Raw genomic sequence first — 61,991 nt, forward strand, 5'->3', positions numbered from 1 at the left:
CTCGTCCTGTACTCAAAGACCTGAAAATATATCAAACGCCTAACGCCGTTATTACGTTGCAGGTTTGAAAATTTGAAAATGAATAGTTGTAACATATCACAGGTGTTAAAATCAAATCAGACATTTCGATAACAATATTTTATAGACACTAGTAATCGTTAATCAACTTAGAAATGATCAATAATATTTTATATATATTTTCCTTTTACTTAGAAAATTCGAAAAATTGCATAAACCAGCACGTGCAGAGAAACAAACACATAAAGATTATTTCAGAAACTTTCTTGAATGAAAAAGAGGAGTTTCCGAAAATATATTTATGCGCAGAATTCCGATGCTCATAATCTCTTTATTTTATAAAATTTTAATGCGGGTGTTTTTATTAACCCATCAAAAAGTTATGTGAGTGATTAGACACTATAAATACAGACTTGTAATTCTTCGTCTTCAGTCATCGGTGCTGTACTGCAAGAATATCGTTTATTCTTCAGGTAAGACAATTTATTAATTAGGTAAGAATGAAGTTAAAAGAGCTTAAGTTTTATTTTATTAAGTTAAAATATAGTCTGGAATTGGATTGATTTAATGATGGAACGAATGCTTTTCGGTTAAATTTTCGTTTCGTTGGGTAAATAGAATTGTCTTCCTCTCCGTTCACAGAACCACGTCTAAATATGGACGTATAAATATGATATTCGAATGGTCTAAAGTTTATTTTATATTTTATGGACGAATTGGGTTTTTATCAGCGAAATGTCTACATGCTCAAACTTGATAACTTTAAAATTTGATTTGTAGAATGAAGTGCTTAATATTGTTTGGCGTACTTCTAATCGTGGCATCAACCCTATGCAAAGACAACAGTGTTAGAGCACCATCCCCTGTAGATAAGAAGAACGAAAAAGCCAATCTAGATATAAAACTACCACCACCACGCGTAGATAGTATTAATGACGAAAAAAACAACCAAGATACAAAACTTCCACGACCGAGCATAGATAGTATTACTGGCGATGCAGATATCCTAACTGAACATAAAACTAAGGAAGAAATCGTCCACAATGCTTCGGCCGAGGATGGGAAGGAAAAGGCAATTTTAAAGGATGTAAGTTGTAATTTGTTAAACTAAACAATACTGTTTCTTGCCATGCCCTTTGTCCTGCACCACTGACAAGGTAAAAAAAAAACACCGGAAAATCATGAGGAAAATTCGAGCCCAACACCGGGATCAAATCCGGGGCCTGCAGTACTCACTGAGCAACTGCGTCTCCCAAATAGAATGAACACCTTGAATCGTAGTAACGCTAGATCAATAATTCTCAACCAGTGTGCCGTGAGATCTTCCTAAGTGTGTCGCGAAATTTTGAACGGCATATTAAGAAAATGCGAAAAACCACGTGATCCCAATTGAGTATTAACTGATGTGTACTGGTAAATTAGTTCATAGCTATGTTTTACTTTAATTAGTTTGAGTCATTCTATGCGTCCACGACTAGTCTGCGTCTACGGTTTATATGCCGTCAAATATTTTTCATATATATATTCAGCCAGGAGTGCCGCTATTTTTTCATGTGTTCCAAGGTGTGCCGTTAGCACAAAAAGGTTGAGAACCACTGCCTAGATGGAACGAAACCGTGTTGAGTGGAAGCTGAGATATCGTTATATTTCAAATTATAATTCATATTGTCCAACGACTGCAATGTAGTTTGCGTTTAAAGCAGCATTACGTCTATGCAAATCGAAACAATTTTCTGGCTCTGATAACGTTAAATAATTAATTTGGGTACACCTTAAAATGGAATATGAGGAGAAAATTAGATATTGTGCGAGAACCGTGAACGAGGGTTATGGACTTTAACTTTACTAATCTTTAAATATGTAGAATATCTAACAATTCAATGTTGCCAACGAACACTAATCTCTTGGCTCAAACATACCAATCTTTGAGGTTGATAACTAATTTAACAACACGAGTTTTCAAATGCATCATTTGAAAACTGTTGTGGTTTATAGCATAGAGTAAACAATAGATTGCTACAATGAAATCTCGTGGGATTTTACTCGAAGTAAAGCTTTGTGATCTAATATCAACAATGCTATTTTGAAAATTTAACTTTTGTGGATTTGGGTTCAGGTAAATGTTTATTGGTGTATCGATCAAACATAGGGACATGGCTGTAAGATATTTTATTTCGATATTTTAAGTTCTAGTTGCCTAATCATTGATTGGAGATCAGGGCTTCATTTGTTGCCCAAAATAATACACTTTTAAAGTATTGTGAGAGGATGTACCACCCATTATGGAAAACTCAAGTTTAAAAATAACTTTTTATTGTATTTAGACTCCTCCAAGTACTCCACCAGAACAAAACTCAGCTGATGAACAAGAAGAACAAGCTGGAAAGAGGAAGAAACGATTTAGTTTAACTTATTCGGGAGTTTGGACAGATGGTATAATATTATGGGATTATGACGCAACTAGCTGTAAGTATAGTTTTGTTGGTAAATTACAATTAAGTGATAATTATATATCTAATATTATGGTAGGATGTAATGCACGATTCTTATTGTCATCAATGAGTAAAAATGAAATAGAATGGGGTTTAACGTCCTACTTTTCACCACCGGCTCCGCTAATGAAAACGAGCATACGCCATACCGTGTGCTATGGAAATTTGCCCGGACAGCGGCGCTACGGCCTACTCTTATGCCCCGTTTTCACATGGACTACGAATATGCCACAAATCGTCACGAATGCAAAATTTTCCGATACGTAAAAAAATCGTAAACGACTTGTGAAGTTTGTAACTAATTCGTATTTGGTTCTTACACATTCGTATTGTTCGTAAAAAACAAAAACTTTCGTGGCCGGTCTACAAATCTATGTGTATCGTAAACCCTTAGTATCCATTTCTTGTCGTCCGTAACAGCTTCCTATTCGATTCTTTGGCATTTTTGGTTATTCGGGCTCCCTAAAATTCGTAGTACGGCTCCAAAACCACCCCAAACCGGCACAAATGTCCGAAATCAACCAGGAATCAATCGCCACAAATGTCGTGAACTTTTCGTAGCTTTACGGCATCATTTATTCGTAACTGAATTCGGTATATTCGCCAACAATTCGGCATATCCGTAAACAGCTCGGCATATTCGTAACTGAATCGCTACAATTCGGTGATGATTCTTTCATTTCGTACCTTTCTATCTTCACATTCGTCAAATTCTTCACCCAATTACCCACGAATTTCCTTCATAGCTCACTGTATGGCGTATGCCAGTCTTTATTGGCCCAGTTGGAGCAGAACAGTAGGATGTTAAACCCCATTTCGTTATCAGCAGGGTGTGTGTAATATATCCATCGCTTGAGGGTGTTAAAACAGTTTTTCATAGTACTTTTGTATTTACTTACAACATGTAACTGACGATAAACCCCGGTTTCTGAACCATCGCTCTATTTTGCTGTAAGTGGTAATGGGTGTGCTCACTCTTTTAGCATACCCGATTCCACTTCTCGTTTGATGAGTTTACATAGGTAGCAAAATGCTGTAGTGCTTTTGCTTTTGAAATGGCGATTGTCACCTAGTACGTAGCAGCAGGCATTCAAATAGCCGCGGCATGTATACAAGTAGTGAACAAATGAATTAAGGTCAATAATTTTGTTCGAGTTCGACGTAAAGATGTTATGGTTACAAAGCTACTATCCCGATTTTAACAGAGCCTCAGAAACAAATGTCTGCGTACGTATAGAATTTAAGCGTCAAAATATAGAGGAATTGTGTATTTATATTGTCTAAAAATGTCAGCTCAAAACATTGAGTCGTTTGGACCTGAACATCAAAACCGCTTATCTGGACACGTAACCATTTTAAAATTTCGGGTCAATATTTTCGTTGGGTAAACTGATAATTTATTGCCATTCCTTTAGAGGCCTATACGGTGCATGGCCCACGTGCTGTACTTGATAACAAAAGGTAAATATCACCTACACGTTTTTTTTTATAAAATAAAAGTCTGGTTTTATCCAGACACCGTATAATACAGCTTGGGACACCAGTCTCAATTTCCAGATGAAGACTGACGGGTTTAAGTTGTTTCAAAACGCATCACGTATATTGAGATAGTTACTCGGCCATAAGGTAGGGGATTTTATGGGTTTTTAACTTCAAAATAGACAACTTTATTCTCCAAAATATAATCGAGGTTGGCCCTTTAAAAGCACCATACAAAGAAAGATATGTGAAACAAATATGGACTCTGAAGTACATAAATCAGATATAACAGGTATATTGTTGCCAATCAAATTTATCATTAAAAGGAAACTCCGGCTGTTTGCAGATCCCGTTTTTCATTATCTACAGCACATATCGTGTTGTCTTTAATCAATCAATTAAGACGACTATGCTGATCGACATTATTGGGTAACTGTCACCCAAAACAAACATGCAATCGAAGTATCATCTTCCATCAAACTATCCCCTGGTGTATTCATTTACTGGCAAAGCCTATACAGAGCAAGGGGTAGCTGTTTTAGACAGGGGGGTTGAGACGGCCTAGTGGTCTAGAGTGTCAGGCTTCGATCTCTAGCTGGCCGGTCACCTCTGGCTTGCGGTTGTGGTTTCGATCCTGGTGTGAGCGTATGTGACTTGGACATAGGGGCGCCTTCTCAACCTCGTGGGTTTACTCCTGGTACTCCGGTTTCCTCCCATAGCAAAGACCCCTGCGCGTGCGCTAAGATCATTAAAATGAAAGTAAGACAACTTGTCTGCGATACCACTTCTGTGGAAGCGGACGTTAAATACAGCTATTTCACACACATATTTTAAACTTTGCTGCGATATCACCTCGGTGCAAGCGGACGTGAAATGATGCTATTTCACACACATATTTTAAACCGAGTACACGATTTTGTTCACCCACAGTGACTGATGGTCATCTAATTAGTTCCCATGTTTAAACTTACCTGGGAACTTTACTTTTACTCAAAATAAAACTAAAATCATTGTAATTCATGCTTTGTCCTTATTCTGTGTGTTCTTTATTTTTAAATAGATGGTACAGGTTCAGCTGGTCAAAAAAATGAAATTCTAGTTTCTATGAAATATTTGGAAGATAATAGCTGTGTCAAATTCCAAGAATTAAACGGGACTTCTCCCCCGGCTTATGCTTTATTTAAGAAGTAAGTAAATCTGTTTTGGAAATTATGAACTGTTTCACGACGTAGCTCATTATTAACATAGTCATAATCCTTACCATTTTCACTCTTCTTGTGCCTATTCATATCACCTGTTAATTTAAATTTGAAGTGAAAGCCCTGGTTGTCACCTCAATTAGTACCTTATTTAATGAAAGTTTGCCCGGAAAGTGGCGCTAAGGTCTTTTGTTCTTTTACGTGTACGCCACCGTGTATAATGAACCCTGGTTTCACGTCACATCCTAACTATTAGAAACGGACAGGGACCACTGGGAAGGGAAAATTACCAGTGAATTTGCTCGACCAACACTGGGCCGCCTGGTTAGTGAGCCACAGCGGCTTTGGTACTTAAGGTAATCACTAACACAGGGACACTCTTTAAGCCTTTTCATTTGATTGCACATCTCCAGGCTATATCTCACAGAGCAACCATCATTGTTTTAAAGTGGGTACTCTACCATATCAACCTTCTGTAAAATCATCAGACCTAGGTAAGCTGTGGTTGATACTAGGCGATTTTTTTAAAGCTTGTGTTAAAGGAGCTAAATCGCAATTCTTTAGCACCTAGAAATGGACACAAATGGTAGCAACGCATAATATAATAATGTATTATGAATGTATATAACTTGATTTACATTCAATCTTTTCTGTTTTTACTGTAATGTCTTATCAGTAACATTGGTTGAAATACGCGAAGAGTCCGAATTCAATCGCAGTCTTTAGCGTCCGGTTATTCCAGTCTACACCGGTAGTATTGTTCTGTGGGTATGTTTAGCCTCGTTCATCGAGTCCCTTCATTACAAATTTTAAATTTTGTCTTAAATATTGGATATCAGAAGCCCAACTTTTAACGGTATGATAGCAACATCAATGTTGATTTAAATTGACCAGTAAGTCGTGTTTGCAATGTCGAAGACTGTGGATGATATTGAGTTGGCGCACACACACACCCACACCCACCCACATACACACAATCATACACACAAATAGTGATGTTATTATGACTTTCAGATCTTCGGGCTGTAATTCTCATGTTGGAATGGTGGGAGTTCCAGGCCAGACAATATCGTGTTGTTCTAGGGTAAGTGAAAACGTTACACGCGTTGTTTAAATTCATAAAGAATATTTTGATTAACTAGTATAACTTTATCACGCCTGTAGCCCTTTTGTGTAGTATACTTAGTTTAGTTTTAATTTCTTGAGGAAGAAGGAGGGGTGGATCTCTGACGTTTGCGCTTTTGATAGTGAGGTCTGTCACTGAATCAAAAGGAGTAGTTTTGATCCCAGGCGTGTACGTCATATGCAATGGGGTCGCATGCCTAACCTTGTGGGTTTTCTCTAAACCCCCGCACTCTCATACCTTTATAAGTAAACGTCTCTGTGTACAAGCGGGTTATTGAAATGACTAGTAAATTATCTGCTTTCCATTAGGCCTGTATGCTACCTCATATATTCAAGTCCTTTGTCTAATATTCAAGTCTGCATTCTAATAGATCAGTCTGCCTTCTAATAGGCCAGTCTGCTTTCTGATAGGCCAGTCAGCTTTCACTGAAGGGTGTATATTTTATTTAACACAAAGACATCACACATATACACGGGGTGGTGCATTTTTATTAACATGTTTTATTCCATTTTGTAATTCAGGAGGTTTGTGGTCATGAATTGTTACATCTTGCTGGGATGAGTCACGAACACCAGGCACCAGATAGAGACAATTTTATTAGAGTAAACTGGAAATACATTAAACCTAGTAATTATTTTTAACACCTCTTACTCTATAGATATCATAAGCTAAGTTATTAATTGGTTTATGTAAAATTTAATAGGGTGTGTGCTTTTAAACATCCGGGCTTTTGAATCTCTCCCGGTGTTGGCCGAGAAAGTTCATCGAGATTTTCCGTCATGGTTTCCCCTTGTCAGTGGTGCAGGACGGAGGGCCTCACAAGTATAGCTGTCTAGTCGAGGTCAGTTGAACACATTGGCGTCCAAGTAGAAGAAACCTTGGCATTTGGAATTCGATATAAGAGTAGGCCGTTGTGCCAGTGTCCGGACGGAATTTCCCCCATCATACATTGTATTTCGTGTGCCCGTCTTCATTAGCCCAGTCGGGTAGAAAAAGTAGGACGTTAAACCCCATTTCATTATATATGTTTTGAGTACTCTTTGTGGAAATAGCACTATAATAATAACAGTATGGTTGTAAATGATGACCCCGATCTGTCATTCCGCCAGTTCATGTCTACAAGCAAACGTAGTCTTTAATTTAAGATAAAATAACTACCATTTTTTCTTATTTAGATGTCTTTCATAATTTTTACGATTATGACGAATCTGTTGTCAACACAATCGATATACCTTACCAGACCACCGTTACACTTCATTATAAAACATCGGTATGTTAACATATAATCAATTATTATATTGTGAGATTAGATAAAAAAAAAACATCCCACGATCTCGTCGAACAGATAGTATTGTCATCAGTTCTATGGTTCTCTTCTATTTTGACTAAAGCCCTAAGTAACTTTCTCGTACTTTAGAATCACCCAGAATTCTTTGGTAGATTCTAAGAACAGTCTATTGGGTGCCAAACACGTGGCCATTTTGCTTAGGAATACACAAAAAGACTTTTTTTTTCCAGACTCCTCATATTAAAAATCTTCTGTTCCGCGAAATAGCCCTCGGTGCTCCATAATAATTCATACAATAAGAGCTTCTCCATTTTGAATGATCATGTGATAGTCCAGACATTCACGTGATTGCAAAATGAGTAGCGTATGATGGCAGTTTACTGTTAACTATATATAAGAAGTGTAGTCAGTTGTTAATTACTATTGGTAATTTCTTTTAATACGAGGTTTTCAGAAATAACTGATTTCGTGTTAAACCTTGATATTTAAACCTGAAAAATAAAATCAAATCTCAATTTCCAGTATTTTATGATTGATTATAAGCCAACCATCCAAAGTCATTATCATGATGTGGCCGTTAAGAACCAGTTTTACTACGCATTTTATGAATTAAATAAAATATACCAATGTGCTTCAGGTTAGTCTATTATATTTACTACGATTACAGTTAATTATTAATACACTTTAGTTGTATTCTAGGAGCCATGACATTGACATGGTGTATATTTCTATGATTTAGCTCAAATAAGTAACTTTCGGCTGTTAAACATAAAATCAGCTATGTCCCAACATACTGTTTATCATCAGACCTGAAATTTCAAATGAAAACATGATAATCAAGATACTCAATCTGCAAATCACCACATTAAATTCATGTACATTTATATAGTTTCCTAAATTAAAGAAGTGGTGGTGGTATCCGTATTAAAACATCATAAAGGAGCTAAATCGCTATTCTTTGGTATCTAGAAATGAACACAAATGGGTAACAACGCATATAATAATGTAATATGAATGTATATAAACTGATTTAAATTCAACAGTAATTTCTAATCAATTATGTTCGACGAAATGCACGAAGAGTGCAAATTGAATAGGAGTCTTTGGCGTCTGGTTATTTCAGTTTACACCCGTAGTAGTCTCTTGTGGTATATGTTTAGCCTTGTTCATCGAGTCGCATCATTATAAATGGTGCTCAAAAGCATTCTGGCACGAGATTCGTGTTTCAATTTTAAAATTATCTTTTTGTCTTAAATATTGGATATCAAAAGTCTATCTTTTGGCGGTAAGATAACAACATCAGTGTTGATTTAAATTGACCAGTAACTCTTGTTTGCCATGTCGAAGGCTGTGGATGATAATGAGTTGGCGATTTGCCTCCTTTAAAGATATGACTTGTTTTAATCGGTTTGAAGATGCTGATGTAGTTATTTCTATCTTTTAAAGCTCCAGAATGTGCTGACTTTACCACTGAATGCGTTAATGAGGGTTATGTAGCAGTGTATAAGGGTGTGTGTACTTGTGTTTGTCCAGATGGATTAGACCCAGCAACCGGATGTGCTACAGTTGAAACAGGATGTCAGTCAATTAAACTCTCATTTTTTTTATTGTATGGCCTCGTTCAATATTGCATTTGAAATTTCTTAATTAAATTTGGAAAACAATCATTAGCCCTTTAAGGCCAAAACTCCAACGTTAAACAGTATATTCATTAATTCTTAAATCGGTGTGGTGTACACTGCTGTTAAGTAGATTGTTACTTCTATATGTCTAGTCAGAATGATTTCTAGATCAACTGATACCACTTTCCTGTTGGAACAACCGTCGGCCTGAAACGTTCCAATAGCAAAGTCCACATACTACCTCACTGATTTGTCATTTTGTATATATTGACGTTTTTATATATATCAACATTTTGTATATTGACATTAACATTGAGTTTGGATGTACTTACTGTAAATTATCACACGGCACATTACCTGTTTTATTATTTCATTAGATAATACATACGAATGGCCGTCTGGATCGTATGCGATGATTGCTGCTGAAGGTGGATGTCCTCCAGGCTTTGAACTTGGATATCGTACTAGTTGGAGTGAGGGATACAGCTGGCACCAACATGCATCACTATCAAAACTTGCCGGCACCCAAGATCTATCTAAATTTGAATATGAGTTCTGTGTTTCTCAGAATAGCTTTTCCAGTAGTACTAATACGTGGAGCCAAGGGAATTATTGCATTCTTCGTGAAGGAGGGAGCTGTCCTGCAGGTAATTCCACTCAAACTGTACTCTATTACCTCGAGGACAAACCAGAAATTGGTGAATGTTTATTTTTTCCAAAGAGAAACTGGGTTTAACGTCCACTCAACACAAACTAGGTCATTTTGGGGCTAACATATTGTTCTGTTTCATCTAATTATTCTCTTGCGTGTAGGGGTAATTAACTGTTGGGGAAACTGGAGGACCCGGCGAAAACCCAGTGGTTGACAGGCGACTCTACTCCTTGTCACGCACGCCACTTGACTCAGTGGCATACCTAATGATCTAATGCGCATGCGTTAAACCATGTCCCCCCCACCCCAAATGTGATAGAGATAGAAAGAATAAGACGTATGCCCAGTGCCGAAGTTGTCCAGTTTACTGACTATATAAATCAATAGTCTATATACCGATGTTCGGTCGTCAAGTTCTGTCAATTTTTTTTAACTTGTCAGGAATTGTCGACATAAAATCGACAGTGGAAACCTAGGTCACAATCTTCTAACAAAGCGGCGTTCGCGCCCTCATTAAACCTTAAGTACTTGGAAAACGGAAAGCCTTTTTTGTCAAAACCCTAGGATTATTTAATCACCACAGTATTGGTAGGAAGTACAATAAACCTAAATATGCCTTTAGCTACAAATGGAGTGAACAACCGAATAAACGGAATGAACATCCCATATGATTTTAACTATACTAAATTCAAATTATGACACGTATTCCTTCACCAATCCCCTTTGCGTGTAGTAGTCTTCGTAGTTATTGTCATTAATCTATTACAGAATTCAGTGAGGGCTATGTCCAATTTGATGACCATATTGCATCAGCTGAGAGAAATAACACCGCCAGCGGAGAACTTCCTGACGGTGTGTTTGGTGCCGACACGCGTCTTGAATTTTGTTGCAGACGCGATGGTATTAAACATATTGCCCTCGATCTACCCAATGAGACACCATTGGTTTTGTTCCAGAACGATTTAAGCTATGTTCAGGATTCACCCGACACTGTGTGCCAGGAAATAAAGAGTAAGTAAATCTAGCTCTGATATACATGTTTTTAACGTGAGAGGACGGGCTGTTTCAATGGTCGCAAACATAGTACACAAACAAAACCATTCACCAAGTTATTAATCAATGACATTCCATAATGGCTGACCGCATTATTATTGTTATGAAATTTCTGCACACTAGCGAAATATTAGACAATATATTGTGTTTTCCGATAGAAACCAATTCCGAATCTTCCGTTTCAAACAAGCAAACGAAGTTAAATTGAAACTACCGTATATGCATACATTGTAACGATAACAGCAAGGTTTAATTTCATTATATGGAGGCATGATTTTAATTCAGATATGAAGTCCACAAGATATTATTATACATTTGATAACAAAGCCGGTACTCTAGCTAGGAAAGATGGATCTACACCGTATATGTATACCTATCCCAACGGCAATTATTTCCTCTTCTACTTCTGTTATTACGAACCAGTAGTTAGACCTGAAAGTAAGTACAACCGCTCTTAGAATTAATATCGTTTCAATTGCATTCTGCATCCCTGGGCCCTGTTTCACGAAATTTTAACTAAAGATAAAATCAAAATTTTAGTAGATACTTCATTTTGATTGGTTTAGGACTAAAATCAATCTAATATTATCCAATCAAATTACTAAAATTTCAATTTTATCTTAGTTAAAATTTCGTGAAACAGACCCCTGGTCCTTTGTGAAACAATTATTTCACCAACTGTCGACATATTAGTCAAAGATCTTACGATTTGGTCACTCTTAGAGAATTAATTATTGCACTATGGAACGATCTATCCAAACTGTTAAACCACGGGCAATGTGAAAGCCCTATTTACAGTCATGCGCTAGTGTGACGTCACTTCCTAATATTTACCTGCAACACACGCTGACTTATGTTGCGTGTTTCTGTAGTTTTAGAACAATAATTTGAATTAGAGGGTAAACATTAATCTTTGAAAGAATTTAGACTTAAGTGTTAAACTTCCACATTCTTTTTTCATCAGTAATTTTGTTTATTTTATTTTTAGCTTGTGGAGGAGTTATTGAACTGTCAGAAACAACTACAACAGTAACAATAAATTCTCCAAATTACCCTTCAAACTATGACAATAATCAACAATGTTTCTGGTTAATAAAGGTAATACAATATGCCACCTTGGTCCTTTTGTCTGCGATATCTGAGTGTGGAAGCTAATATTAAATAAAGATGATTGTATAGCCACACACCCACTCATACTTTTACTCAAAGCTGTCAGCAGTCCTTTAACTTTGCCAATGAGGATCTGAAATAAGTGAAGCTTACAGTGACTCCTTGGGTATGTCGCTGACTTACTGACCAAGAGGTCCTGGTTTTAATCCTCGTGTTTGTCGAGGAAATTTCCTGGAATTACTCCCCTTTTCTGTGGTACAGGACAAGGGGTGGCGAAAAACGGCGTCTAGTCGTCCATATGAGACAAAAACCGATGTCATGTGCACGTAAAAGAACCTTCGACAGTTGCAATTCAAATACACTATATGGCGAATGCTCGTCTTCATTAGCCAGTTTATTACGAGAAGTAGGACAATAAATCCCATGTCATTTAATCATTCTTAAATAAGTTGTGATGCTGCTATCATAGCATTCACATTATTATCACTGCAGGTGCCATGTGCATGTATTAAGACATTAGTGATTATTGTTTTCAAATATATTTATCCCGCTGACATTGTTGTAGACTGAGACTATTGTTAGGATGACCCACCATAAATATATATATCCAAATATCTCGACAATTACACCACAATATTTATATATATATATACCAAGCCAAAAATGACCATTTAACCATCCATAAATAATACACTGAAAGAGGGTTACATCCGGGCATTTGTGAGTAAAAAAATAGCTTACGTGCCCTTGTTTTGTAATTTGTCTCGCTTAACCAGTCTACCGACCATTGTACGTCTGCTTGACAGTTTGGGATAATCAAGACTACCTTTTTACGAAACATAGCAGAAAGCTGGAACAAGAAGTTGAATTTAGAAATACGCACTTTATGCAACTCAACAATTGTTTTAAGAACCTTGTAAAAGTAAATTGAAACTACTGCTGGTATCATGTTTTTGCCTAACGCAAGTGTTTCAGAGATGTTATTTGAACTAAACCAAAAGATGCCGCTCCTAACGGTACAGTTAATGATAAAGCAATTTAAAAAATAAACGAACGTAATTTCTAAAGCTGCTGTAATAACCAAAAAGCTAAATATTACTGCTATTTAGAATCGCCAACATTAGATTTTTTATGGCTTTAATAGTTGATAGATGTGTAGAGAATTGCACGTGCGATGGCTATTTATAGTCTCATAGACTCTAGTGCTGAGTATTATCATACTGCTTGGTTAGTCAGGAATCACTTCGAGACAAGCCACTGAAGTGTGCACATTCGCCGTGTCGAGTCCTACTTTCTGTAGAGAAAATTTTCACTGCATGGGTCACCCTACTATTGTAAATGAATTTACAATGCCTTCTCAAATTTTCTTGGATATTGAGAAGTTATTTATGTTTTAAAGCGACTAGTACTATATATAATATGTTATATATTAATATTGACAGGGTCCGGTTGATAGTAGCCTTCTTCTTAACTTTAACGATTTTGACCTTGGTTCCACATGTGGTGATACCGTCGAGATTAGACCATGGACTATTGCTGCGTCGAATAGAAGGTATGTAAATGTGTTGATTTTTTTAATTTCAATAAAATGACATTTTAGAATAAGTTGTTGAAATAATGCTCTGTATGGAACGTTTTAATTGCCTCGAGTTACAGTATAGTCCAGTATAATAAATTTCAAACTATAGTCCCATTGATAACGTTTTGTCTATGTTAGCGACACTTGTTCTTAATAGCATGATAAATTCTAGCTTTGTACAAGAGTTTATTGCAATGTTTTGTGTTTGTTTCAGACACCCACTCCCCGGCACCCAATCCCCCATCCTTTGACAATGGTACTATAAATAGACCATGCGTTTTAATTAAACTTCAACGTTAAGTTCCGGGTGTCGCCCTCGAAGCAGAGTATGTTCGCTCTTTTCGAAATAAACAAAAAATTGCCATGGCAACAACATTTACGATAATATATCGACCGGCTGAAGTCTTCGTATTAATGCGTTGTTTTGAAATTCTTTTTTTTATAGTTTTTGTTGTGTTTGATTGTCTCTTAGAATCGATTGAACACTATTTTAATCCATATTGATGTTGTTAGTTTGGTTTATTAGGAGCATAACCCAGAATAACACGAGTTCTTCAAATTTGATATCGCCAAATGTTTTAGAGTGTAGTGATATATTTAACATATATTTATATGCTAAAACATTATTCCAGATTGTGTACAAACGATGGTAGAACATGGAGAAGTCATGACAATGTCATGACCGTCATCTTCAGATCTAATGACAACACAGTCAGTGGCGGCTTCAGTGCAACTATTGACTTAGTTCTAGGTAATTACTACTACTATAAAGATGTTTCTCCTACTGCAGGATGATTTACCCAATACTACCCAATACTACCAAATACCAATAGCACTAACTACTCCTAAATGCCACCCAATACTACATCCTGCCATGGTAGTCGTATCACATAACCCATTTAGCTGTAAATATGGTATTTATTCTTCAAAGGAAGAATAAAATTATTTACTGAAAAACTGAAACTTATAACATATAAAATAATGAATTCATCTATGTAACAAAGAAGGAATTTCCTATATATTCGTACCGAATTAACTTTTTTAATTCCTCAAATAGTTAGATATCCCCAGGTCGGCCCATTTAATATAGCATAAGTATCATGTTAAACTTCACGACTTAAACCACGCCAAAAAATGTACCCAAATTTATTAAGAAAACAGAATCAAAACGTCAGCAAAGACTATTTCCCGGCTTGGGTCCGAACGGATTAAAAGTTTAAAAGGTGTTACGAACACTTATAGGTGGCACTGGATTGTTTATTTCAATCAATCATGTCTTTGTAAATACTAAGATTCAACTTTCGTATTGTATTTTGCTATGAATTTAAATGAAGAGGAAGGATTTAGATATAAAGTAATATCGTCGAAGGAACACAACTGTAAGAACATTTTTATTTTTTTGAAATTCCATTAAAGCACATAGCTATGATATATCTTATTTTTCTAATCTATCTAGATCAAGAGAATTGTTTTAAGAAATCAGATCTAGGACAGTCATATCGAGGCTCAGTTAATCATACCCGAGAGTTCGAACCCTGTTTACATTGGTCTCAAGTTAAAAATTGTCGACATGCTACTCAAAGTACAAAGTAAGTAAAAGTATTATTTTTACTAATGTGTATAGTATTAATGTTTTTACAAGTAATAATCTAATTGATATTATATGGTATTAATATATCTAATTAATATTATATGGTATTAATATTTCTGCAAGTATCAACTTAACTAATTAATTTTTTTTTTACAAATATTTGTTTAACTGATATGTATTGTATTAATATTTTTACAAATATTTGTTTAACTGATATGTATGGTATTAATATTTGTTTAACTGATATGTATGTATTAATATTTGTTTAACTGATATGTATGGTATTGATATTTTTACATATATTTGTTTAACTGATATGTGTGGTATTAATATTTTTTACAATTATTAAATTTACTAATATATGGCGTATGAATATGGCGTCTAGCTTGTAATATGCCTTGTCTGTGATGTCGCTCGGATGTGAATATCTAAATCCAAATGTACAAAAAAGATATGTGATCCTTCAAATGAGAAGTGATATCAGATGTTTTAGAAGATTAGTTTAAAATTCCATTATTATGTACGAGAATTATATTTTTATATATTGGTTCATTGTGTTATTGCCTATAATAATATTGACGCCTTCTATTTTAGTGATGTTAATGACGGTTTAGAGGCAAATTATTGTAGAAATCCCGGTGATGGAGATAGACCTTGGTGTTATACCTCTCAGGCAGATTGTGCAAGAGGTTTCTGTGATGTATGTGGCGTCGGTACGTTACATTTTACTTACAGGATATACAGATGAAAGTGGCTATACACAAGTTAATAAAAATAAGAAATTTATATACTGTCTGAAATCGCTCATAGATTCAAGCATAATCGGTCATCTGTTGAATCCACAAAATTATTTTGTCTGAAATTATGGTAATTTTCTAATGACGAGGAAAAGTTTAATTTTTTGATTTAAATTGCATATGACGCCTACATCATACATTTTACAAGTGTACCACGTAATGGCGCCCAAGTTAAAATTTGTACATATAAGCTTGGCGTAAAGATTATAACTTTGTAAAAACTGAACGGCAGCATTTTAACTTATATTCTTTTTTGAGATTCAACTTTCAAGATATTTCGATTGCAAGGGATTAACAAACACCGCAAATGACGATAATCCTAATGTCAGTAATTTGGGATTTTATGTACTATAACATTATATTATTTTTTTCCAGAGAGAGCTTTCGACAGAGAATCTGCGAGCAGGTGTGCGACATTGAAAGATACTGTTACTAATTTTTGTACTCAAGATACCCGTGGCTTCAGTCTATGTCGTGCAACGTGTGCCGACCAACTTCCAGCAATTACTGTTGCCCCTTCAAGTAATAATATATGAACTATTTGTTTTAAACTTCATATTGAAAATATCGTGTAATCAATTTTATAATCATACATTATTTCATTTGTATTTTTGGCACATAGCCAAATACATAAAACATAAATATCTCTTTTAAAACTTTTAAAAAAGTACTTGAAGTATCACCGATGATTATAATCCTTTTGCAAGATATAAATACAAAACGACGTTGTTGTAAATAGACAGTGCTCCAAAAGATGTCACGTGTCTTGATGGAGGGTGCTTCCTGAATGACGTGAACAGAGCCAGGGAACCACTTTTCCAGCTATCTTTGAAGTCTGATCGTGTAAATCTGAAAAAACAAAATCTGAAAAAACAAAAAAAACAAAAAAACAAAAACGTAAGGCTTGGGTGATACAAATTAATCAGTAGGTTCTTTGTTTTCATATGAAACTTATTCTATAACAGCCTAAAATTGATCTGTCGTGTTGCGCCCATGTTATTTTCTTTAAACAAATCTGCTGTTGATTTCTAGTCGAATTCTTTCATTACCATTTTACTTATCACAGAAAAAGATAAAGCACTGAACCAAACCCTGTACCGAGTTAAACAACAACACCTCATTTCGATTGGTTAAAAAATCTGTCCTGGCCCTATTTCGTTAGCTATGAAACACATCTCGTAGTTAAATTTGATCATTCTACCCCATTTCAGTCGGAGACATATCTTGTTCTCCACCTACGGCATTACCCGATGGAACTACGAATGATGCAGCTAAGTCTAGTTATTCTGTTGGTGACCAGGTTACTTATACTTGTAACACTAGATCTACGTCATCAGTGGCATTAACCTGTACAACTGACGGTACCTGGGCTGGTCCCGGATCGGCATGCAAAGGTAAATATTTTCATTTCGAGTTGTCAGCTTGTAGATGTTATTACAATCTAAACAGCAATAAACAAATTGAACGGAAATATTCTAAGGATTATTTTTTTGATCGCAGATATTTTAATATTAGGAGTGAAATTATTGCAAGTCATGACAGCTAACTAGGAAGGGGGTTTGAGGATCACTGGGCACTAGCCAATGTCATAGTCTTTGTCAGGTACAAACCGGAGTACCAGTAGATTATAAGGTGACACTGCTCCTTGTAACGAACAAACCGGAGTACCAGCAGCTTGTAAGGTGACACTGCTCCTTGTAACGTCAAACCGGAGTTCCAGGAGGCTGTAAGGAAACGCCATTTCTTGTAACGTACAAACCGGAGTACCAGGAGGCTGTAAGGAAACGCCATTTCTTGTAACGTACAAACCGGAGTACCAGGAGGCTGTAAGGAAATTCCACAAACTGGAGAACCAGGAGACTGCAAGGAAACACCACTTCTTGTAACGTACACTGCGGAATACCAAAAAATACGAAGGTGGCATGACTCTTTGTAATGTACAAACGGGAATACCAGGAGATGGTAAGGTGACACGACTCTTTGTAATGTCCAAACAGGAGTTCGGGGAGATTGTAAGGCGACACGACGTCTTGTAATGTACAAACAGAAGCTCTGGGAGATTGTAAGGCGACACGACATCTTGTAATGTACAAACAGGAGTTCTGGGAGATTGTAAGACGACACAACGTCTTGTAATATACAAACCTAGAATCGAATAACAAACCATTTAACCTATAGACCACTATGCCATCGGGAATGATGGGACTGAAGCCTCTGGCAATGATGGGAATGAAGACCTGAGAAATGATGGGAATGAAACCGATGTCAATTATGTGATTGAAACCCATGTCAATTATAGGAATGAAGCCCCCAGCAATGATGGGAATGTTCACTGTTAAAATTTACTTCATTTATGAATCTTTAACTTTTTATTTGTTTACTGTGTATGTAAAAATATTTGAACACACCAGAATTTTATCAATTGTACAGTTATTGAAATACTGCACTTGTTATAGTTTGTGATGATGGTTGGCATGCATACAATAGTTTGTGCTATTTTACTCACGATACTACTGCATTATGGTCTACTGCTAGAGACAACTGTGTTAACGATGGAGGGGTTTTGATGATGCCAAGATCTAAAGACGATATTGAATTTATTCGGAAAATCACGTAAGTTTATCCTGGTAACAGGGAGTTGTTTGTATTCAATTAAATAAATCGTTTATATGGTGCAAATGTGTAACACTAGTATTTATTATTCATGAGAATTACAATGCATCAGAGAGGGGGGGGGCACGGTGACTCAGAACGACGTTGACTCGTTAGCCTAAAGATCGAGAAAGTTCACCGGGGTTTTCCGGCGTGGTTCTCCCTTGTTAGCGGTGCAGGGCAGAGGGCCTGGCAAGCATAATGTATATTCGTTCAGATGGTTCGACAAACCGAGATCCCCTGTGCTCATTGGCGTGCACGTAAAAGATTCCTTGGTCATTGAAATTGGAATAAGAGTAGGCCGCAGGAAGGCGAAACTTCCCTCATATCACACTATAGGCGTATGCCCGTCTTCAATAGTTGGAGCAGAATAGAAGTATGTGCAGAAGCTATGATTCAGAATAACCAATATCATAAGATGTGCTGTTTTTTTAGACATATTGGTCGTGAATACTGGGTTGGCGCCAGTGATCTGGCTGTTGAAGGTACATGGCGATGGTTAGATGGATCAGAAGTAGGCGCACAAGAGCAAAGATGGGCAGCAGGTATACACGTAGTCATTACTGACAGATATATATTATGTTAATTGTTCGGGTTACAATTGAGACTGTCATACAACTATTGATGTATAGTATCTCCAAACATCTTGTATCTGAACCACTTACAACTTATATCTGACCTACCTACAACTAAGCTAATCATAAAAGCTTGAAAATTTAACTATTAGCATATATTTTATCTAATGTAAAAGAAACCAAAAACGATGACGTGAAAATGTTTGTTTTGTATTTACTAACTTATGTTTCTATGCACAGGACAACCTAGAAATTTGAATGGATGGACTGACTGTGCTCTGATGAGTAACACAATAGGTGGAAACACATGGCGAGATGTCTATTGTTCGTACTATCTACATTACTATTACGTTTGCCAAAAGGATAATAATAGTAAGTGAATCCCTAGTTGGTATGACACTACACAGTCCGTGTTATAGACTATACTTGACTTGTCCTCGTCCTTTTAAAGGGACATTATGTAAAATTTAGATACAGTGCTGACAGTTCTCGCTATAATAGTTAAAAGACTATACTTGACTTGTCCTCGTCCTTTTAAAGGGACATTATGTAAAATTTAGATACAGTGCTGACAGTTCTCGCTATAACAGTCAAATTGCTTCACTTAAATATTAGCGATTCACTTTTAGGTTAGCCTCGATCGTCATTACTACCATTGTTACGATAATAAATAAAGTCTCAATTATCCATTTTTACGGTTGTTTCATACATCACAAAACGTATTCAAATCCACTAAAGATCGCAGGCTAACGATGGCATCGAGAGTTGAGTATGGCCTTGATAAGTTAATCATTGTCTAATTAATAATTTAGATTTAGCTCTTATAACAGTTAAAATAGATAATGAAAATTTCAGTCAAATTGCTTCACTTAAATATTAGCGATTCACTTTTAGGTTAGCCTCGATCGTCATTACTACCATTGTTACGATAATAAATAAAGTCTCAATTATCCATTTTTACGGTTGTTTCATACATCACAAAACGTATTCAAATCCACTAAAGATCGCAGGCTAACGATGGCATCGAGAGTTGAGTATGGCCTTGATAAGTTAATCATTGTCTAATTAATAATTTAGATAACATTTAAGGCCTAAAGAAAGACCCGTAATAGCCAGATTTAGCTCTTACATAACGTATGTTTAAATATATGCATTATGTAATATTTAGATAAAGAGCCGATCGTTCTTGCTATAATAGTTCAAAATAAGATAATATGAAATGAATGTATTGAAAATTTCATTCAAATTACTTTATGATGACCGAGGCTACACTGTAAAAAATATCCATTTTTTATGTGGCCGAATTCCGTAATTTAACACCTTTTTTCTGTTAATCGATGAATTTTTTTAGAGAAATTGTGTTAATAGTGTGAATTATTTCTTCAAATTACGTGTTTTATGTATTTCTGTAGAATATTCAGTATTAAACAGGAAATTTCCGTGAAATTTAGGGATAAAATGTTTTATTCCCTTCTATAATGGATTTAATTCTGTTATTTTACGGAATAAACGGTGGAATGACAAGGAAGTTCCTTGAAATTTAGGGATAAAATGTTTTATTCCGTTCTGTAATGGACTTAAGTCTGTTATTTTACGGGATAAACGGTGCAACGATAAGTAATCGTATACATATATAATCATTCCTAATCATCATGTTATAGTATTCATTTCAATTTATTTACCATAATATGAAGAATCATATTTTGTAAAGTTTGGCATATTGATTGTCATATATATCTAATTTCCATTATTTATAAGATCTATAAAGTGTATTGTGATTCATCATACGGAAATCAGATTGTAAGTATTTTCATAAATATATAAAAATATGTTTTAATACTGCGTGTGTTAAGATTGTAATATCTGGTAATGAAGCACGCTTAAATCCGGATAGTACAACCGGTTGGCCAGTGTAAGTCGGTTTGTCTCTATGGCAGAGTCTACATACCTGCGAATTGAAAATACCGCAAACTTACACCTGAAAGCCTCCAACCACCTACGAGTAGCGGTTTGTGATACCTTGCTCTCGATTCTTATATTAGCGAAAAGAGGTTACGTTTAAAGATTATCTGCGTTATCACTTCGGTAGAAGCAGACGTTAAATAAAGCTATTTCACGCACGCATATAAAGTCAATGGTTAATTCAATGAAATTTTTATCACCTTCATCATCGTCAGGAAACAAAATTTACCAAGGTTTTTTTTTTCTGTATTTGAAAATGGAATTTCTGTTAATTGAGGGAATTTCTGTAAATTACAGGAAAAACAAATACGGATAAAATTTTCCTGGTAATTTTTGTTTCCGGAATTTTTTACGTTTTTTCACAGAAATTTTTGTTACAGTGTAGGCAGAAATTTCATTCGCTTAGTTATCGGTTCATAGTGGATCAATTTGAATGAAATTTTCAGCAAATTGCCTTTACGTTATCTAGTTTTTAACTATCATAGTGAGAACTGCCAACTCGTTATCGAATCTCCCATAATGTATCTTTAACTTATATTTTATTTTGTTTAAAAAAACACTATTCTTGTTTATACATATGACGGGATGGCCATACTACAGGGGAACAAAAACTGTGTATGTGTATATCCTATGATGGTATTGCCATACTAAAAAGGAACAAAAACTGTGTATGTGTGTACCCTCTGACAGAATAGCTATACTTCAGAGGAACAAAAACTGTGTATGTGTGTACCCTCTGACAGCATAGCTATACTTCAGAGGAACACAAACTGTGTATGTGTACCATCTGACGGGATACCAATAATTCAGAGGGACAAGAACTGGAACAAAAAACGCATGAATTTTAATATTAAAATTGATGAGCCATTCTGATTAGTGAAATATATCCGTGATTTTCCAGTGATAAGCCAGCCTTGTGTTGATGTAGCTACTGACTGTCAAGAACAGTTTACGGCTGATGGGAGCTTTTGTGATACAGACAACAGTTATGCAACTGAATTCTGTGCTTTGACTTGTAAAATCTTTAGTTGTACTACAGGTAAATTATAAATAAATATTTTTATGTTAATATTATGCCGACTGAACAATAGATATTTTATTCTCGATGAAGTAATACCATCGTGTATCATGTGTAGGTCTAATCGCCCAGTGTTAGTTAACTATCCAAAGCAGAGTCGACGTTGCTATAATCTTGTGTGGTACACAATGAACGGGCAACTCAAGAGTGCAATTATTATTTTATATGTACGTGCACTTTTCCAACCATTGATTTGTTGCCGATTGTTCGGCGTGGTCACCCTTTGTCAGTGGCTGAGGACAAAGGGTCTGGCAAGGAACAGCGTGTATTCCTTCGGATGGGGCCAAAAACCGCCGTCGGCGTACACGTAACGGAATCCTTGAAAGCTGGAATTGGATACATTGTAGGGGTAAAACAGCTGTCTAGCTGTCTAGGCAAAATGTCCCACATAGCACACTGCATAGCGTGTATCGTGTATGGCCCAAAACGGCAGGACGTTAAAAGCCATTTCATTTACTATTACCTATCTTTAATTATGCCTTTCTTTTTCGTGGTAAGGGGCCTGTGAAGAGGGATGGACCCTAGCCGGTAGCAACTGTTATAAGTATCATAGCTACACTAATGAGAAGAATTATAACGAAGCTGCCGGTGTTTGTAATGATAATGGAGCAATTGTATCTGGTGTAAGACAGGGAGTCGAAAAAGATTTGGTCGACTTATTAAGGTAAATTGAAATTTAATAACATTTTGCATCTCGGCAACCGCTGTTTCTATGGTTAGGCGTATGTTTCTAATGGCACAATCTGATAAAAATTAGAAACAAAGTGTATTCAAATTAACATATATATGTATTACTTGAACCCGCTTGGAAAAATTCTGATCAAGTATTTACTTTATTTTTTAAGAGGATCAGCAACAATATGGATTGGTGCCAATGATATCGGTAACGAGGGAACCTTTACTTGGGCAGACGAGTCAGCAATTGCTCAAGGCGATACAAACTGGGCTAGCAGTAAGTAAATACTGAGCGCCATGGAAAACGCATCACTTTTTTTTCCCAAATATTTTATTACTAGGTGGTGTTGTATGTATAATATTATGCAATACTATGAACTTTTGTTTCACACAATGCTCCCAGACGCAAAAAATATCGGTCCGTGTGCACAAAAAAAAAATTGCACGAGATGCACATGAAAACCCCAATATTCACGTGCAGCATTGTGTGTGAGCCCTTTAAAAGTATGTTTTCAACTTAATGTGCAGTACATGAACTGTGAAACGTCAATCTGTCGTAATTTGTTGTTGGACGTGTGAAGGAATCGAGCTAGAGATGCCGAGACTTACTGAAAATCAACGGAATGAAGCCATGTGAATGTCCAGGGCTGGCATGTCTACGCGTGCTATTGCCAGACACTTCAATTGTCATCAGTCCACTAATGTAAGGTTGGTGGAACGTGTTCGAGTTACTGAACCAACACGTGACCGTCAACATCCTGGTCCACAACGCGTTACAAACCAGGCTCAAGACCGCCACATCCGGGTCACTCATCTGCGTGACAGATTCCGCCCAGCGACTCGAACAGGTGCAGCAGTCGTCGGAAGACAAGGACCAGCAAGTGCCAACACCGTAAGACGTCGTCTAAGAGAAGTAGGACCTTATGTTGGAGCTATCCTCATGGATCATAACCGTCAGCGGCGTTTGATATGGGCTCAAGGACACCAGACATGGAGAAGAGTAGACTGGCAAAGTGTGCTCTTCAGTGATGAGAATCGCTTTCATCTTTATCACGCTGATGGCCGTCAACGTGTGTGGAGACGTCTTGGGGAACGTCTTGCAGACTGCTGCGTCTTCGAAACGAATCGATGGGGTGGGGGAAGTGTAATGGTGTGGGGAGGTTTCACATTTCATCACCGGACCGCCCTACACATTTGCAGGGGTTGCGTTAATGCTGTAGCCTACCGTGATGATGGCCCGTGGAGGACACACGCGCTACCGACATCTGTGTCGTACTTTTGGTTTTGACCCCTCTGACTTTGTACCCTTGATTACAGATTAAACATCCATAAGTGTACAAATGTGTTGTTATTGATGTGTTCCCATTTGAATATTGTTCACAATAAGAAGCAAAATAAATAAGATATGTTTACAGGATCATTTTGTTATACGAAAAACTAAGTGATGCGTTTTCCGTGGCGCTCAGTATATAAATCTAACAATGTGGCTATGATAGCAGTTCAGGGTTCTTAATAATTGTGTTTACAAGTAAGTTGTATGTACCAGATAAACGGCGTACATAATTTGGGGCGGCGATGTCTGTCTCAGAATTCAATCGAAGTGGCTACCGTTTGGGCTAGACTGATTGTACGGAATTTCAAAATAGCTAAATAATTTCCAGGACAAAGATGAGCTTAATATTCACAAACATGCGTAATTAATACATTGATAATAATTATTCGGAAACCCTTTAAGGTGGTCGAGAACATCACTGTCCTCGTTGATTTGTTCAATTTGGGAAAGTCACTTACAAATAGCAAACTGGTTTCCGATTCTTTGTATATTTTTTTTTAAAGTACTTAAACACACATGTGTACAAGTCTTTTTGTTTCGCTTTTCAGGTGAACCAAATAATTATTGGAACTTGGAACACTGTGTTAAATATAGTGGAGAAAATGGAGTATGGAACGACGTATATTGCTACTATTACAATAATCATCCCTTTGTCTGTTCCAAGCCTGGTAAGTTGTCAGAGGGGTGTTTATTTTTAGAACAGATTAAGTGTATGTTAATTCGATTATTTATTAGATTCTGGTTAATCACGTCTTGGTAATACTGGATAAGTAATAGATCAATAAACTATAATCGGGTTATAACATTTTAGACCCCCCCCCACACCCGTCCCACATCCCGACTCCTTTGCTATGTACTCTAAGCACGTACAATTATAAGGTTGTTTTTTTTAGGTTACTTGATTAGTTCATCCAGCCCATAATAACTGTTTTTGTTGTTTCAGAAATCAGTTTACGAGTTCCATGTGATGTTCCTGCCACACCAGCAAATACAGCTCTATTATCTGATACCAGTACATTTGAGAGTGGCTATATATTGCGATATAAATGTAATACTAATTATTGGTTAGAATCAGGTAACTTAAACAGAGGCTGTTTATTATCTGGTCAAGTTGGTGGATCACCTCCTGTATGTGTTCGTAAGTGGAATTCATTTTGCATTACGTGATCACGCTTATCTCACTTCAAGGCCAACTTCTTGTCGCTAGGCATGGATAGTTCGTCAAAGAAATTTCACTCTCCCTGTCCGTTTAGCCCGCTTACACTGTACTAGAATTAGATTTACATGATTGGTTGAAATTTAAAATTGTTCTTTTAATTGGTTTATTTATTTTATTCGCCTTTAGCAATAGCCGTTCTCGATACGTAATTTCCGGTCTGTCAGCAGAAGATGTAAACACACTCAAAAATTATGAAAATTTATTTCCTCATTCCCCATCTTGCTGTATAATCCTCGGGTAATTGGGCCTAGAAAGATCATCGGAATTCTCAACTTGTTCCCCTTGTAAGCAAGCCTGGAAATAAGGCACCTGTCACAGACAATGTCAGACACTGTATCAGACTTTGTCAGGCACAAAACCTCTGGTGCCTGTCAATTTGCCCGGCACTGATTTATCTGTTTAATAGATATTATAAATACATGTTCAGCACTAAGTTGAAAATATCAGGTACTATTTCATTAGTGCCTAACATTTTGTCAGGTACATCTAAAATTGTTATTTCCAGGCCTGGTAAGTCATGCAAGACAGCGTTAAATCGTTCTGACGGGACGAACAACCGAGGTCCTATGTGCAAGTTGGCGTGCTCGTAAAAGAACGATTGTAATATGTATTAGTGTTTCCAACACACGTTTCAACACAGGTGTTGAAATAATCATATTATATTTTTGTATCTTATTTCAGTTGGATCGGAAGCTAATGTATTGACATATATAAACGGAGAACAGTTAAAATACAGAGGTGGTGTCATTCCAAACTTTGCTAACGGTATATTTACTACTAATCATGAACAATTCTATATACCAAGAGGTGGAGAGATTGTTGAATGGCAGTTATACAGTAATAAAGCCGGTCCTATTGCTCTTCTTGTTTTACGACCCAGTGGAACAAAGTAAGTGGAAAAAACAAACTAATTAAAATTCCGTTTAGTTTTTACCTTTTATTATTCTGCTCTGTGCTGTATTTAGACATAATTTAAATAAACTACAGTTCAGGATTTCACAATCCGTATGATCCACAAATGATGTAAAATTTATATAAAGAGTTGATAGTTCTCGCTATAATATTTAAAATATAGATAATCGAGACTACCCTGTTCTACAAACGACGGATAACTCCGCTCAGAATGCAGTAACTTGACTGCAATTTTCCCTTTTCATTAATTTCAACAGATTTAAATACGATTGGCAATTGTATTTAAATTTGTTGAAAATCAAAACCTTCCGAAGTTCTAGAGATGTGATTATGGGCCTGGCATGTAAATAAACGTCTAATTATATATTTATATAACATTTAAGGCCAAACGAAAGATCTTCATTAGACAGATTTAGTGCATCTTTAAATAATACAAAAGAAATGATAATATATGTGATTTAACTGTCTACTGTTCACCATCTATCAGGTTAATAAAGACGTGCATATACCATGCAGTGTGTTATCGGGGATATTGTATCTGGACAGCAGTATATCCACCTACTCTTCATCGAAATCCATCCGTCAAGGGTTCTTTAACATGCACATGCTACCCCCAGTGTTTGTCCCATCTGAATGACTAGACGTTGTGCCATGTACGTGTGGAAAACAGTCTGTAGAATATAATATTTTTCTTCTTCCAGCTACACATTAGTTGGCTACAACGAATTCAACACAGAAGGAAATGGTGAGGAATTTTTCAGTGTCAGTTCAGCAGATAGAATTCAAGTAGAAGCAGACGATACAATTGGTTTTTACATCCCTGGAACTATTCAATCTGTAGCAGCTGATGTACATTCAGCCGCGAATAGTCCAAAATTCCCCGAGCATAAGTTACGTCGAAGCGTTGACTCGCCAACATCCACGTCCGCTCTTGTAAATGGACAAACTTATCAATTCGCAAGCGAGGAAAGTTCTGATGCAGTCATCGTATCGTTACGTGCTGTTGTTGGTCCTTCATCTCTGTAATATTTATGTTGATGACAATGTGCAATATACCGTATTATTTTAATAATATGAGATCATTTTATATATAATTATATACAATTGATATCAGTTTGTTTATATATTAATGATAAATATTGTATATTGATATAAAGAAAATAATAAATTTAGCATTGCAAACGACATATTCTAGTTCTTATATTAAAAGCTTAATGTTCCAGAATAAACAGCGAATATAGACTTTTAGAACAACAAATGAAAATTTCTCAGTACCCGAAGTATACGTCATTTCTAGCCATCAAATATCCAGACCGTGTTCACCTAACCTATTGTTTTGAGCCGTTATATTTGTAAAATTTAAATAAAGAAATTGTCAAATCCGGAAGAAATAGTATTGAACAATATCATATATTATAGAATGAGGGTGTTACAATCTGAAAAGTTAAAACTTCATAATAATTAACTCCACTTACCAAAAATAATTATCACTTTCGATAATTATCACGGGTTGAGTTGAACACCAGTAAAGAAATCTATCAAATATTGATTAAATGTCCAAACTGGGTTAATGAAGACGACGGGTATATGTCATGTTGTATATGTTATGAGGGAAATTTTGCCTGGGAATCGGTGCTACGGATTACTCTGATTTTGAAAACCAACGTGCACAAAGAACCTCGGTTTTTCGTTTCCTCCGAACAACTAGACGCTGTTCGTCCAATCTACATCGACATTTCCCCAGGCACGAGTCTAGATGGGGGTTCCCGTCGGGGGGGGGGGGGGGCGGATCCTTCCCTGCTCCCGCAGATCATATTGGGCATATTTTGTTTTCTCAAGTCGAACAAAAAATAACTGTCAGGCCTTACTTTACTCTAATCCTATACATGAACCGGTATATGAGCAGAATTATTGTCTCGGGGCTTCTGATTTTATTTTTAAAAAAAATATCTGGTAATTCCCCAGACCTATCAACAATATTGACGTTCTGCACATTGGACACCCCGCTCATGTAACTCCTGAACACGCCACTGTCCCCTATCTCTGTTTGTCATTATTAAGAAAAATCTAAGTTAAGTAAAGGACCAAACTCAAAAATAATTTTTTTTTCAAATCAATAATGAACTTTTTTCTATAATTAACTCTGCTTGACCACAGAAACGAAGCTAGTTTACCGACATTTGAATTCCTATTTAGACGAGTCTAGTCGAAAATACTATATTCTACTTCGAGGATTTATTCCGCGTCCATTTTCATAATATGGAATGAAACTAAAAATACCTGTTTAATCTTTATGTGTATGAAAAGGATTAGAATCGCATAATTTATTAGTCCACTGTTTTCAATGTGGAAGCCCTTCAGGAGAGAGAGAGAGAGAGGGGGGGGGGGGAGAGGGGAGAGAGAGGTGGGGTTAAACGACCACTCGACAAAATCTAGGTCATGGTTCAATTTTTTTCAATAATTCGCTTGCGCGTAGGGGTCTTTAGCAGTGGGAGAAAACCGGAGGACCCCTAGAAAGCCAACGAGGTTGGGCAGGCGACCCTACTCTTTGTCACGTACAAGCGGGGAATCGAAACCCCTCTAGTTGCAGACCTTATGATACTACGTGCACGCGCTCACCATTCGGCCACCCCCACCCCCCCCCCCACACCCCCACCCCCAAGGACAGAAATCCGTTGATAGTCCACTGTGTGTGCAGAATGAACGAACCATTCGGTTGTTTCACTTATGTTACAGATTGAATAATTTATTGTTTTAATCATTAACACCCAAATAACATAACGTGTATAATATACAAACAACGCGTGTACGGCTGTTTTTATACTACTCAAGCATACTTCTGGCTCTGACTTGCCAGCACCAAATCCATAAACTGCTGTACCAAAAAGACAGGTTATTTCCAAAGGTCAGGTTGAAGCCTCAGAAGGTGAACTAGGCGTAGTTGAGATGCCCACGCCACGTGGGGGTATTAGTATTCCTAAACGATACCCACTGCACCTAAAATCTTTCACAAAATTTTGAAACGGATATATGTCTTTTGGGAGCCAATAGGGCAAACGTTGGATTATTCGGCCATTGAACCAGCTACGCTTAAAATGAAATACATAGATAACTAAATAAGCTGGTTTCAATCATGCTAATTATCACCGTTCACGTATATCCGTATTATAAGTAAGTCAATTTACGCGTGATTTAAAGGGGGCGTTTATGAATATGACCAATATAAATAAGACTTCTAAAATTTATCAGCTTTCATTATCTGATGAACTCTATGGATGTAAATATTAGAAGTAAGTAGATTATAGATATTATTTTAGAATATTTTGACAGAAATGAATGTTATATATAACGGAATAACGCTTACCCGAGAATACTCGAAATTAATACAACTATAAACGTAGAATAATATTCCCTTTTAATGTAAGATATAATCTAGGTAAGTTGTCGAGAACACTGAATGTAATTATTCATCCATGTGTTGGACTTTTTCGTTTTATAATGCTTCAAGAAATATTTATCGGAATTGGTTATTAGGAAATAAAATTCATTACATCACACTTAGAGCTCATAATAAATATTTCTTATTAAAGGTAGAAATTATTTCCATTTTATATTCTTGTATTGTGTAAATCAGAGCATATTAAAATTAACTTATAGTCATGTGCCAAGTTGTTAGTTTCCCCTTTAAACTAGGAAATAAGATTGAAGGGTTGTACGGAAATTAACTTGGTCATTGTTGAAATATTATGTCGTAAATAATTTCTATTCTTTGCCTTTCCCTTGAATAGATATATAAGACAGCTTTATGACTCATAAAGACTGTGGGTTTGATGTTCTTAATTCGCGCATTCTGGAGATACTAGTATTATACTAATATATATTTATATATATTTATATAGTATAATACTAGTATATATAATACTATATATATAAATATATATATATATATTTATATATATAGTATTATACTAGTATCTCCAGAATGCGCGAATTAAGAGTTTAAAATTATCTCTCGAAATCTGCTCTATAAAAATCGTTACCTTGCACTGTTGGAATAATTTGTATCAAAGACAATAGTTTTGAACGGTCTTTGTCAAACAATAAAGTATCATAAACTTACAGGAGCTGAACATCTTTGACATCTTTGAATTTATTTTGGAACGATTGCTTCTAGCCATACCGTTTGAACTGTAGTAATTGGCGGAAGTGGCAGAGTTGTTACACGGAGGTATCCACATCATAGCCTCTTTATATAACCTAGTAACGGGAGTGGGGGCGGGGGTAGTTTAACGCGTGGGCGTTATAATATCACGACAAGGAGTAGGGTCGCTTGTTCAACCTCGTTGGTTTTCTCACGCTCAACCAGATTTCTCCCACACCTAGATTGTGTCCAGTGGAAGTTAAACCCCATTCCTGTCTGTCTGTAACTAATAGAAAGTCTTGTGGATAAATCTTTGATATCGCTTATGTTAAGTGGAAACCACAGTCTATCGAGGGAAAGATTAAACCCAGCTGCAGTCAATCCTCCAGGTTGAATTTCACCAGTAATTCCTCTCTTAACTATGTAACAAAACTCAACATAGGTACATATATACATTGTCTATACATGATAGCAGAGTATATATAAATGTATCGGATTGACCACTTGAAAACCGCTATGTCTCAGAGGTGGAGTGTTTAAGGGTTCCTAATGCATAATTTTATGTGGAGGACTTAAATTTGAACGTAACCAAGAATCTTTAACGTAATAAACGATTCATGACCCTGGAACTGGCGTGGTAGTTGACTCGGTATAAAAACAAAGCGGACCTCGCCTTGACTAATGGTGTTTAATGGTACGTACGCACCAGTAAATCGAAATCGAAACCCCGCCAGTTGACGCAATGACAGACCGTATGATACAGCGCGCACGTGCTAACTATTCGGCCATCCAACCCCCCTAAATTACGATATAAAGAATACCTTTTAATCGTATAAATTAATATATAAAGAATACCTTTCTATCGTCTAAATTACTATATAAAGAATACGTTCCAATTGTCTAAATTACTATATAAAAAAATACACTTCAATCGAATAAATTAATATATAAAGAATCTCTTTCAATCGTCTAAAGAACACTTTTCAATCGTCTAAATTACTATATTATAAAGAATATGTTCCAATCGTCTAAATTACTATAAAATCGCCCGAAGTAATATATAAAGAATACCTTTCAATCGTCTAAATTACTATATAAAGAATATTTTTCAATCGTTTAAATTATTATAATACCTTTCAACACTTATTGTTAATGAATTTATATAACGAAAATGACCTTCTTGCGCATTGTAGCTTTGCGCATTATTTTTCACGCCCAGCACGAAGTGCATATATTATTGTAAGCAGGTGTGTACTGGTCGATTAAACTGATAAAATAAAGCTAACCGTAAATCCTCATATAGTGCAATATCCTATAGAATTGATAGATTTATTTATTGTATTAATATGAAGATAACCATATTTATCAATTTTTCTGTTAAATTACTCATGTATCGACTTTATTACCCTATTTAATACAGAAACGTTCAAATACGGGGAGCTTTAAGTATTTATATTTATTAAGGGTATGGGATTTTCCTAGTATTAATTAAATACTGTTTACAAATTTGATTTATAAACATGTTATCTATGAAGGTGATCTATGACTATATATAAATAACATTCGTCTTCATTCTGCAGTAGGTGTTATAGCTCAATACGCGTATACAGGTAAGGCGTATACCTTTTTAGCTTTTATTTTATTTTATTTTAATTTATATGTTTTACTTCTCGTCAAAATGACCATTAAATAAATTTTCAATTTCTTATGCACAGAAAACAGCGTCATTATATTTTTTATCGTGTAACACCCCTGCAAAGTGCTCTTGTATTTTTTCTTTCTCCATTGGCCAGCTACAAGTTTACAGTAAAAGAAGGGACGTATTATCCGGAATGTGACCTAAAATTGATGGGTTTACAGAATACACAATTTAAAAGAAAGCCTACTGTAATATTTCTGATTTGATCACATTTCGGCTAAATAAGCGATATTGTTTTTATTTAGAATTGTTGAATTTTTTTCGGGTAAAAACACCTTCCAACATTATCATGCTATAAGTCAATTAATACCATTTTCAACAATTATAAAATAACAGTTTAACCATTTTTATTGTGGGGCATAATGAATGATGTCGCAGCCTTATATGAAGAATTACATTTACAAAAAGTTTAGAGATAAGTGCATATTCTGATTTATAGAAATAACAAGTTTATTTTACCTTGTGATTGTGGATAAACATATATTCGACATTATTTCACTAAATCGATTGTTTGTAATAATAAAACAATAACATACTCCCCTTGAGGGAATGTTTTATGAGTTAAACCCAGACTAATTATCCCTTGCAGTCAATGAAACCGCGAGGCTACAAAATGCAATATTTCATTTATCGGCAAATTTATAAACATAAAAATTTGTAATATCCTTTCTTGAAAAATATATCACGAATGTGACCTTAAGTACATTTTTTGATCATATTTGTTTGTTTTTTCTTTTTGTGTGAGATATAACGAGTACAAAGTCTAGAGATAAATCGAAGTAAAATGCCTTATCAGTAAAACATATTTTGTTTCAATGGCATTAATTAAATGAACTGGACATCGAGACAATTCTGTGAAATATTATTGCAATATATTACTGAATTGTTTTTCATGAAATAGAAATATTCTATCAGAATCAGATAATCCCTACTTTTGTACACATGATTTGTTGGGTTTTTTTCACTTTTCACTGGCGGCAACATATTTTAACAACGACAGAAAATTTTGAAATTAAAACAATTTATGTTTTTCATCCCGAATTTCTATTTTTCGGGAATTCATGAACTTTACGTGTTCCTTCAAATCCAGTTTCAAGACAAAATTAAATATGTATTAAGTGTAATTATATGAATATTAAAATACGTTTGTCATATTATAATAATTGTTAATAATTATTATAATTGTTAATAATTATATTTTCGTCGCTCTAATAGTGGAAATTGTCGCCCGATCTATGAACTATCGCAAATATTTTCGGATTGTATTTAGAGACACACGACATAGAGAAAATTCCAGAACTATGGTTTTACATGAATAATGTAGGCAGCATGGTAACCTTAATAATAATGGATTGTTTCTGAATAATTAAAGTGAATTATATAGTGAAATAGCCAAGTTTGATATATATTTAATCTAAACAGTATATATATAAAGCTGTGTTTTAGTATAAAGTTACACTATAACCAAAAAGGAAATATACATCACAATCGTTATTTTATATATATTAGCTCAATAAATAGTTGTGGCTTCACATTTTATCAAATGTAAATAGCTTTAGCGGAATGCTGGATTTAAATTGGTATAAACAATATATACTAGACAGTTATAATCCTAAATATATAACTATCGATAGGAAAACATACACAAACTATCAAAAATCTTTCATCTTTCGATATAGTCTAAGCAAAAATTTGAAAATCTACGAGGGCTAGATTAAAAGTTCTGAGCCTGAAAAGGATAGATCAATTGGGTTGAAACAAACTTTGCCACCAACAAGTACAGCCATGGAATTAATCATAAACATAAGAACTGCAGCTGTAGTGTTAATATTGTCTTCGTAGCCGACCATCTTGTATACCCATTGAAATCACCAGAAATGGACAAAACTGGCTATAGGGCAGTCATCGTATACAAGACGACGGCTGGTGTTTTTTTTTTTGTAAACAATATTGAAGAACAGGCATGGCCTATTTAATCCATCTCAAATAAAAGCAATTTAATTTTAATCTAAAAGATGTGCAAAGATAATCAAAAAAATACATATGTACAATTTTAAAGTCTTTAGGATATGGCGAAAAATATATGAACCTTTTCAAACATTTCGTTTGAGTCTGTTATGTACTCTTCACAAAAAAGTAGGAGGATATTGAAATGCAAATACCTATGCAGGTTGTTATATGATCAATAGTCATGGACACTTGACATCCTTTAAGAGTATCTTCACAGATGGAGAACTTGTCGCCCCAACAGAACCACTGAGCTGCGCCTACACGTGGGAGGGGTTCATTGTCAAATTTGACACTTCATGGAAAGGTTGGTGAAAACTGCCGCTTGCTGGTTTATCCTATCCATGTTTGCTTTACTATCGGTTCTTGCATACGATTTACTGTTTAGTGTATCTTTGCTTTAGTGTGTTACGTTTAATTTGATCGGCAGACGTGTTCGTCGACGTCAACATCAACCGACAACACTGCAAGAATTGGTTGTGGCACTGCACGAGGAGTAGGTCAGATTGCCCCAAATCGTGATTGGACGGTTGATTAGGAGCATGCCACGACGAATTGCTGAATATCTGAGGATTTGTGGAGCAATTACTCATTATTAAGACAAAAATCAAAAACGTCCATTTTCACTTTTGACGGTGTATCTCATCGCGAGGAAATGGGGCCGTCAGATAAGCCGCCCATATGAACTATGTTTATGTTCATGTGTAGGGAATTGGCCTGTTATTAACATACACTGGTTACCTCTAATGAAAACAGCAGTGCTCCGAAGTTTTGTATTGTTTCTGAATATCCCCTACTTTTTTTGAAGAGTATATTTTTAGTCCCATGAAGTAAAGTAAAACTGGGGACAAGAGTGTTATGGATCGTTTGTGTGCACCTGAATGTAGAGTGCGGTGTAATAAATAATGTTGGGTATCCTCAAAGTTATGATCACAGTTAACTCGTCAAGCTAAATCAAAACGTCAGACATGGTGGTTGATGCTCAGTAATAATTAAATTGTTTAATTTATTGTGGGATTAATAGACAATTTCCCCTTTCTTTGTATTTATAAATATTGTACTTTCAGATAAATGTAAATTTAGAGGGTCAAACAGATAATCCAATTCTACTCGATGGAATATAGATGTATTTACGATTATTTCTCTGTTTGTCAACAATAAAATATCTACATGAGAGATATAAATATAATAATCTACAATAAAATAAATGTCGTCACCCTTTTCTTAAAGAATTACTTTTAATCATGCGAAATAAAGGAAGAACTCATGACCAAAGCAAAACCAAAAGGTTAACAAACGAGTTTACCGGAAATGGTTTTGTTAAAGAAATGTTAAATTGTTTTGAAGACTAAAATGTTGTGGCCTTTTGAAAGTTTTATGTCTGTAGATCTAGCTCACTTTCTACTGTGGTTAGACTAAACAGTCCACTTCAGTTTTGCTTAATCTTCCGAAGTGAAATTAATTTGTCCAGCTTGATCCAGCAATAATCGAAATAATACATCAGATTAACTCAATTCAATACTTAAGTTTTACCTAAAGTTTTAATCAAAGAGATTAAGTCTCAAATCAAAGAGATTAAGTCTCAAGTCAAAGAGATTAAGTCTCAAATCAAAGAGATTAAGTCTCAAATCAAAACGTTTGTCTCTTTGAGAGGTTTGATAGTCAAGTATTGAGATACCGATGCTAACATCCAGCCTTATTATTATTATAGAATGAATTGGCTATTATCATCCTGTATATTTCTTTTGGTTAAATCATCCATCGGTGCCAGCATTGTTGGTGAAGTGGTACCACCTACTATAGTTCAACAAGGCGATTTGCCACCGAAAATTATTGAAAAGGATAGAGGACTAGTGGACCCTGAAGAACTGACAGATTCAAATAGAGAGGTAATAGTCTGTTAATGTCTCCAGCATATTTGATTACGTCTTGTTCTTGTTTGCCAGGCAGCATTTGGAATTGACCTGTACGTGACAAGGGGCAGGGTCACCTGCGTAACCTCCGGGAATTCCAGTTTCCTTCCACTTATAAAGTCCCCGGTTCACAACCAAATTATTAAAATGAAAATATAACATATTAAATGAGTCAGCATATGACTTAGTTAATAGATAATGGTACTGAATCTCATTCCACTCTGTCACTGATGGGACACTTTGCCGTGCGATACTCATCTTTGCCGCCCCTTTAGTGGGACACTATCATGTGTCACTTGTTCCCTTCGTCTCCAATTTCACGCTGTGAACTTTTTTACTTAATAGTCAATTCACTCTTGTTTATACATATTCCTGTATTGAGGAGAGTGTGCATATCATGTATGGGATGCCAGGTCCGCCACGACAATTGTTAGTCATTACAATGAGTAAAGTAATATTTTGACTCAAACAGTTTAATTTCTGTTATTATGTGTGTATTACTAGACATAAGAATTTTACATGTACAACGGAGTGTCAGCCCACCCTTCTTTCATTTCCAATTATCAAATTATGTTGTTTTTGAATTACATGAACCTTGTGATACCATAACATCCAAATAACTAGACACGCATGGCAATCTCGCAAACACCACACTTGAATCACCCAGACGGTTATTTTCGGACCATTCTAGTTCAGTGCCATACCCATATGGCTACCACTTTCTCCAAGTAAAATGAAAACTGAAACATTGGGGTTAAATAACTATATCTGAAATATTCACCAGTAAAATGATATGATTTCAAATTCATTGAATGTTACATAGGTAAAGCCACGCCCTCCTAATGAGGGTCAAACCGATGTTGATGGCGAAGTCCATGACAGGAAGAGACGATTTGTTGAAGCAATTAATCAGCTGTGGCCAAATCTAGAAGTACCCTGGTATTTTGATGATGCTAGTTGTGAGTATATGAAACATCTACCCAAAGATACATTAAAATATATATGAATATATCATTTGTTCTCTTGTTTGGTTGCACGTTTTAAGTCTGGATTTGCTGTGACCATCATGGAAGTGCGGAACTTTTTGAAAATCTTCGTGCTACGTAATACCGAGCTTCGTATTACTTAATGACGATCTATTACTGAAGGGCGATATTTGTATTACTTAATGACGATCTAAATGATGATCTTGGTATTACTTTATGGCGATCTAAATGACGATCTTGGTATTACTTTATGACGATCTTCGTATTAGGTAATCTTCGTGTTACGCTATGACAAACTTCGCGTTACTTTATTACTTAATGGCGATCTAAATGACGATCTTGGTACTACTTAATGACGATCTTGGTATTACTTTATGACGATCTTCGTGTTACGTAATGACGATCTTTGTATTCCTTAATGGCGACCTTCGTGATGTACATGTATATAGAAGTCTTTCGATTAACAACAAGTCTTAATGACTGTGACTTACATACAAATATGGACACAAATCCGTTCTCAAATCTAAAACCATTAAACACAATTTATCCGACGAAGTTTTTCATTGATTTGATTTTAATGTTTTGTTTATTGTTATTTCTGCAGTCGGTGCTGGCGCAGCTGGTGAAAAATATGAAACAATAGTGTCTATGAAATTAATGGAAGAGAGAACTTGTTTAAAATTTAGAGAGATCAATTCAACAGAACATAGTTCTGGAACAACAGCGCATGCCGTCTTTCGAGAGTAAGATTTTGTTGATATATTACTTTGGACTGCAACGAAACTTTAGGAGTTTCCATGGACTATATATTTTTTACTAAAGTGAAATTCGCTAGAATACAATCTGGGATTTGTAACCCAATATTGCAAGTTTTTTTATAGCCTTGGTACCACCCATTTTGGGCTAGGATTCCATGATAACGTATTTATACACATTGAGTATCCCTAATGTGTACTGCATATATCCTAGATACGCATTGCGTGTGAGTAATGCGTATATCCTCGATAAGCATTGCGTGTCTAATAATGCGGACTGGTTCGAAGGTTATCACAACCGCTCCCGTGTGTCTTTCAGCATGTTTAAATTGATTGCAATTGGAGAGCAACGGTGGTCCTGAATTAGACCCCGGTGTTGACCGAGAAAGTTCCTCCGGATTTTGCAGCCTGGCGTTTTACGGGAGCCTGATAAGGAAAAGAAGTCTTAAAATGCAAAAGTTCTGTTCATGGGCTATGACCAGGAAGCAGGCGTTAAGCTACTACTATTATTACTGGATGTTTTCCCAGTTGTATGAAATGAACTTGGTGCTAAAAGAACTTTCAAGCAGCAGTTTAATATTTTGAGCAGCATTTAACCATCAGTCCTTACAACGGTTATTTAAACGCAGGGCATTCTAGCCATAACCTGTAAAATAATATTAAACTAGTAAACGTTTGGAACATTAATTTTTATCGCACTTTATACACGTCATTAAGAGTGTAATCAATCTAAAGGCTACACGGTTTTACACCTTTATGGAACATTAATTTATAACAAGCTTGTTAATTACTATGTGGAAAATAACGACTTAATTACGCCATCCGTTGCACATTTGTTGCGTCATTATCCTTACATCTTGACAACACTCAATCATCATATTAAATATGCCTATCACTCAGGGGCGTGGTGACCTATTATTTTGCATGAGGAACAAGGTCCAGTACGGGACCCAAAAAACAAAGTTTATATGTGTGTGCGGGGGAAGGGGGGGGGCCTATCAGTGTCATCGGGTAATATTGGGCTTTGCGGAACATGCTAGATGAAGCATCTGTCCCAAGTTATATGTTTGACTATGGTTAAGCATTATGATTATGATTATAATGCTGAAACCCGCATTGAAACTGCATGACTTTTTACCATTTGCGGGGGGTGCAAAACCTCAAGGAAGTGCAAAAACTCAAAAACATAACGCAAAGCTCGTCATTGCGTCCCTCTCACTTGGCCCCTGCTATTATTGAGTCTGGAGGACGATCGACAGTACTACGAACTAGAATGTTCTGAAATGGTGTACTGTTATAATATATAAAAGCAAATTTAAATTCAGACAATGAAAATTGGCTGACTTTAATAGAGAATTTCACTCCAGATAACTTAGGTCTTCGGGATTGCCAAGGTTGCGATATCGAAGTTTAACTGTACGTCGTATATGAATTCGTCGGGGCTATATTGGTTTGCAATAATAGCTAGAATAGTGAAAATATAGCAAGACATATTGTCTAAGGTATAAAAAAAGTCTGGAGCGGGTTCAGCTCTCCTTCAAACGATAAAGGAGGGAACAGTTCTGCTTGTTATATATGTTGACATAGGGAAAGCATTGCATGATGAACATGGCATGTATAACCTAGATTTATAGGATCATTATATGGTAATATATTTTCTTGTATTTATTTGTAGTACTGGTCATGGCTGTAGCAGTGCATTGGGATTTAAAAACGTATTGACTGGTCAGAACATAAACTGTTGTTCCCGGGTAAATATCTTCGTGTAAAACCCCTGAGCCAATTTGCTTTAGATCATTTTAAATATAAATCAGCCTTTCCCAATTGTTACTATGGTTGAATATAGCTTCCAAATTTTGTATTTAGTATATATAATTCATAATTAGCAATTTATCATTAGACTTGAAATATTGTGACTCGTTAACTCATTTAGATATCAAACTATATTTACCTCAGACACTACCTAATAATATAACACTATATATGTTTAGTTCTACAGTTTAGATATGTGGGCCGCAGTGGCTCAATGAGTAAGAGACGTTGGCTCGCTAACCTGAAAGTCACGTGTTCGATCCGGGTATTGGACGAGAAAGTTCATCTCGACTTTCCGCCCTCCCCCCGCATACTTTACTAAGCTAGTTCACCAACATTTTAAGTCCTAAATCGATGATTTTAGTCGAAAACACTAAGTATACTTCGAGAATTTTGTTAAGTATTGATTCAGCTTCCATTTAATGAAATTGAAAAAGTTTATTCAGTCTTTGTGTGTATGACTTGTGAAACGGAGTAAAACCGCATTATAAAACAGTATACTAATTTTGGGATATGGCTTCCATTTAGGGCAAAGATTTTTTCTTGAAAAATGGAGTAGATGGATCTCTGTGTCATCTATGCTCGAAGAATGAAGTAAATGTAACTCAGTGTGCAAAATGGGTTCTCCCATGTCATTGTCAGTGGTGTATGGCAGTGTGTTCGGATGGGACGAAAAACTGGGGTCCGTCCGGTGTACACATTGGTGTATACGTAATTGGAATTTGATATAAGAATAGACCGAAGCGTCACAGTATTTCCCCAATATCACACTGTATGACGTTTTCCAGTCTTCATTAGTCGGGTCAGAACAATATTACGTTAACCCCATTTCATTTCATTTTCACAGTTTAGCTGCCCCCATGAGCTGTTTCATCTGTTTGGTATTGCGCATGAGCATCAACATCCTCAAAGAGATAAACATATCAGAATCAACTGGGAGAACATTAAACCAGGTACTTAATTTCCAACTAATTTCTACACATGGACATTCGTTGATATAGCCATATAAACATTCGCTTCTATTGAACAATTGGTCACGGTAACATACCAACAAAAGACACTACCAACAAAAAATAAATGCAATTAATTTTGAATAATAAGGGAAATCTTTAAGCATTATCTAATCATGGAAAAACACCTGAAATCCGCTTACTTAAATTAGATGTCTAAAAGTCTGTGTCTCAGGGATGACGTGACAGACTTCTCTGAAATTCGTCACACAACTTAAAGGGACAATAACACTCTTGCTGGCTCGACAGCTCCAGAAAATAAATAATAGCCTTATTCTAAGTATTAGATGTTTATGTGTCCTACCTGTTGTGTAAATTATCCATTACATCCTATTTTACTTGTCCAGAGGGTTCGAAAATATTTTTAAATCCAAGTCACATTTGAAAAGGTTTATGTTAGGCTTTTCAAATCATTTAGTTGAATTTTTCCATTTTTTTAAATTAGGTGTGTTAAGATGAAATTTGTATCATCAATTAATTGGAATATTGTAAAATAGTACAATTTGTTGACTAGAATAAAGATTGGGACATATTATTCTGTTACAACAAGTGGTATTGGGCCTTTAATGTGAACACCCCTTTTGTAACTGTACTTAAATCGCGAAGCGACAAATGGCCACAAGGAAATAATACTTCTTTAAGCAATTTACTACACTATTAGACTCTCGTGCAATAGGCCCCGGGAACAAGAACTAGTACAAGAATATGAGCAAAAACCCACTGGAACGCACATTTGTACAAAACACAAAGTAAAGATATTTATGATTGGGTTACAATTTTGAAGTGGCTTTTTATCGCCTTTATATTCTTAAAAAATACATGTATATGCATTTGGTTTATAGGTCAGTGGTTTTCCTTTTTTCGATATGACCAATCTGCAGTTAAAGCTACTAACAGATATTATCTTAGTTTGACAACACATTACAAGTCACATGTAAGTAAATATTATGTGTCATATGCGAATTTGTTTTTATATATATATATAACAAATTTTTCAGTCGTGAGCTAATAGCAATGTCTTTTTGTTATTCTTTGGGTCCGCACCGAATTGGTCCGCAGTGGATCTTGCTCTCTTCACAACATAGGCAACTTCTGTAATTAGGGTAAGAAATGAAATGAAATGGAGTTTAACGTCCTACTGTTTTGCTCCGAACTGGGCTAATGAAGACGGGCACACGCCATAAAGTGTGCTATGAGGGAAATTTTGCCCGGACAGCGGCAATACGGCCTACTCTTATATCGAATTCCAACTTCAAGGGATCTTTTACGTTTACGCCAATATGTACACGGGACCTCGGTTTTTCGTCCCATCCGAATGACTAGACAGCTGTCCTTGCCAGGCCCTCCGTCCTGCATCACTGACAAGCGGGAACCACGCCGGAAAATCAGGATGAACTTTCTCGGCTAATGCAGGGATCGAACACCCGACCTCCAGGCTAGCGAGCCAGCTTCTTACCCACTTAGCTACCGTGACCCCCATTAAGGGTAGGAAATTCATTGTTGAGCTAGATTTTGATGATAGAGCGTCTCTAACTACACTTTAACAAACTTCATCCAACTACACTGTTAGCTGATAGTCCCCCTTGTCGGTGATGTAGGACTGGGAGTCTGGCAAGGGACGAGGTGTAGTCGTTCGGATGGGACGAAAACTCGAGGATCCCTGTACACATTGGCGTGCACATAAAAGAACGCTTGCCAGTTGAAATTGGATATAAAAGTAGGCCGTAGGGCCGCTGGCCGGGCACAATTTGTCTCAGTAGGACGTTAAATCCCATTTCATTTTATTAAGCTCAAATTATCAGTATCAGAGATAACTCATTTTTGACCATGCGTAAATTAACAACAGCTTTATATACTCCGGACCCACAGGAAAAGCTTTTCACGTGATTTGTATTTTCTGTTAAAAACTCTGAATTTTATTTCAGGTTTTTGCTCGAGATTACGGTCCAACAATCGAAAGTCTTAATCGAGACTTAATCATAACAAATGATTTTTATTATCCAATGAAAGAAGTTAATGACCTATATCAGTGCGCTGAGGGTAGGTTTTTCATTATCTTTTCTAACAATGTAGCATGCTTTTTTTTAATAAAAGTGATAAACTTGTATAATTAGTATATATTAAAAATTTATGTTTTATATAAATAATATATTTGATTAATTTTTGTACCCAAATCTTTATGTTCAATCAACAATAGGATATAATTGTTTTATTAAATTTCATATGTTGTTTTATACAAAACTATTGATATAGATGTTTTAATATTATAAATGTAGCCAGATGTTCCAGTTTTCAAACTACCTGTGATAATGATGGCTATGTAACGGAATATCGGGGTCAATGTACTTGTGTGTGTCCAGATGGATTAGACCCTCAAACTGGATGCACAACAAACACATTTGGAAGTAAGCCAAACGTTAATTTCACTCAAAACAGAAAAATATTTCGATGATCAATTATAACGAGTTGGGGGAGGGTAGTCGAGGTAAATGGTTTTACGCGTGTGATTTAGATCATATCGTCTGTCATTGAGTCAAGGAGTTGGGCCCCCCGTCCAACAACGTGGGGGGTTTCCAGGCCCTCCGGTTTCCTCCCACTGCTAAAGACCCCTACGCACAAGCAAATTATTAAAATAAAGTTGAACCATGTGTTAGTCCAGAAATTACTTAATTTTCCTCTCTTTCTCTTTCATTAAAATTATTCCAAGATGGACATAATCTGCATTCCTCGATAAATTCCTCTAATTGCTCGGATGTTTGAATTTATACTTGGACATCCTGCGGGTAGAGGGGGTATAACCTAGAAAATTTGAGGTTGTTTTCTATTAAGCTTTGCCCCACTTTGCGTTCAGTTTTAAGAACTACTGTCTAAACCTTCCTGTTTTTCAAACGGATTTCGTCGATTGTAAACTTTGGTTATTATAAACTTACCTGTGTGTTTGAAATTAACTCCGGTTAAATAAAATCCACTGCACAATTAAATATCCCAACGAATAAAATAGTTCTCTCTTGAAAAATTTGACTTACCAAGACCATAATCAATTCTCGAAGTAATTTGTCTTAAATTTTCAACATATTCCCTTTTTGAACTATTATAGAGAGAACGGTCAACTCTTTGTCCCATCTTAACTAATGCCTCTTTAATTGTTGCAATTTTCAGATAATTCTTTCGAATGGCCGTCTGGTTCTTATGCTTTGATTGCTGCGGAAGGTGGTTGTCCTCCTGGTTTACTACTGGGTTATCGTACTAGTTGGAGTGAGGGATTCTCCTGGTTTCAAGGATCTTCCTTGCCTTTTGCTGGCGTACAAGATCATTCGAAATTTAATTATGAATTCTGTGTTTCTCAGAATAATTTCCCCAACAGTAAGAATTACTGGGGAAGTGGAGAATATTGTATTCTGCGTGAAGGCGGTAGCTGTCCTGAAGGTAAATTTTCCCTTATTTGTTAGACACATGCATAATGTCTCATTTAATCCATTTTAACATCATCTAATTAAAGCTTTTCCGGAAAGTAAGGAAAAATAGATTCTGTGTTTAGATATTGTATTAATTGGAGCAAGTTTCAGTCCTATGTATAATATTTTTCTCCGTTCAGCGGATCCGATTTTATGGTCATTCATTTTCCGATGATGATAAACGGATATATTAAAATGAATACCCTGACTACTGTGAAATCGGGGGTTTATTTCTTCGTCTCTTGAAATCCCTGTCTCACGAAACTCTGACCACTCCTATGTAGCTTATCGGTGGGTGTAAAGCTCTTAATAGGCATTATCACTTTCCACAATTATCTAGTTGATAAGGACCAGAGTATCATTGTCGAAACGTTACATTTTAATAAACCAGTTATTGTTATTCCATAATAATCTATAGTGTGTTACTGTTCAATTATTAAATGCCACTCAAAGAAGTTCAAACAATAATATAAAAAATTTAATCAATTCCTTTAAAAGACCTACTTAATTATCGAAAAGCCTTGCGATGGCATTAATTCTTCACATAATTCCGCTCGCCTAGCTAAAGGCTATAAAATTCTCGATACCCCATCCCCGCCGCCTGTGTAACTTTAATTGTATAGCCAAATCGGAAATTATTTTACCTTTCGGCGCAGATCTCCACTAACGATGTTGTTCTTTTTCTTAGTGTTTAACGTCCGCTTCCACCGAAGTTAATATCTCAGACTAGTCTTATTTTTTCATTTTTATTATCTTAGCTCCAGCGCAGGGATCTTTCGTGTGGAATACCCGGAGTAAACCCATGAGGTTGAGAAGGCGCCCCTATATCCAAGCCACATACGCTCACACCAGGGATCGAAACCACAACCGGAAGCCAGAGGTGACCGGGCAACTAGAGGTTGAAGCGCGGCCCTCTAGACCACTAGGCCATCCGCCTCCCGCCTCCCGCCCCCCCCCCCCCTCCCCGCTCCCCGCTCCCCATCCCCACCTAACGATTTGATTATGTTTACTTATATACTTACTGTAGGACACATTAACCGCTTAGTATTGTTTACGTTTATAATATAAACTAATAAAAATCGTTGTTTGGAAACTAGACCTGTTACGAATATATTGTATACATGGGCATGTCTCTTCTGGTTTCTTTTTGAATAACTATGCTCTGTTTAATTTTAGGTTTTGGCGAAGGATATGTGCAATTTGACGATACCATCCGATCGGCTGCTCAAAATAATACTAAAAGTGGTGAATTGCCTGATGGTGTGTTTGGAGACGATACTCGTCTTGAATTCTGCTGCCGAGCGGATGGATTTAAAAACGTTCCGCTTGAACTTCCGAATGACAAGGCTCTAATATTGTACCAAAATAGTATAGATACAGCTTGGCCTGAATGTCAAGCAGTCGCAAGTGAGTACAAAAATAACATAAATGCAATACAACTTGTTACTGATCTACTCAAGATTATTTGCCTGTTCAGATTTGTTAATAATTTATCTAGAATACGATAACCGAATATCTCAGATGTATCTAGAATACGAAACCTATAAACCGAATATCTTGACAAATCTCGGATTATTTATTATCAATTCCCGATATCGCAACGAAAATATCTTGAATAATTTCGTATTATTAATTATCTATCTCGAATATGAGCTACAATGAATTGAAAGGAAATGTAGTTTAACGCTCTGCTTTTCTGCATTCGGGCTAACAAATACGACATTGACCATACAGTATGTTATGAGGGAAAATTTGCCCTGATAGCTGTTCTGTGGTTTACTCTTTTTTTTAACTGTCAAGGGTTCTTTTACGTACACGGGACCTTTTCTGTTGCTTTCCTGGCCCGTAGTCCTACAACACTGACAAGGGGAACCCACGCAGGAACTTTCTCGGCCAGCGTCGTACTCACTGAGCCACCGCGGCTCCCGTGGGCTAATATACTCGACAGATTTATTTAACTGTAGTTTCATGCTGATTTTGTAATGTGTTTTATCTTATTTACATTATTAGATATGAATTCTAGAAGATTTTACTATACGTTTGATAATAAAGCTGGAGATTTAGCCAAATTTAGTGGATCTTTACCAAAAATAGCTACATATCCTGGTAGAAATAGTTATCTATTCTACGTCTGCTACTATGAACCCGTGACTAGACCCAAATGTAAGTCAATATTTTTTGCAAGTTGCAGCTCTTTGTCCAAAACTAAGTTACCGGAACTCATATTTTTTAGAACTCGGGTATTGCCTAATATTATTATATTTACTAGAGAGAGAGGGAGAAATGGGGTTTAACGTCCACTCGACACAACTAGGTCATTTCGGGACTAAAATATGGTTTAATTTTATTTCAATAATTCGCTTGCGCATAGGGGTCTTTAGCAGTGGGAGGAAACCGGAGGACCCGGAGAAAACCCACGAGGTTGGACAGGCGACCCTACTCCTTGTCACGTACAACCGGGGATTGGAAACCACGCCAGTCGACTCAATGACAGACTTTATGATACAGCGCGCGCACGCTAACCATTCAGCCATTCAACCCCCCATTATATTTACTATATATATATTTCAAAGGAATAGTTAGTGGAAGTATTCAATCGCCAGTTGTTCTTCCTAACAACATTAAACCATGTAAAATTTCCACGAAAGAACAATTTAACGACGATACGTAAACATGTAATGTACATTCCTTAGACAAAACAGTCAACACCCCCCCCCCCCCCAAAAAAAAAAAACAGAACAGAGATTTTCAGTAATAAATGGTCGTGAAATTGAATTATAGCACTTGTATACAGCTAATTCAAAGGGAGATCAATCCGCAATTGCCACACAAATTTAAATATGGATGTATTTCGACGTACTCAGTAATTCGGCCATCAAGCAATTTCAATGATTTCATTGGTCATATTAATTACAGACATTTAGTATGGTTGGATACCAAAATTTATGAACTCTCAACCCTCGGTTGACAAATCTTAAAAGTATCCCGATTATTTATGATAAAGAATACTAATTTCATTTCTTCTTATACAGCGTGTGGAGGAGTCATAGAATTGTCACCAGAAATGAACACAGCTGCAATCAGCTCACCCAACTACCCGGCAAACTATGACAATAATCAAAAATGTTTTTGGTTGATAAAGGTAAGACTATTTAATTTTCAAAGATGTACGCATTTGCCCTTACATATAAGTCCCTTTTATCAACTGTCCATTCTCTAAACCTATTTTTATCTGAAAGTGTGATATTTGTAATAATCTGAAAAAAATCAAATTATAGACCAGGTTGACTAACAAGCACGTACTTGGCTAATTATTTCAGAACGTCAACCACTGTTTGGGTAGTTTTCTGTAACATGTTTGCTGAATTAAATTTTTATCATTTTAATGAATAGGGGCCGCCAAACAGCAATATTCTACTAAATTTTGATAAATTTGATGTTGGAACAATTGGTGCTGGATGTGATGATACAGTTGAAATACGACCAGCTAATCTTGCTTCTCCTAATTACAAGTAAGTTTGAGTAGTGCCGTGTTTACTACAAGTAAGTTCAAGTAGTGCCGTATTTACTACAACTAAGTTCAAAAAGTGCATTGTTTATTAAATTACAACATTGCCATACTAAAAAAGCAATTGCGGAATTAGGTCACATTTTGTTGTCGAGAAGAGATATTGGTAGATATTATATCGGTGTTTAATTTGTCAAGGAGGAGAATTATTTATTTTTTGTAGATTTTGTCATCACGATGGTAGAACATGGAGAAGTCATAATAATACCCTGGTTGTTATCTTTGAATCTGGAATGTCAAAAGTTAGATCAGGTTTTAAGGCGTCATTAAAACTTATTCTAGGTAAGAAATGCAATGGTAAAAAATATGGACAACCATAAAACAGATTTGTCATAGACCATTGGAATGTGTGGTTGGTTTGATGTTTACGAGAAAAGTCGCTCGTTCGAAAATATGAGGTCCACGTGTTGGCGTATAAAAGATAAAGGAACCTTGATGGTTGGAATTGGACGAATCGTAGGCGAACACATCATATTTTCTGGAAACATTCAGGAGTATAATACATAAATACATAATAAATATATCAATAACCGCAACTGGATCTCAAAACTGACAATTTCTTGTCATATTCATTTGTAGATGAGGAGAATTGTTATGTTAGATCAGATGAAGGCATGTCATATCGAGGTAATATAAATTATACACGAGACTTTACTCCATGTATACCATGGTCAGATGTTAAACATTGTCGTCATTCGTCTTTACACTCACGGTAAGTATAATAGCTTTCTTTATTAAAGGTCTTCTCTGACATTATTCTGGGAATTATTTAAATTCGGAAACACTGGCCTCGAGTTTATGATGTATCGAAATAGATTAATTTGTTGAATACATAATAACTCATCTTCTGGCATTCGCAAAGTGAGTGACATATTGACGTTTCATTTGCTACTGGTCGATTAGATATTCGTGGGCTTCAATTCAGGTTCACAATGGTAACGATTGCGTACTATATATTTTTTTTTTTTTAGGAAATATCCAGTTTATCACGTACTGTATGAGGAGGTTTCTCCAAGCACAAAACGAAGAATTTCGAAATGTGTTATCAACTGCAATCGTTCTTTTATTTTTGCATATTTAATATGACAGTTGAATACGCCCATGCCAGCCAGATTGAAGTTCGATAAACGTGGTTAATTTTGTATTACTATGGGGCGCAGTTTGGTAAAGATAAAAATGCGCCCATTGCAGTTGTTTAAAAAATCATATTTTCATGGAATTAACTTTAGAGAAGTTTACTTGAACTTTGATTATATAAGGTCCAGCAGAAAATAAGAAGTGGTATCAGACATTATATGTTCATCTATTTTAGCGATGTTGATGCTGGTTTAGATGGTAATTATTGTAGAAATCCCGGTGATGGGGATAGACCTTGGTGTTATACTGAGAAACTTGAATGTACTCGAGATTTCTGTGATGTATGTGGTGTTGGTAAGTAGATTCAATTTAACATATTATATTTGACCGGGGAATTGTGTAAAATACCCTTATAAGCTGCCCGCCTTAGTCAGTACCGTTATTAAACAACCGATAGTCGTAAATCACAAATTGTTCGAAGTTCAGAATAAGCAAAACTTCTGTTTAAGAGATGTGTCCGAAATGGTGGTTGTTTCTGAATACAACGAACATACATCCGGAGCTCCAAGGGTGATTACCACGACAACAAACTGATAAAGACATATTAGGATGTCTAGAATCTGTACATGTATGTATTTCTTCGTTTTTCCAGAGAAAGCTTTTGATAGAGACCCTGTCAGCAAATGCGAGGCATTGAAAACCAGTGTTACTAATTTTTGTACCCAAGATACCCGTGGCTTCAGTGCATGCCGTAAAACATGTGCCGACCAACTTCCAGCAATTAATGTTGCCCCTTCAGGTAAATTATACATGAATTATTTCTTAAACGTCATATTAAAAGTATTGTTTAACCAATTTCATACAATACTCGTATTATGGGATACAATCAACGAATTTAGAAATTATTCTCTTGTCTTTAAAATAAAAGCCCCTCGATTGGTCAACGTGTGGACAACATGTGGCCAATATTTAGGGAACTGTAAACAACCATTATATATGAGTCAACATTGGCATACAATATCTGTTGGCCCTTAATGATGATATAACATAACATATTTCAGTTGGGGACATATCTTGTTCTCCACCTACGGCATTACCCGATGGAACTACGAATGATGCAGCTAAGTCTAGTTATTCTGTTGGTGACCAGGTTACTTATACTTGTAACACTAGATCTACGTCATCAGTGGCATTAACCTGTACAACAGACGGTACCTGGACAGGTGCCTTAAGTGCATGCAAAGGTAAAATAGTTTATGTAACTTTTCCATAGCTCTTTTTAAATATCTTAACAATTACGGCCGGTCTTTCTAGCTGTTCAGTAATATCTGTACTCGTTTTTATTTTCAACTGGAATATAAACCTAGCTATTGTGATAGGAAATGATATTCGACTAACCCAAGTAGCACTTAAACATACACTATGCAGGTCTTTCTTCATTATCTAGTTTTTAACTATTATAGTGAGACCTGCCAACTCGTTATCGAATCTCCTATAATTTATCTTTAAATATGTAAAAAAAAAAATGTTTTGCACTACTTAGAGCAAAGGATTTTGTAAAAGCATCCACTGAATCTCTGACAGTCTATAGGCGACAGTGCGTTGGCAACAACTTATATGGAATCTTAAAACATCTTATCTGTCTCACATTGGCTAGTGTTTAGTAAAATACATTTACCGGCGAAAATCTTCAAAGTTCGTATGCCCCTTTACCTCATGCATATATAAGAACGTTTCCACAAGAATCTGGAGGTCGGGTGTTCGATCCCTGAATTGGCCGAGAAAGTTCATCTGGATTTTCCGACGTGGTTTCCCCTTGTCAGTGGTGCAGAACGGAGGGCCTGACAAGGACAGCTGTCTAGTCCTTCGGATGAGACGAAAAACCGAGGTCCCGTGTATACATTGGAATGCACGTAAAAGATCCCTTAGCAGTTGGAAATCGATATAAGAGTAGGCGATAGTGCCTCTTCCCGGGCAAAATTTCCCTCATAGCACGCTGTATGGCGTATTCCCGTCTTCATTAGCCCAGTGTAGGAGCAGAACAGTAGGACGTTAAACCCCATTTCATTTCATTTCCACAAGAATCAATAGCATCGTGTCGATTAATATAGAAAAGAGAGGAGATGGGAATTTTATCCCAACTGTAATCTTCTTCATTATCTTCGATTTCCAACGGTGGCAGTGGATAAGCGGTTGATCGGTCCCAGAATTTAGGCATAAGGATGGTACAAAAACGAGCTCCCGTCTACATGTTGCTGTAAACATTAAATAACCTTTGACAGTGGGATGTTGACGAGGAGTGCGCCACATTTCCACTATAGCACACGTCATGCCGTATGCCAGTCTTCATTATCCAGGTTGGCGCAGTAAAAATAGGACGTTAAACCCCATTTCATTTCATTTACTATTCATACTGTGGAAGGAGGATTATTCGGCTGATGTTTTTAAATTCTTCTTTAGTTTGTGATGATGGTTGGCATGCCTATAATGGTAATTGCTACAAGGTACACCCCGAGATAAAGACGTGGAGTTTAGCTAGAGATAAGTGTGTCAGCCAAGGTGCTACACTGATCATGCCTAAAACACAAAGTGAAATGGATTTTATACATACAATTAGGTAGGTAATGACATTTTCCACACATTTATACTACAGTTACGTTATCTTTGCAACGTTTTACATGTTGACATGGTTCGAGAGTTCCTGATTTCCGAAGAATTAATACCTCTCTACATAATGATGACATTAATATCGCTTAGGAACTGGTCAGTATTGATTTCATTTTATAAAGCTATGTTTGTGGCTATATCACAATATATAAAAAGCTAAAAGTGCAAAAAATAAGAATTTGGGATTGTTTTATTTCAGAGATGTTACTTCTAGCTATTGGGTTGGTGTGAGTGATTTAGCCATAGAAGGTAAATGGTACTGGTTAGACGGTACAGAACTTACTGCAGAACAGAGTAGATTTGCCCCAGGTAAAATTTCATTAACAAAATATTCTCTGTGAAGTGGGCATTCAGATCGCTTGGACTTCTTGGTAAATCAAACGATCTGTATACCACTTAGAAATGGTTCCACTATTGATGTTTTCCGTCTTGCTCCAGTCACAGTAGTGGGCCGGCCTAAGACATTCCTTTGAGCAAGTTTTGTAGTCATTTTACTACAAAAATGTTACTGGCCTATAAATCCCTTAATTTCCAATTACACTGACCTCAAACTGTACTGTACATAGCTTAACATATAATAAACCAATTCCCATTGAGATAAAGGTGAAACCTTACCGCATAATTATATGATATGAAACCCACTGCTATGCGAAATTTTTGTTCAATTTAAAATGGCCGCCGAACCAGAATCACGTGGTGTCATTACCACTCGAAAATACAGAAAAACTGTTCGGTAAGATAAGATTATGATTTCAGTGTTCCACTCTTCACTTTTTGTAACATAATTACTTATTTCCATGCAAACTGTGACGATATTGTGCTGAAAATTTTGCAATTGAACCTAATTTTACTAACTCATAGATTCGAATAGTGTATCAATTACAGCCGTGGATAAGAATTATCACGGCTACAAATTGCAGCTATATACCACTGGAAAGCCTATTGGACTGTATATATGAGAATGATTCGAGAAAGTTAATTGAATAAATACAACTCTTGTTAGAAGAACATGGTTGTGATAGAATAATACGTTGGTTATATAACAATGTAGCGTAAAAAGATTTTAAAAAGTTTAACGGGTTCATCGGTTTCCTCCAAATTATGGAATACGTAATTACCAAGTCGAAATGACCTGGTTTTTGTTCAGTGAAGCATGTGCTTTAGAGTCGCCTGCTCAATTGCATGATTGTTCTTAATATCCCACAGCTTTCTGTTAAAGACACTTACTTTAAAGCGAATTATTGAAATATAGATATCATCTATCTCTTTGTCTTATTTGTAAACAGGGCAGCCAGCTAATACTACTGCATGGAATGATTGTGCTTTTATGGCGAATGAACAGGGATCTAGTCTCTGGTCTGATGTATATTGTAGTGCTTATTATCAACAACGTTATATTTGTTTTAAACCAAATCATGGTAGGTACATGGCCCTTTTATTCATTTGAAACACAAACTGAGTCAAATTGTTAAAATTATTGACACATTTTGACGTCTCGACCTGTTGCTCTAATGTTTAAACAACGACACTTACATACGATGAGTGGGATGGGTCAAGAGAAAAACGAATTCATTCTCTTTACATCTAAGCTTGTATTTGAATATCAAAATTCTTATTGCCGGACCTTGACGGTGAATCAAGTTCTAGCTATACCCTTATTAAGCCTGAACAAATTAATACGTATCTTTAGGTTCCATGAAATAAACATTTAAGACGCTTCTTCTAGTTTGTTATTCTATAAGTTGAATCAAATCAGTTATTTCAAAACTAGTAATTGGAAAGTCTTAATTATCTCCCCTTCTTTATGTTAAAGACTTCAGTAAAACATGTCGGGATTTAAGTGATGACTGTCAAGAGAAATATTCAGCTGATGGCACGTTCTGTGATATGGAGAATTGCTATGCCGCTGCTAAATGTTCCGAAACCTGTAAAATAAATAACTGCTATACAAGTAAGTCATGTATTTACATATTATGGGGTTTTTTTTAAATATAGCTCTACGCGCAAGCCAATTATTGAAATAAAAATTAAACCATATATTACTAGTCTGTGTCGAGTGGACGTTAAACCCAATTTCTCTCTCTCTTATTAATATAATTATGTGTGTATTGGAGGGGGGGGGGGGGGCTCGAATGGTTAACGCGTGCGCGCGGCATCATTGAGTCAAATGGCGTGGTTTGACAAGGAGTAGGGTCCTCTGTCCAACCTTGTGGATTATATACGGGTCCTCCGGTTTTCTCCCACTACAAAAGACACCTATGCGCCATTGAATTATTGAAATAAAATTGAACCATATGTTAGTCTCGAAATGACCTAGTTTCTTGCTCTCTCTCTCTCTATCTGTATTTTTATGAACAGAATACAAATGGCCAGTAACTCAATACGCACATTTAAAGAGAGTATTTCGTTTCGTTTATTATAGTTCAAAATTTCGTTTTGCTTGTTTTTACTACACTAGGATCTGGAAGAGTTTTTTATCATTGGCGTGGGTGATGTGTGGGATCAGCCAATGAAACGATCTGGTCAGATCTTCATGTTGTGTAGTCCATCGAAAGTATTAAAAAAACGAAACGAAATATAGATCTGTATTTTAATAAGATTCACAAAGAAAGTGTGACCAATCGTCCAAATGTGTCATGTTCAATTTTGGTAATCCTGTAAGATTTCAATTAACCGCCCTGAAAACGGAACAATCCGTGAGAATCCCCCTCCTAAACGTAACATTATGACATTGAACAGTGGTCGTTCAACAGTTATTCCTGATTAAGTCATGATTATACAATGTCCACACTACTTTCCTGCGATTTCATGTTGATCGTGGGGGTGTCTGAAGGATGCATGTAATCCATATCCAGTATGACTTCTAATCTAGGAATTGTTTTGTTTTATTCGTATAAATTACTATCTTAAGTGCCTTAGTAAATTCCTAACTAACGTCTGGCGCATATAGCCCCTGTTTGTTTGTTTTTTAAAAAAGAAAAAACGTATTTGTTGGAATTTTTTGTAAATGTCATTTTGTTGAAATTTGTTTATTCTAGGTAGTTGTGAAGTTGGGTGGATAATGGAGGACAATAAATGTTATAAATTGATAACAGATAACTTAAATTATACTGCTGCCGTGGCTACATGTAAATCACAGGGTTCTATTGTTAGTAGTATGAAAACAACCAAAGAAAAGACTCTTCTTGATTCATTGAGGTAAAATTAGTTGTAGTGAAATTAATGAAACCTACAGTCTAGATTAACAGGTATGGGCCTACTTTGGGCCTGTGACGTCAATCTATGCGTAATTGTCCAAGAAACATGCATATTAATCTTACTTTAATTGACTGAATCGTGTTTTCTTTTAAAAGAAAAAACAGTCTCGCCTCAAAGAACAGCAAAAACAAGAACAAGATCAGCGTTTGGTACCAAATTCCTGATCCAAAAAACTCAGGGAGATTAATTGTTGTCTTTATGGACTCGTGGGTTGAATGTGGTATAATGTTTCCACTATTTTTCTCTGTGACGGAGGCGTGTAAACCCACATTTAAGCAAATTCTGTCTGCCAGGGGATATCTTTACTTTTAACATTTTATAATATACACAAGACATAATAAGATCGTAAAGATACGCATTTCCAGCACTACACGTTTTAGCTCTGATAAGACGAGACCAGTATAGTCCAAATACAGGGGTAAACTGAAGTCACTTAATTAAACCCGTTGCGAGGGTATTGCACCAGCCAATAAAATACATCAATATTGATAACCGCGGTAAATATCGCGCATTATTAAAATGGTAAGTTAAATGTTTTATAAGTAGACCTAATAAAATGCTTCTTAATACTTTTGTTAAAGTTGCCAAATTAACAGAATAAGGAATATGTCAGACGTAATTGACGTTGGGTTAGGATTGCTTAAGATCTATGTACAGACTCTTAAACATTAAAATGTTTTATTATTCAGAGGAACTTTTACCTTATGGATAGGTGCTACTGATGACGGTCATGAAGGTATCTTCACATGGCAGGATGGAACACCAGTTTTAGCCAGTCAAACAACGTGGGCAACAGGTAATTACTGATCTGAATAATACAGCTCTCTGATGATGCAACGTCTGTCCTGGCTTCCCTCGTGTTTTTAAGAAGTGTTATTATTAGCTAGGTGTGATGCGAACTAAATATTTTATTCTTATGTTAGACTTGGATTCGATATAATATTATACTATATCTTAACAGTAAGTTCGCCTTGTGAGAATAATGTTTCATGAATGTGGCGTTTACGGTAATTACTAGTTATACATGAACCACGTAACACGTCACGTCACGTAAGTATAACATCTTATATAATATGTAACGTGATAACTTTTAAAGTCCAACTCTGTGTTTGTGGGGTGGGATGGGGGTAGGCGGTGGTGCGTCACGTTCCCATTACCGGAGTAGTTTTTTTTTAATTATCACGTCAGTACCTTAGTTGAAGCGAAGAACTATTATAATTTATTTTATTTGATGAACCGATAAACTTTTATAATTTATTTTATTTGATAAACCGAAGAACTATTATAATTTATTTTATTTGATTATCCGAAGAACTATTATAATTTATTTTATTTGATGAACCGAAAAACCGTTATAATTTATTTTATTTGATGAACCGAATAACTATCATATGTTTAATTGATTATGTGAAACGAATAACTATTGGAATTTTGTTTATTCGATTAGGAGAACCGAATAACTATTGGAATTTTGAACATTGTGTTACATATAATGGTCAATGGCGTGACGTATATTGTAATTATTACAATTTTCATCGATTTGTCTGCTCCAAAAATGGTAAGTTGAAAAATATAGATACCACTTTGCAGTGGGGGGGGGGGGTATTTATTATACCTTCTCACCGCGTATTTAAATACAACGCCTCGTCTTTTATACTTTTAAATGTTGCAACTGTCCGTCACTCCTTGGAAACACTCTACAGATCATAGTTTTAAAGTGTTTTTATCAGACTAGCTCGATGTTTTTAAATGATTATGGACATGAATTGTTTATTCCTAGAGTTATGTCCTGTTTTAGAAATTGTTGGACTGTTTTATTGTTGCGCCTGCTAAGAATTAATCCTATCGAACACCATGCTATAGAAACCGTGCAATTCAGCCTACGAAATTCGCAGTCGGGCATCAATTACTTGCAGAATTATTGCCTAAGCAGAGTTATTGTTTCTGTTATCGAAGGCTATAAGTAATCTTTATCCGGGTTAGAGTTTTTTAGAGGTTTTTCGAATTGGCCGAGATTATGGACTTAGGCAGAAACCAAATTAAAATAGTGACAACATTGATAAACAGTCCGATGGGTGTGTTTCTTTGCCTGACAACATTTGTTTGTATTTTGATTGTAGTCCATGCAGGTTTTCTTAAGTCTAGTATAGATACACATCTTGGGTTGTTAACGGAACTGCTTATCATTGATGGACATTCATCGATGATGCTAGGGTTATTTGAGTTTTATTGTCTTTATTTCCAACTTATTCATCAACACATTGCATAGTAAATACAATCCTGCATTATTTGTTGATTTCAGCGACACATCAGGACGTATCGTGTGCCACACCCATTACCCCAGCTAATGTTACAGTCATATCTGCTGTATCCAATCTGACCAATGGTCACACAATACGATATAAATGTAATACTAATTATTGGTTAGAATCAGGTGATTTAAACAGAGGCTGTTTATTATCAGGACAACTTGGTGGATCTCCTCCGGTCTGTGTTCGTAAGTACATGTAGACCTTATTTGTGGCGGTGACCCTAAGAACGATCATAATATGCAAAGTCTAGATCTATAAATGAAATTTAGTTTCTGGACCTAGTCAATGACCTAATTTCAAATAAAGTCAAATCGGGTGTTCCGGAAATTGTCAGAATATTCCGGCCAGTATACGACGCACAGAACAACTTTTCGTAATTTTCTCATAGCTTCCTGCACTGACAATGTAGACGCGGGTCTGTGGGGTTGGTTGGGTTTTTTTCAACTTAACAAGCAAACGTACATCCTTTTTGCCAATATCACAAGCGTTTGCCCTGAGAAGTTGGAACTGGGAACGAAAGCTAGCAACTACACGCCACAGTACGTACTAGGAAATATTGAATTTCTTGAACAATTGAGAATGAAATTGAATTATGATATCTTCCTCAAAACAGTGCCGTTAATAAACCACGATTTTTCTAGTTTTAAACTGATTGGAATAAAAGAGCAGATTGTACTTTACATGTAAAGGTCGTAATGATTGAAACTTTGGGTTTTTTTTTCATTTACATTTTTGTTTGTTCATGGATGTCAGACAGATGGTTTGGTTTTATGTAATTTTATTTGATTAATGTTTTATAGTGGGATCTGAGGCTAATGTATTGACCACCGTTAATCATCAGGCTGTAAACAATAGGGGTAGTGCCATTCCAAACTTTGCTAACGGTATATTTACTACTAGTCATGAACAATTCTATATACCAAGAGGTGGAGAGATTGTTGAATGGCAGTTGTACAGTAATAAAGCCGGTCCTATTGCTCTTCTTGTTTTACGACCCAGTGGAACAAAGTAAGTGGAAAAAACAAACTAATTAAAATTTTGTTTCGTTTTAATTTTATTTTTTTATTCTGCTCAGTGTTGGACTTAGAATGGGCTAAATAATGTACAGTTCATAATCTCCGAATCCGGAGGGTCTTCAAAATGGCATTTCAAATACCATGCTGTTAGATAATTGAAATGCGATGAAATGTGGTTTAACGTCTTACTTTTCTGAACTAATGAAGATGGGCATACTTGATGCGGTGTACTATCAGATAAAATTTGCTCGGTCATGAGTGCACAGGTGGACCTCACTTTTTTCGTCTTATCCAAACGACTATAGGTTTCCCTTGCAATATCCTCCCACCTGCATCAATAACGAGGAACCCCTTTAGTTCCTGCTAATGTTTTGGCATATTCCTTTGTGGTTGGACTTTGTGGTTGGCTCGCTAACCAGGACACCCGGTGTTGGACGAGAAAGCACCTTATGTTTTTCCGGTGTGCTTTCTCCTGCATGGCTTGTATCTGTTTTCATTAGCTAAGTTGATGATGCATACACGTAGGACGTTAAACCCGATTTCATGTATGTCTGGACATTTTAATACATTAGTCGTCATTGTAGAGTTCCATTATCATAACCAGTCTGTTTATATTCAGTCATTCCCTTGATGCTTATCATTTTCAACAAATTCGATTAACTTCTGTTGTTATATATTGACTTTGTATTTTATAGTTACACATTAATCGGTTTTAATGAAGTCAACACCCAGGGCAGCGGAGAGGAATTCTTCCTTATCAGTTTGGGAAACAGAGTTAAAGTCCAAGCGGATGACTCCATTGGTTTTTACACACCTGGTTCTGTGCAGCCAATAGCCGCGGATGTACATCATAGATCCGAGGTAGCACGGTATCCTCAGCACCTATTACGTCGAAGTGTCTCCTCCCCAACGTCCACTTCAGCTCTTCTAAATGGAGTAACCTATGAATTCCAACCAATTGAAAACGCAGATGCTATCATAGTTTCTTTACGAGCTGTGATTGGCCCATCTCCACTCTGATCAGTTGTTTAAGGAAAAAATTATTTACTAATACCCTTATTTATGAATCTGTGAATATTGAGTCTATTATTTGTTTTCTGGAATTTTATTTATATAATATGTTTAATGATAGTTTTAATATTTGACCTCAACCACTTTACAATTCTGGCATTTAGTTCTATACCAAACTAATGTATCTTAGACATTCCGTCGAATATAATATGTATAATAATATTATAATATGTATCTTAGCCCTTCCGTCGAATATAATATGTATACATGCACCAAGATCAATCAAATTAAAATGGCCTTTACATTCGTCTCCGAATATTAAAGGCAAGCGTATTCACTTGGTGAAGGGTTGTATTTAATTATTTACATATAAATGTAAAATGATCTTTTAATTACATATTGTGTTGTATTTTATTTTAATGAATAAAATATAAAAAAAACAATCCTTATCTCAAAACTGACACAGTTATATGGGACAACAATCACTAGTTTATTATACACAAGCACGACGTTTCGATAAGTATTCTCTTATCGTTATCAAGCACAATGACATTTAGTGTGTGTGTGTTAGTTGTATTTTACGTCCGATTCCACCGAGGTGATATCGCAGACAATAACATGTTATCTATACAAGGTGCAATAATTTAAAATGTGGTTAGTGAAAAAGAGGATAATTAGGTTTTTATATATATGTACAGAAGACAATAGATAACAGGACGAGACATGAGATAACAGGTGCAAAGAATAAAAAAGTGCCAGTAGGCATTTACAAACAGACGAATTTGTGACAAAACAGACATGAATGTGGACAAACATTTAGACAAGGACAAACATTTTCAGACATGCACGCAATACGGACATTTGACAAAACAGACATAAATTTGGACGAACATTTAGACATAGTATGTTGTTTTATTTTGCCATCTTTAATTTCAATTATATATTACCAAAGAGCATATATACATGTATTTAGGTCGTTTTCGTCGGTATGGTCGTTTTGTCCGGTTGAATGACAGGGCGGTGCACTCTTCCTTGGGGCTTGTTGGTGAGTGTAAGGCCTGGACCATTCTTCCTTCCATTTGGTTTTGTTGTCCGGTATGGTGGTTGATTTCGTCTTTATTTCTGTTGTTCATTCCTTTGCTGTTGGTTCTCTGAAGGAAGAATCCAGCACTTTAAAAGAAAAGAGAGGAAAAAGGGAGTATCTGGGCCCTGTTTCACGAAATTTTAACTAAAGATAAAACCCAAATTTTAGTAGATACTTCAATTTTGATTGGCTAAGCACTAAAATCAATCTAATACTATCCAATCAAATTACTAAAATTTGGATTTTATCTTAGTTAAAATTTCTTATGGTGATTTGGGTTTTTTCGTTTCGTCTGGTAAGGCTTCGGTACGTTTCGTTCGTTTCTGGGGTTTTACGTCCACTTTCACCTAAGGTGATATCGTAGACAAGGGGCTTCGGTAAACTTGAGGGTCTATATATATGTACAATGTGAAACCATTCTTATTACTAATAATTAGAAGAATTCAAACAATTAACAGACATATTTAACATCAAAGACCTGAAAAGCAACATGTGATGACAAGGATATAGATGTACATGAACCTTAAAACCACACTGATATTGAAAATAAGAAAAATGATTAGGGGAAATCATACATTAGACAAACTGTATATTTAACAGATATAAGCTTATAAACACAAGGTCTTGTAAAAGAACATAAAACCACATTAACAAAATGTTATGAAAACAAAGCATAATAGCACTAAGATAACACAGTAATCTCGATCCAAGCGTTTGAAAGGTCAAATAAAGGCTAATAATAATTGCACTAAGTTAACATAATAATCGCGATTCAAGGTGTTGAAAGTTCAAAAAATATATATTATTAAAAGTTAATAACTGGCCGGGGGAAATCATAATTAGACAGACTGTATGTTAACGGATAAGAGCTTATAACACAAGGTCTTGACTCAAATGTAAATAAACATAATATCACAATAACAAAATGTTATGAAAACACAGCACAATAGCACTAGGATAACACAGAAAAGGCGATCCAAGGTGTTGAAGGTTGACAAAGGACTAAAACTAATCGCACTAGGTTAACATAGTGATCGTGATTAACGTGTTGGAAGTTCAAAAATATTATTAAGAGTTAATAATTACACACAGTAGGCTAATTCAATAATTTGATCACCTCATCATATGCCCTCGGAATAAATAGTCCCAAATCTTTGTTTAATTCTGGAGAAAATCTTTTGATGTTAATGGCTTCTTTTAACTTCCTAATTTTAGCAGCCAGAATTTCTACCTTATCCCAGTCTATTTTGTGTCTTGGATGGTCCTTCAAGTGTTCGGCTATGGCCGATATGTTGGTTGGGGCTTTGGACTTGTGTTCTGAAATTCTTTTATCCACTGGTCTTTTAGTTTCACCGATATAGGTGTTTTCACTTCATCAGTTAATTTTGTAGATGGCTCCTTTTGGTTGCACAGGAGTGGTTGGTTGCAGTTTTCCACTGGCGTTTAAGATCTGTTTGAGGGATGTGGGGATCGAGAAGGACGTGTCAATGTTGGATTTCTTTAGTAATCGGCTGATCTGGTAAGTGAGACTTCCATGGAATGGTAGGGAGATTCCGATAGGAGGATTTTCTTGTTTCTGTTGGTTGCTTATGCTGTTTTTTTAGAGTGGCCTCAATCTGTCTATTGACTATGGTTGGTGTGGGGGGGGGGGTTAATTATTAAGGTTGCAGAAAACGTTGCGTGAATAGTCTAATTCATGATCAATATACTCTGGTTCACATATGTTAATAGATCTGCGCACTAAGGTGGATATGAGGGCTCTTTAAATATAGTGGGGATGGCTAGAATTATAATTAATGTACTGGTCT

At 35.9% G+C, this 61,991-nt stretch overlaps 2 protein-coding genes and 1 long non-coding RNA gene across 4 annotated transcripts; all 3 read left to right on the plus strand.

The window, feature by feature from the left end:
* Positions 1-445: 445 nt before the first annotated feature.
* Positions 446-27,597, plus strand: LOC126814965 (uncharacterized). The gene is made up of 29 exons (XM_050540448.2): positions 446-491; positions 799-1,105; positions 2,343-2,484; positions 5,050-5,176; positions 6,203-6,272; positions 6,836-6,941; positions 7,490-7,584; positions 8,125-8,239; positions 9,049-9,180; positions 9,602-9,871; positions 10,645-10,887; positions 11,215-11,367; positions 11,918-12,027; positions 13,482-13,591; positions 14,251-14,369; positions 15,075-15,207; positions 15,804-15,922; positions 16,382-16,528; positions 17,218-17,400; positions 18,463-18,619; positions 19,094-19,203; positions 19,474-19,605; positions 22,097-22,234; positions 22,772-22,937; positions 23,119-23,225; positions 24,830-24,949; positions 25,225-25,419; positions 26,182-26,389; positions 27,114-27,597. Exons 2-29 carry the CDS (start codon positions 800-802, stop codon positions 27,436-27,438), a joined length of 4,338 nt encoding a protein of 1,445 aa, XP_050396405.2. The 5' UTR covers positions 446-491; position 799; the 3' UTR covers positions 27,439-27,597.
* A 2,061-nt stretch (positions 27,598-29,658) lies between these two features.
* On the plus strand, positions 29,659-39,664 carry LOC130012177 (uncharacterized). 2 transcript variants are annotated; one of them, XR_008787547.1, is made up of 5 exons: positions 29,659-29,702; positions 35,971-36,148; positions 36,996-37,131; positions 37,763-37,901; positions 39,589-39,664. It is a non-coding gene; the product is annotated as an uncharacterized LOC130012177 (long non-coding RNA). The 2 variants fall into 2 exon arrangements; XR_008787546.1 differs by lacking the exon at positions 29,659-29,702 and adding an exon at positions 32,029-32,163.
* A 1,917-nt stretch (positions 39,665-41,581) lies between these two features.
* LOC126814966 (uncharacterized) lies at positions 41,582-59,533 on the plus strand. Its single transcript, XM_050540449.2, has 23 exons — positions 41,582-41,669; positions 42,661-42,775; positions 43,012-43,140; positions 43,895-44,161; positions 45,367-45,597; positions 46,201-46,353; positions 47,223-47,332; positions 47,584-47,702; positions 47,922-48,040; positions 48,338-48,470; positions 49,071-49,189; positions 49,488-49,634; positions 49,897-50,079; positions 51,296-51,452; positions 51,702-51,811; positions 52,789-52,920; positions 53,316-53,453; positions 54,541-54,700; positions 55,450-55,556; positions 56,208-56,318; positions 57,063-57,257; positions 57,873-58,080; positions 58,784-59,533. The coding sequence occupies exons 2-23, from the start codon at positions 42,739-42,741 to the stop codon at positions 59,106-59,108; spliced, it is 3,390 nt and encodes a 1,129-aa protein (XP_050396406.2). The 5' UTR covers positions 41,582-41,669; positions 42,661-42,738; the 3' UTR covers positions 59,109-59,533.
* The last annotated feature ends 2,458 nt before the right edge of the window (positions 59,534-61,991 follow it).

Source organism: Patella vulgata, chromosome 3 (genome assembly GCF_932274485.2).
Source record: "Patella vulgata chromosome 3, xgPatVulg1.2, whole genome shotgun sequence".
NCBI lineage: Eukaryota > Metazoa > Mollusca > Gastropoda > Patellidae > Patella > Patella vulgata.

Coding starts and splice junctions, on each gene's coding strand:
- LOC126814965 (XM_050540448.2), top strand. CDS start 800: ATGAAGTGCTTAATATTGTTTGGCGTACTTCTAATCGTGGCATCAACC. Junction 2,485..5,049: donor GGATTATGACGCAACTAGCT/GTAAGTATAGTT, acceptor ATTTTTAAATAG/ATGGTACAGGTTCAGCTGGT. Junction 22,938..23,118: donor GATTTGGTCGACTTATTAAG/GTAAATTGAAAT, acceptor TTATTTTTTAAG/AGGATCAGCAACAATATGGA.
- LOC126814966 (XM_050540449.2), top strand. CDS start 42,739: ATGAAAGAAGTTAATGACCTATATCAGTGCGCTGAGG. Junction 47,703..47,921: donor CTTGCTTCTCCTAATTACAA/GTAAGTTTGAGT, acceptor TATTTTTTGTAG/ATTTTGTCATCACGATGGTA. Junction 49,635..49,896: donor AATTAATGTTGCCCCTTCAG/GTAAATTATACA, acceptor AACATATTTCAG/TTGGGGACATATCTTGTTCT.